The sequence below is a fragment of the Lutra lutra genome, chromosome 6 (assembly GCF_902655055.1).
Source record: "Lutra lutra chromosome 6, mLutLut1.2, whole genome shotgun sequence".
Lineage (NCBI taxonomy): Eukaryota > Metazoa > Chordata > Mammalia > Carnivora > Mustelidae > Lutra > Lutra lutra.
In genome coordinates, this window is record NC_062283.1 from 52,633,926 (window position 1) to 52,706,014 (window position 72,089).

At 41.4% G+C, this 72,089-nt stretch overlaps 1 protein-coding gene and 2 pseudogenes across 2 annotated transcripts; 2 read left to right on the forward strand and 1 right to left on the reverse strand.

Moving 5' to 3' along the window:
* Positions 1-1,389: 1,389 nt before the first annotated feature.
* GCLC (glutamate-cysteine ligase catalytic subunit) lies at positions 1,390-48,426 on the forward strand. Of its 2 annotated transcripts, none has more exons than XM_047733095.1 (16): positions 1,390-2,011; positions 24,021-24,133; positions 24,975-25,157; positions 28,603-28,716; positions 30,289-30,347; positions 30,458-30,591; positions 34,510-34,584; positions 35,029-35,145; positions 36,193-36,331; positions 36,757-36,869; positions 37,351-37,443; positions 37,735-37,839; positions 44,910-44,991; positions 45,074-45,180; positions 45,257-45,377; positions 46,834-48,426. In XM_047733095.1, exons 1-16 carry the CDS (start codon positions 1,862-1,864, stop codon positions 47,043-47,045), a joined length of 1,917 nt encoding a protein of 638 aa, XP_047589051.1. In that variant the 5' UTR covers positions 1,390-1,861; the 3' UTR covers positions 47,046-48,426. The 2 variants fall into 2 exon arrangements, with proteins under 2 accessions (XP_047589051.1, XP_047589052.1); XM_047733096.1 differs by having other exon boundaries at positions 45,077-45,180.
* Positions 48,427-59,101: 10,675 nt separating this feature from the next.
* LOC125102506 (tubulin alpha-1B chain-like) lies at positions 59,102-60,366 on the reverse strand (annotated as a pseudogene).
* A 10,617-nt stretch (positions 60,367-70,983) lies between these two features.
* The window catches only part of LOC125101594 (cytoskeleton-associated protein 2-like), a 2,732-nt pseudogene continuing 1,626 nt past the window's right edge, over positions 70,984-72,089 (forward strand).

The window sequence follows — 72,089 nt, forward strand, 5'->3', positions numbered from 1 at the left end:
AGGAATGTGTCAGGTGGACAATTCCAAGCAGGGAAAAACAGTGGAAGGCCAGGACCGAACAGCCCAGTGATACTGGTGCAGAGGGTAAAGGAAGAGTGGGTGCAGTAGCTGAGCTTGTTGAGTCAGCCATGAACAAGTTAGAATGAGGCTTGGTTTTTATTCTTGCTGTGTGCTCTGGATGTAAACATCTCCTGAGCTTCAAACACCCCCACAGCCCTGCCCCCATCCGCACGCCACACATACACACACTCCACTGTGGAAATTACAGCCAGACCTTGGGTATCCATGTCTCCAATCCCTGAGAAGGACACATCCACTATGAAGGGGTGTGGGAGAAGAGAGTCCTACAACTCTATATTCATTCAGCAGTTAATGAATGCTTAATAATGTTAGCTTTGTGGTTGATGGAAGTGAGCACAATAAATACACACGTTCTGGCCTCAGTACATGTGTGATCTAGTTGCTGTCTCTTTTTCCTTCCTTGACATCATCACTTTGTCAACACAGATTTATGGGGGTGAGGTACCGCCTTTCTCTTTCCCACCATGACAGGATCAATCCCAGTTGTTTCTAATATTTTCTCCTTGGTAAGCTCATGAAAACATCATTTTAGTCACATAATGGATGAATATTAGCTTTGGATGGGGGATATGCTGTTGGAGATGATTCCTTTAAATATCCATCTGAAGATGTTGACAAGGTCCCTTTTGTTGCCATGAAAGGTGTCTGAGCCATCCAAAGACTTTGTCATCAAATAATTAATTTAGAGAATACACAAATACTTGCAATACATACACATTGTATATACATAAACCCTGTAGACAAATTGATTCCTCTTAACAGCCAGGTAATTTATTGGCCATCCACCCTAAGCATGTCTGCATCGTGCACACTCTTACAACATCCATAAAAGTCAGAATTCATATAATTTTACACGGGTATGGAGATAACGTGCCCAAGATCTCACAGTCAGTAAATAGTGGAAACTAGAATTGAACAGGTGTTTCATCTGACTCCCAAGCTATGATGTTATTACCATACCCTGCAGCTCTCACCTGTTTTTTTGAGCGTGAGGTCTTTTCTCACCTCAAAATGAATACATTGGGTTGTTCATTAATTCAAATAACCAAATTTCTTCCCCAGCTCAAAGTTTATCTCTTTGGGTTAGAGAACACAGGTTTTTCCCCTATCTCATTTGCTTAAAGCGTGCGGGACCTCGCTCCCCACACCCCCGCCCCTTTGACTCCGCCCCAACCACGCCTGCGCACGCCTCCTCCGAGGCCTTCGTTGAGGCTCTTTGGGCGCTCGGCCACGCCTCCCCTCCTGCACCGCCTTCTTTCCCCGCCCCCGCCCGTTGTCTATAAAACCCGGAGCGACGGATCGCACCCTGGAGCTGCGAGGGAGCAGATAGGAAGACTGGGCATGCTCTGTGGCGGCGCAGGTCTTGGTCACAAGTAGGAAGAAGCCAGTGCACGACACCGGTAAAGAGAAGCGAGAGCTGCTGCCGCACTGTGGCTGTAGGGTCCGTCGCCGCCGCCTCGGAGCAGCAGCGGGACGGGAGCCAGAGCGGGTGAAGGGCGAGGCCCCCGAGCCGAGAGCCATCCAGCCTGCGCTCCCGTCCTCTGCCTCCGTGTCCGCGCGGCGCGCCGGACCCCTGAGTCGGTCACCTGGGCGGCCAGGACCCCGCGCGGGGGAGCGGAGCGGACCCTCCCTCCGCCAGCTGTGGTCCAAGGGCGCCCCCACGGGGCGCAGCAGCCGCTGCCTCCGCCGCTTTTAGCGGGCAGCTGAGTGTCGGACTCGCGCCCCGCGCGCTGAGCCAGCGGCCGCGGTCAGCCCCGAGGAGAAGGAGGAGGGGGCAGCCATGGGGCTGCTGTCCCAGGGCTCGCCGCTGAGCTGGGAGGAGACCAAGCGCCACGCCGACCACGTGCGGCGGCACGGGATCCTCCAGTTCCTGCACATCTACCACGCCGTCAAGGACCGGCACAAGGACGTGCTCAAGTGGGGCGACGAGGTGAGCGCCCGCGGCCTCCGCCCCCGCCGGGCGCCCCTGTCAGGCCACCTCGCGTCTCCTTTGTTCGGCGAAGCGCGCCCCGCGCCCCCACGGCGGTCCGCGCCCTGCGGTGCGCCCCGAGGGTCCCCGGACGCGTCCCCGCCCGGGTGCGCTGTCTCTGCTCTCCCCCGACAGGCGTCCGGGGCACTCCCGAGCGTGGGGCCCTGCCCGAGCCTTCTCACTAGACTTACCTCTCCCATTCATTCATTCTTAGGGTTTTCCCCTTCGTTCAACAAATGGGTTAGGCGCTGGGAGGGCGCGAGCGTGAGCAAGTGTGACATTTGGTGCCTCCAGGAATTTTCAGTCTGGTATATATGCCGGCCGTCTATCGCGGTCTCGTGGCCGGTGTCAAAATGCGCTTTTGCGATCAGTGAGGTGGGGACCAGGTTGTCCTAGAAGGGCCGTCGCTGCTAGGATTCAGGTCTTCAGGATGTTCGCTTCTGCCCCATCTCCTGCAGGTTCCTTTTTAAACCTCCAGCTGCTTCTCATCAGCTCCCTCTCACTCTCCTCACACACCCTTTCTCGCCCTCCACGCTTTACCACCACTTTTTAGGCACAGAACAGGAATTACAACTCGATTTTCCTAAAGAGATTTTCGAAACTTCTTGTACTACCATGGGAACTCTTGAAGCTTCGCAATTGGGATTTGTTAGTGCCTTTCCGTGGCCTGGATCCTTTACAAATCAGTTTCAACATGTGTTCTGCCTAGAGCTGAAATGTCTTTGAATTTTCAATGTGTTGAACCATTGTTTATTGGAATGATGTGGAAAGCATTGCGCAGCCCCCTTTAGATTTAGTTTTCTTCTGCCAAAGCTTTTTGTGCTCTCTTTCCGTTTTTTAAAGTCACATGTAGATGCCATTCAGATAATCAGATGCTTTTTTGAAAAGTGCTTTTTTTTTTTTTTTTTAACCATTTGGGTTCCATCGCTTGCTCAGGTGCAAATTTCTCTCTTAGTTGATGTTATTACTCTTGACCCAGGCGTCAGGGTGGTGCTACGCTGAGGCAGTATCTGTTTCCTTGTAAAATTAGTTTGTCAGTTTCGAAAGTTGGACGATAATTCTGATTTTTACAGTTGAATTGCAGTGTTTTAAGTTTCAAAAGTATAATAGCAATTCACATTTATACTAGAAGGGGTTTGTCATACTTTGGACAGAAAAAGGGGTGTGGTATTGTGCTCGGTAATTCTTCAGTTTCATTCTGAAGTTCCTTGTTGCTTCATAGCATCTGATGTGTGTTCATTTGTGTATTGTGTGCATTTAGTGATCTTTGTTCTATCCCCCAGGTCCTGGATTTTTTTTTTTTTTTCTGTCCCACATCTCTGCTTCTTTTCCCCCTAATAAACCAGCGTCTTTGGAGTATGGAATTTTGCAGGTCATGATCCGTGAGCAGGTTGACAGACAAATTTAGGTTCTCCTTGACTTTTTTTTTTCCTCTCCAGAACTTTAAAAAAAAAAAAAAAAGTGAAATGGAATCAGATGAAGAGGACTACTTTGTCATAAAGAGGCAGTGTAGCATGTTTGAGCATAACTCAAACTTCTGAGTTATTTGAGGGTGCATGTGAGCAGGTCTGTATAGAGCCACACGTAAATTATTTCTTAGTATGGTTGCCAACTTAAGGAGTTTGAAAACCAGAGTTTCTTATTTATCATGGGAGGCTTCCTTGGTGAGATGAGCCTCAGCAAAAGAGGAGGAGAGACGCTAACTACTTTGGTGTTAGCGCCATTCCTCACACAGAGGAACTCACAGATCACATCTGCTGAAGTAGAAGTCTGCAGGCAAGGTCAGGGGGCAAGCAAGCACGTATTGTATGCAGAAGTCTTGAGAAGTCACTGAGAAACCGTCTGGGTAGATGGATAAAGTAGAGAAGGGTGTGGTGGGTGGTGTGGCCCTTGGAGATGGAGGATGGCTTTGCCAGGCAGAAAATGGTGTTTGAGATGTGATATGTTGGACTGCTTGACATGATACCAAATGACTGCTTTTTGTGGGAACTTTTAGTCTTAGAAGCCAAAAAAAACCAAACCAAAAAACAAGAAACACCTAAAACCGTGGTTAGGAGACCCTGCCACTTTTGGAAATGCTTAGCCCTAGTTCCTAGGACAGTATTTGTATTGGTAGTGTTTATCAGAAAGAACCCTGAATTTGTAATGCCACTTGTGTCATATTCCAGAGCCTGCCAAACTGCCTGTGTGATTGTGAGCCTTAGTTTCCTCTTGTGGAAAATGACGGGGTTGGACTCACCTAGCTTTTGTAGTTTGAGTAAGAACAGTTTCAATAACTTTTTTTTACATTAAAAAATTTTTTAATTTTTTTTAATGTCCACATTTTTTTTAATGTACACATTTCAACCAGAATGTTACTTTTTGAAATTCACCTGTAGATAGTCTTTAGACGCTTAAAGCAAAGGCTACGAATCGCTGAGGTAAAAATGGGCTGTATTCTAAAGGTGTGTGCTGGCTTTTTAGAAATCAGAAGCATTATCCTGTGACAACCTCATGAATGCATAGATTCCCAGATCAGCTTACAGATGCGTGTTTCACGTTTGGTGAAACAGGTCCTAAGCCTAGCCACCGTCTATTGTTTCTGGAGGAAATAGAAGTTCTAACTCCTGGGTTGCGGGGAGAACATTTCATTTTGCCCCAGGGTGGGGGAATACTGTAGGGGAGAGGTGAGATGGATGTTCCTGGGTGCTCTTTTTTTGCCTGCTAAGCTTTGCCTGCTAAGCTACATATGCAAAAAAAAAAAAAAAAAAAGGCACTTACCTTTTCACAGCATACACAAACTTTTCAGGGCAGATTTTGTTCATAACTGGAAATCACCCCTTAAAAGACAAACTTAGGAAACGTAGGCTGCAAACGTGGCAGTCAGTACAACTTTTGAATTCACTCTAGTGTTACCTGCCCTCCAGGCCTTTTCAGCTACTTAACGGCAGAGGCATTATCAGAATTGAAATCTGGCTGACTTCAGGTCCATTTCTTAAACACGTAATACTAGGTTTTGGATTATTTACAATGTGTGAGATTTCATCAAATCTCCTTTTACAGAGTTCACACTACAGGTTGTAGAGGTGTCAGAAAACAACATTTAAAAGCCAATGTATAGTTTTTCTAAAATTTTTTAACCCAGTGTAGTGGCTCTCAAAGTTAAGGTAAATTGTCCTCTAGTTAGCAGAGAAGTGCATGTGACTTTAGGAAAATAAAACATGTCCTTGATATTTGAGTTTATTCTTACCATGCATAAAGCCAGTAAAGCTGGGATGGGATATGTTAAGGGCTGAAATGTCATGCATTGAGTTTGAAGGACAAATTTGCCTGTGTAGGTTAAGAATGCTTTAAGTGACTATTTAGAAAATGCATTGTTAATTAATAAGCTTATGATCCTATAAAAAAGAACATAACTCTGAGCTGTAAATCTAGAATAGACAAAAACATTTTCATTTGAGTGTAAATTAACGTGTAGCTTTGGACAAATTGCTTTATCTCAACCTCAGTTTTTTTAATCTATAAAATAGGGATGATAATGCTTTAAAGGGTTAAGATTAAATGAGATAATGTTGATGAAATGGTTTACAAGTAAGTGTCTTGCCTTTTGAGTGAAGGTTCATAAATGGTAACTTGTTCACTTGGATGTTTTTAAATATCTGCTATATCTCATTTAAATAACCATGGTCAAGCAGACTCTTAACGATTGAGCATAAACTGAAGGTTGCATGGGGGAGGGATGGATTAAACAGATGATGGAGATTAAGGAGGGCACTTGTGATGAACCCTCCGATGTTTGTATGTAGGTGATGAATCACTAAATTCTACACCGGTAACTAATACTACTGTTAGCTAACTGCAATTTAAATAAAAACGTGAAGGAAAAAAAAATAATTTAAAAAATAGCCGTGGTCATTGGGGAATGAAGCATTCCGTGTACGTGGACATTTTTTTTTTAAGTTTTTATTTATTTATTTGACAGACAGAGATCACAAGCAGGCAGAGAGAGAGGAAGGGAGGCAGGCAGAGAGAGAGGAAGGGAAGAAGGCTCCTTGCCGAGCAGAGAGCCCGATGCAGGGCACGATCCCAGGATCCTGAGATCATGACCTGAGCCGAAGGCAGAGGCTTTAACCCACTGAGCCACCCAGGTGCCCCATATGTGGACATTTTTTTAACCAGTTAACTTATATTTGCTTTTTCAGATATAATTATATTCCATTAGCTTAGTTATTTTTGATGGTATTGATGGTGTTTGGAAAGTACAGTATTTCTGAATTGCACTTAAAAAATCTAAATTGTGTCTTTAATGCATTACTGGACACGGACTAGAATTAGATTTGAGCACAAATATTTCTTTTTTTTTTTTTAAAGATTCTATTTATTTATTTGACAGAGCGAGATCACAAGTAGACAGAGAGGCAGGCAGAGAGAGAGAGAGAGAGCGAGGGAAGCAGGCTTCTTGCTGAGCAGAGAGCCCGATGTGGGACTCGATCCCAGGACCCTGAGATCATGACCTGAGCCGAAGGCAGCAGCTTAACCCACTGAGCCACCCAGGCGCCCCAGCACAAATATTTCTTGATAGTCATTAAGAATGTTCAGGTTTCTTACATAAGTCATTGAGTATTTTGTGACCTATAAAGCAAAGTTTTATTTTTCTGTTACTTTGCTATCACTGTGGACATTGTTTTAACAGTATTCATGTGTCTCTAAAGCACAGTGGTGAAATCAAGGAAAAATAAATTTGTGTCTGAACTTCTCATATACTCAAAGCATCTGAATATGTTGTTTAGAAAACTGGGGCATTAATCATGTTGCTGGTATTGAATGGGTGATATTCTGATAAGCTTGTTAATACTCTGTTTATACATTCATGATTTAACCAAGTTAGGTGGGTTTTCATAAACATTTTACCATCTTTACTGATATAGTTGACATGCAGTAAACTGCACATACTTAAAATGTACAGTTTGGTAAGTTTTGGTATATGTGTACACCTGTGAGACTACCACCACGATCAAAATAATATACATCATCTCTAAAAATGTCCTTGTGCCCCTTTGCAATTCCCGCTTCCCTTCCCACTTCTCTTCGCACCTCCACAGGCAACCACTACTTTGCTTTCTGTCCCCATAGTAGAGTTCGCATTTCCTAGAGTTTTAGATCTAGGAAATCATAAAGCATGTACTTTTCTGGTCTGGCTTTTTAGGCTGCTTGTATATTTTGGGATTCATTCATTTCATTGCATGTATCAGTTGCTCATTCCTGTTAATTACTGCATTATATTCCATTACATGGATATACTAGGACTTATCCATTATTTGGATATCCAGTTTTTAGCTATTATAAAACTTTTATGAATATTAGTGTATAAGTCTTTGTATGGACTTAACACTTTTATCTACCTTGATTATTCCCTAGGAGTGATTGAACTTTTCAAGGAAATTACCAAACTTTTTAAAAGTAGTGGTACCATTTTATATTCCTAGCGGCAGTATATACCAGTTTGTCCACATTCTTGTCTTCACTTGGTATAGTCAGTCTTTAATTTTAGCCATTCTAATAAGTGGGTGATGGTATTTCATTGTATTTTTAATATGCATTTGCCTTAAGAACTGTGGTGATGAGTATCTTTTCATGATTGTTTGCCATTGGTATGACTTTTTTGTGAAATGTGCTTAAAGCCATTTCCCTAATTTTGAGCGTTCTTTATATATTCTAGATGTAATTCTTACCAGATAATTTACATTGCACATATGTTCTCCCAGTCTATTTTCCTTCTCTTAGTAAGAATGTCTTTTGAGACAGAAGTTGTTCATTTTAATGAAGTCCAGTTTGTCCACTTGTTCTTTTATGGATCATACTTTCCGTGTGTTATCAAAGAAATCTTTCCTTAATTCAGGGTCACAAAAGTTTTCTCCCTTATTTTCTTCTAGAAGTTTTATGACCTTAGGCTTTACATTTAGGTCTGTGATCCATTTTAAGTTAGCTTTGTCTCTGGTGTAAAGTACGGATTTTTTTATTTTGGTTGCCCCAGCACCATTTGTTGAAAAGACTATCCCTTCTTCGCTGCCAGAGGTACATGGCCTTTGCAGCTTGTCTAATTCCAGTTGTCTGTGTATATATCTTTATTTCTGGAGTCTTTGTACTGTTCCGTTGATCTGTCTATCTTTATGCCAGTACTATACTCTTTATATAGCCATAGCTTTATAAGACGTTGTGAGATCAGGCAGCGTTAGCTCTCCCAACTTTCTTCTTTTTCCAGTTGTTTTGACTTTTTTAGGCCCTTTGAATTTCTACATGATTTTTAGAACCAGCTTGGCAATTTCTACCAAAACCAAATCTGGGATTTTGACAGCAATTGCATTGAGTCTGTAGATCATTTTGGGAAGAATGGACATCTTACTAATGAGTCTTCTGACCCAAGGACAAGTAAATCTTTAACTTCTCTCATCCTTTTTTTTTTTCTTTTTAGTTTTTTAACATACAAGTCTCACATTTTTTGTTAGCTGTATCACGGTTTCGTGTTTTTTTTCCTATTGTAAATGGTATTACGTTGCAGTTTCTGACTGCTCATTGCTAATATATTGAAATAAAATTGATTTTTACATATACATCTTCTGCAGCCTTACTAAACTTATTCTTGGCAGGCGAGAATTCTGCCACTGAACCACCCATGCTAAACTTCTTGAACATGTGGGATCCAGTTCTAATAACTGGTCTAATGTCTTAGCTAATTCTGTCACCCTTGTTATTTAAGATTAAGTTCAGTTTTATTTTCTGAATGTTTCTCTGCTTCTTTGCACGCCTGGTAATCTTTGACTGGATGTCAGATATTGTGAATTTTACTTTGTTGGGTGCTTGTTAATTGTATATTCCTAACTCTGTTCTTTAAGCCTTGTTCTACAGTACAGTTATTTGGAAGTAGCTCAGTCCTTTGCGGTCTTGATTTTATAATTAGGCAGATCTGGAGAAGTCTCTAGGGCTAATCCCTCTAATGAGGCAAGACCTTTACAGATATTTTCCCCAATGTCCCTGAATAAGGAGTTAATCTATTCTGGTTTGGGGGGGACACACTTGGCCCCAGCTTTAGGTACTTGGTACTTTGGTACTCCTGTATGGGTTGGTTTACTACTGAATCCTTAAGGGGGAATCCTCTGCAGATCTCTGTGGTGCTTGGTCCTGTGAACTCTAATTGATTTGGTTTCCTCAGACCTTCAGCTCTATCTCTTCAATTCAGGGAGTACTCCAGGTTCTGCCTTACCTTCCTGCCCCTGATCTAGAGCCTCTCTTCCGGCTGTAAGTTGGGGCAATTGGTGGACTCGCTTTGCTTTTCTCCCCCATAGATCAGGAATCTCTGCCTTGTGTTAACTGCTATCCAGTGTCTTGAAAAAGCTGTTTCATATACTCTCTCTCATTTTGGCTGTTTCAGATGGGAAGATAAAATTGGTTGCTTTTATTCCCTCTTGAACAGAAGTAGAAGTCTTTCCTATTTTTTCTATTCTCCTTTCAGCTCTGTTCTCCTTTCTCTGTAAACTTTGTCCAAAGGCTGGCTGCCCTAGTGGTTATAAGGTACCTCCAGCAATCAACATTTAGCCAAGTTTCTTTTTATTTATTATCTTTATTTTTATTTTATTTTTAATATTTATTTATTTATTTTTATATTTAATCTCTACATCCATCGTGGGGCTTGAACTCATGACCTCAAGGTTGAGTTTCATGCTCTTCCAACTGAGCCAGCCAGGTGCCCCTAGCAAATTTTGTTTAAAGTCAGGATTTTCTTTGCCTTTATGCTATGATGTTCGTCATTTAATATCACTGTTTTCATCCTATGATTGGGTATTTGGTGAAAACACAATTATTTGAAAAGTTTGCATACATTTTATGAATAGACTTTAATTTGAAGATGCAAGTCTAAGCCCCGGGTCTTCCCCTGAATGATTGTGTGATCTTAGACACAGAACTTAAATTCTTAAGGCCACAGTTTCCTCCTCTGTAAGACTAATAAAAAAACAAAAAAGCCTCCATTTAGTTTTGAATTGCGTGTTTAAATATGTATAGCTCTTAATTGTATTTTTTAACAATTTACTGAGAATACTTTAAATTCCATACAACTCATAAAAATCAGGAAATGCATACAAGAAATAGTAGAATTTATTTCTTTACCCTGTCACCTTTTGGGTTTTAGCATTGGTCTAAGATAGTATAGTTCACTGGCTACTGACAAAGTAATTTAATTATAAAGCCATGAATACTAGGTTTCTAGAAATTTTTTAATGTCTTAAGCCTATTTGAGCTTCACAATTTTTCCATTAAAAGCAAGATGGTGGGGCGCCTGGGTGGCTCAGTGGTTAAAGCCTCTGCCTTCGGCTCAGGTCATGATCTCAGGGTCCTGGAATCAAGTCCTGCGTCGGGCTCTCTACTCAGCGGGGAGCCTGCCTCCTCCTCCTGTCTCTCTCTGCCTGCCTCTCTGCCTACTTGTGATCTGTCTGTCAAAAAAAAAAAAAAAAAAAAAAAAAAAAAAATCTTAAAAAAAAAAAAGCAAGATGGTATTGTGAAAATGTTTTCTAGAAAAAAGATGATATTTAAATTTCACTTACATATGGCAGAACACTAAAGGCTTTATTTCCATGATGGAAAACTTTTAAATTAAGTATTTATTGTGTACTTCCTATATATTAAGGACTTACTGTGCTAGGTCATGCGGTTGAAGAGAGAAGTCAAGAAAGCGAGAAGCTCTCCACCCTTCAACTCGAGTGGGAGGCAGATGGGTGGATGTGCGGGAGGGAGGAGAGGAAGAGTTTGCTGTATATCTAGAGATCCTGGGAGTCTTATGAATGGAAGGTGGGGAGTGAATCTTCTGGTAGGTCTCAAAGTGAGTTGGAGAAGCAAGGAAAGGGAATGCACAAACGTGAGATTACGGAGATGCCTGATGTTGAGGGAGTATTGCCGTAACACAGGACTAAAGCAGGGAAAAGGGAATGCCTAGAAATTGAGGCTAGAAAAGTAGGTTGGATTCAGGCTGTTGAAGGTCCTTTGTAATAGGCCATGTCAGGAGCTACAGTATTGTTAAGTCCAAGACTGGTACAAGGGAATTTCTTCCAGGTCCCTTTGATCATAGTGTGAAATGGAATGGATTGGGAGGATTAACTAGAGACAAAGACCCCACACTACGGAGGACATGTCATTGCTATGTGAGAGAAGAGAGTGTAGCCTAGGAATCTGGAGATAAAGATTTACATATATTAAAGAGATACTTCAGGGGCGCCTGGGTGGCTCAGTCAGTTTATGTGTCTGCCTTCCGCTCAGGTCATGATCTCAAGGTCCTGGGATCATGTCCCACATTGGGCTCCTTGCTTGGCTGGGAACGTGCTTATCCCTCTGCCTGCCTAACCCCCTGCTTGTGTGCTTACTCTCATTTTGTTTCTCTGCGACAAATAGTCTTTTTAAATTAAAAAAATAAAATAAGAGAGATACTTTAAAGAGGGAGTGAAAGGACCAGACACATGAGCGGTTAGGTTATGTCTGTCATACCCATTCCTGGCAAAGATGATCAGATGAATTAAGACTCCCTGGCAGGATGGTTCCTTGGGGGAACTGTTGGTTTGGATATTCTGTTCTGCAACCCTTTAATTTAAGGAGCCCTTCACTCATTCAGTAGAAATACCAGGTAAGACAGAAGAAAGCTAGAGCAACATCTGAGCTGTGTGTATGGTGGGGCAGCCACAGGCCTAAAGATGGTGCTTGAAGCCCAAGTGGAGAGCCAGTTAGCCCAGGGAGAAGAAACCTTGGCAGCACCTCAGAACCTTGACGAATCCGTGGCATCCTGAGAGGAAGCCGTGTAGCAGGTAGTAGCACTGTCCTGTGCGGGAAGGAGGAGAGCGTGCTTTGAGAGCCTTGGAAGGATGGGAACTGAAGTGAAGCCACTGTATTTGCTGGCTGGGGAGGGACTGGAGGCTTTGACTGCAGCCTATCTGGAACATATTAAGAATTTGCAAGAAAAGCAAAAGTTGGTTTCTGGCCAGAATAAATGGCACAACGCCCATGGATGTTTTCAGAGCTCATAGGGTCCTTAAAATCTTGGTTATAATTTTAGAAAGAAACCGAATTGAACTATTTTAGTTGAACTGGATAGTATATGAATTTGGGTATCCTGTAAGGAATAACGTCCATGGCTGTTAAGTTGTCTCTGTAGCACATTGAAAATGATTGTAACGGATTGAGTATAATAGAATGGCGACCCTGAGTCTCCACTCGAAGATTGGGTTTCTCAGACATGGTTTAAGACATTGGGGAAACATGATTAAACCACAGTCTTGTAGCCCAAAGAGCTCATTTTGGATATAGCTTGCTAGCTATTCAGAAACCGTGGTTATCTGGATTGGTATATCCTTGGAGGGTTTATATGGCTACAATTCTGCTGTTGGACACTGGAGTGCTTTCTGTATGCTTAGGATTTCTGTGTCTGTCATGGTCAGACCATTTGGGATTTGGTAGTTAAACTTATTTCCAGAACAAAATTACAAAAGGACCCCAAACCAGATGTTCCTCATTACATAAATGTTCACACACATCCATTGGTCTTGTCTCCCTTCCCCTGAGTTCCTTTTTTTAGTCCTTTGGATTTGGTTAATGCTTTTTTTTCTCCCCTGGATGCTGATGTAGCAGACTTAGAACTGTTAGGCAAGAGACTCCGTGACCCTTTTCCTGGAAGCTAGTAAGATTCCGGGCTGTGACTCTGCCCTGTTTGGATTACCTGTGGGGGTCATGGGCTGGGGTGCACAGGGCTTCACATATTTTAATGCTCCAGAGAGATAGTCAGGATCTTGAAGTACCTGTAAAAGCTGGCTGGCACTTGTCTGAAGTGTTTTCAAGAGTTAAGGGTTGCACCAGTGACCTGCAACCCTATGAAGTTAACATTTTTTAATTAAAAAAAAAAGTTTTGGGGGCACCTGGGTGGCTCAATGGGTTTAAGCCTCTGCCTTCAGCTCAGGTCATGGTCTCAGGGTCCTGGGATAGAGCCCCACATCAGGCTCTCTGCTCAGCGGGGAGCCTGCTTCCACCTCTCTGCCTACTTGTGATCTCTTGCTCTCTGTCAAATAAAAACTTTGTTTTTTAAGATTTTATTATTTGAAAGGATCTGCTCTGAGCACTTTAAACCACAGACAAACCTGAAGAGGTTATTTAGGAGTATGTCCTTCATTTCCTTCTGGAAATGTTGACCTATTTACACAAGTTGGGTACGTGGAAGGTACTTCTTATCCAGTATGCTTCAGCAGCCCTGCCTGTGCTTAAGCATGGTAGTCCTCTCCTCTTGGCCCCCCCAAGGCTGCCACTGCTGTACTGAATTGTATCTAGGGTCCTGATCCTGGGGCTTTAGTACTCAGAGGACTAGGAAGTAAACAAAAGGCTTCTAAGGACAGAGTTTATGTACTTTCCTCCTAAAAGCGTCTCAAGCCCTTACCCTGAGCGCACTCACTTAATTCACAATTCTGAAAGCTTGGCATCTGGCTTCTCAGCTCAGGATGAATTATAATAAACAGATCAATCAAGGCAGAAGCGAGAGAGACCAATTCAGAGAGCAGTTGTGAAAACCACATCTAGATGTGGCAACCCATTGTACTTCTAAGAACCTTGCTCTGCTGGGATTCTAGTTAAAAAAATGAAATTGCTGAAGAAGTCTGAAGCCTTAATAAAAAACGAAAGTGTGTTTAGGACCTTCCTATTGACAGCAGAAGAGGATGTAATCAACTTTAGAGGGACTTCCACTCATACATACATAAAAATTTTTAAGATATCATGCTTAAAAGGGGTAAGCTTTGGACAATAAGACAACGCATTTGAATAAAAGTACCTTCCTGGCAGTGCAGAGTGAGTAACGTATTTGAAAATGAAAGAAAAATGGCTGATCATGCACTAAGAATTTCTAGAAGAGCTTAATAGAAATACAGAAGTATAGATTTCCCCCATCAACCAAAAGTAAAGCATCCCTATGAAAACTTTTGTAACCCAAAATGGTGTAAAGAGAAGAAACAATTACTGTTAATATACGGAAAAAATTTTGGGTGTTTCCAGACTCCCAAAATAACCTTAGACCTTTTTTCCTAAGCTTTTATTTGAGAGTGAGCATAAGCAGAGGGAACAGCGGAGGCAGAGGGAGATGCAGACTCCCCACTGAGCAGGGAGCCCAACTTGGGGCTCGATTCCAAGACCCCTGGATTATGACCTGAGCTGAAGGCATCTGCTTACCCAACTGAGCCACCCAGGTGCCCAACCTTAGACTTTCTTGATACTTTGGGATGTATCTTACTAACGGGTGTACAAAATAACCCAAGATAAAGTCTAGATGCTCACTGACACAGGTCAGAACTATGCCTACTTTAGTGGTTCCCAGGGAAGGGGTTTGTCTACCCTCTTGATGTTTGGGGTGCCAATTGTTTCTATAAGGGCTTGCTGGGGGGCCATTATTTTCGCCTTTTTCCATAAAGGCAAACAAAACCAAAAACCTCCAAATTTCTTTCAGTTAGCAAAAACAGATACCGTTATCCCTCACTTTCTGTAAGTTTTGCATTATGGCATTTTATTAGTTTTTCACTAACCGAAAGAACTCCAAAGAGGATTTTTGCTTTTGTGTGGGGCTGGGGGAAGGCAGTTACCATGCTGATGTAAGGTCTTCTGTAAAAGCAAATGGCCCACCACAAACTTTTGGAAAACAGGGAACACTCTTCACTCTAATCAATTCTGTTTATGAAAGTTTTTACAGGGACACTGTACTTTCCAATAACGGGGAAACCTGTGCTCTTATAGGGCTTATACAAACGAAGTGGCTTGACTCAAATTTTTGAAAAGCTGGGAGATACTTGTATTGCTTTAGAGCTGGAAGGAACTTTTTTTTTTTTACCCCACTTATTTCTTCAAATGATGAAGCTAAGGCGCCCAGAGTCTAAGACAAATTCCAAATGTCTGTAATTGTAATATTTCTAAGAAAAGAGGGAAAATTAAGACTGTTCTGAGCAGGGTGGTGCCCCCTTGGGGATGGGGACAAGGAGGTGCTCGTGCTGGGGGAGCCGGGTGGTCAACAAAAGTTTCTCTGAAAAGGTAGCACTGAACTTGAGACCCACAGGAGCCAGCTGTGTGAAGGGCTGAAGTAAAATCTTCCCAAGCAGAGAAAAGTGCTGTCAAGGCCCTGACTTGGTTGTTGGAAAAACAGAAATGTGGCCACAACGTGGTGGGGAAGAGGGAGGTTTGATGAGGGGTGTGGGGTTTTTTGCTCAGTGGGAGCCGCTTGAAAGTTTCAAAGAGGAGGGGGATGACTGGATCTGCTTGGTGCAGGAACCCAGGACTACGTAACTGCAGAATTAGGCAGTGTTCTACACTATGAGCTTTCACTTTTAACTGAGGCCAGTGGTCCCTGAAACAAATGCCAAAGGAAATATTCTGGTGAGATGGTGCTTCCCTTCCCATCAGTGACCTATTCTGATAGTCTTTATTTCAAGATCTTTCTGTAATGTTGATTACAGCCTACAGCATTTGGAAAACACCTCTAAGACACTGTTCTGCCTCAGTAACTGTAGCCTCGTCCACAAGCTGGAAAACAATAGCCACCAGCATCTGCGGGGTGCAGTGTAGTTGCTACTACTTTAGGCAGTTGACACACAGCTTGTCCTTTTCCCAGTATCGGATGGACTCCAAAGCCTGCTTCCCCCATATACCAGCTCCCAAGTAAGCAGGAGGAAGAGTGCTCGGACAGTCTTCATGGGCTCCAACCCAAGAGGAGATGGAAGGTGGACAGAAAAAGAAAGAGGAAAGGATGGTGGTGATAAAGGAAGTAGGCTTTTTTTGTTTGAGTGAACATATAAATGTCTTAGAGCCACAGATGCTCAAGTGCTTTTCGTACCAGATGGCCAGTGATTCCCTTCTAGTGAAATGCCAACATCCTTTCAAAACTCTAATATTGAATATGCTTGGTAAATTTTTCGGTCTGCGGGACTAATGCTAACAGGTTTAGTAATGTGGCTGCGGCCTTTCCAGCTAATCTTCTGCTGGCAGTGGCGCCCCATGAAAGGGCAGAGGCGGGTGAGCCCTTTACATGAACATCAGGCTGACCTCACTTGATAGTTATGCAGCCTGTGCCAGCCTCGGCCGGGGGCAGCAGGTAGTGGGCCAGAAATCGAGTGCTTGGATTTACCTCTTTAATGTGAACTTGAAATATGGCAGGAAAGGAGTTTGTATTAATAGGAGTCTCCATCTTCCACACCCCAATGTAAGGTTAGAACTGCGCTCTTAGTGGGATCTGCCCAAACATCCAGGAGTCTTTCCTGAGGAGGGAGCCCTGATGCTACCTTTGTGAGATGGAATTATGCAAGAGTGTGCTCAGATTCTTGCAATGGTGAAATACAGCATTAGAATTGGAGTTGTTGAATCTCTGCCCACCGCCCCCACGCCCTGCCCTGTCACTGGGGGCATAGGTGAGCCCTTCTGCAGGGCACAGCACTCACTTTGGAGTTGGAATTTCTGTTTTAGCATTGGCTCTCACTTAGTCTTTTTAGAAAGTGCTTTTTAAAAAAAAAAAAAAAAAAAAACCTTAGTTTGGTGGACTGGTCTACCACTAGTTCTAAAAACTAAAACTCCAAACTTCTATTTCCTGGGCAGTCCTTGAATTCAGACCAACCTAACTTCTACCGTAAAGGAGTATGCTTGTTTTCTTGCTCTCCCAGCTCTAGGCGTGCATTCGGGCAGAGCTGGGTACCACCATGGAGAGTGGGTTTTCTCTCTCCAGGAGCAGCATGCCCCCCACGAAAGCCCTAAGCTCGCCCACGCCTGCTAGGAGCCGCCTCACAGGTTCTTGGTGCACAGCCCCCCAACACTGAGCGCCGCAGAGCAGTCGATCCAGAGCAGCCTCTGTGTAAGGACCCAGATACCTTGCTTCTTGTTAGCCATGTGGTGACCAGAACTCTGGCTGAGGAATGTGTTCACAGCAAAGAGCTGTGTAATGCACTTGTCCTTGGAACCCAGAAGCTATAGGTCTGAAATACAGATGTTTTTAGGTAAATAAAAACTATATTTACAATACTGTGTCTTCAGGAAGGGTTAGGGTTTAGGGTTAGGGTTGTTTTAACTGCTGAGTGCCCTCACCATTGGTGACTTTACCTGATAGAACTACCTTTTGTGTGGTTAGTTTGTGTGAGAAGACTGGTTGGATTCTGCTAGATTTCATTAGAACATAGGAATGCCTTAACATAGTCCTTTTTTTTTTTTTTTTTTTCCTTTTTAAGATTTTGTCAGAGAAGAGAGCACAAGCAGGGGGAGCTGCAGGCAGAAGGCTGACAGCTTAACCAACTGAGCCACCCAGGCGCCCCTTCTTTCCCTCCTTTAAAGTCTTCAATTTTTTCACTTAGGCTTCATATTACTAATCTTGGCATGTGAAAAAATTTTTCTCTGTGTGGGTCAAGATAATGATTCAAGGAAGTTACTTCACGGAACCATACAGGAAATTCACTGATGTTATGTATTGTTAAAATTGAGATTAACACATTATAAATAAAAAGCCGTGTACTCTTTAAACTGAAGTCCTAATCTAGGATGCCAACAGAAGACCAGGTCAGGGTGAGGCCACATTTATTTTGTTTTCCAAAAGCGTAAACTTCCCTAGAGTACACTCTGTGTAATTCTGTGGTATAAAATGACATCTCGTAGTAGGAGAGAAAGTCAAAATACATCCAGTAATTTAAGAATTTGATATGACTTTAGACTAAACTAAAGCATTCTTTGGGGGCCGTGTGGCAGTTTAATATAACCTATCAGCAGTTTAAAATCTCACATATACAAGGCTATACAAAAGCACGTGTGTCAAGAGTTTCTACCTCATGGTTACTAGTCCCCCAGAAGTGCTTAGAAGTTACCACATAAAACAGTGGTTTTGATATTTGTAGTGTCACTAGATGTGTCTCACCTGGGAGTCTGCCTTAAATCCCATTCTGAGCCCCATCAAATATCATTATATCCATATCAGAATTTTTTACTCCAGTTGATTCAGTATTTGAAGCACAGCTCTTCTTTTGGTCTCCTCATTTAGGGCTTCCCTGTTTAAGTGCAGGTGTTTAAAACTAAGCATCATGGCAGCTGGCTGCTCTTTGGGTGCTCTGAGTTTGGGTCTCTTGCTAGGTACGGAAATAAATGCCATCAACTGGACGGTTGAGCGTGCGCTCAAACATACTGGTCATTTGTATTTTGCCATGTGAGAAAACGGTCTTCTGGACGGAAGACTTGGCTGCTAGCTTTAAAACTGCTTCTAATGTAGAAGAGGACTGTTGTGGCATCATCTCTATGGGGTGGACCCAGTTTATCTGCATCTCTGACCAGCCAGACCTGTGATTATGCTGCAGTCAGAATGTTGGTAGGGGAAAGCTTGGGAAACCTCTGGGAGGTTGTTGAAACATCAGTAGACCCTCTCCTTCATCTGGCCAGTCCCTTTCTTCCAGGAAGCCTTCTGATCCCCTAGACTGGATCAGTTCTTCTACATACGCACAGTTCTGCTTGGTCGTCCTGAGCACTTACCCAGATCGTTGCGTTCTTTTGTGTTACTGGCTGTGGATCTAGCAGCAGTGGAAGCTTGAGAACAGGAGCTACACCTGCCTGACTCACCGTATTGGCAGCACCTATCCAATACTGGGCCTTGTTGAGTGGGTGAAAGGACAGGGGTGGGGGCCAGACAGCAAGCCTGTGGGTTCGGGTGCTGATCTGTCATGAACTCTAACTGTATCCTTAACCCCCAAAGTGGCTGTGGACTTGTTTTGGAGTTAGTGTAAAGAGAAAACTGGGTCTCTGAGAAGTGACAGGTAGTTCTAGCAGGAGTCAAGACTACTGCTTGGGCCACTGGAAAAACACCAACAGTGGAGTAGAGGAGCTGGCCCTGAACCACAAATTTTGAATTTCGGTAGGATGGCTGGAGACAAAAGAATTTCTCAAAGTAGAACCTCCCTAAACACAAGGAACTGCCTCTAACTGCTTCTGAGCTGTATAGAACTAGATTGCTTTCCTAATTAAGCACCATTTTTACCTCCAGGGAGTAGAGATCTAAACACTCCTGTTTTATAAAATGTCTAGCCTTTCCTTAAGTTCTAAGCTCCTTAAAACCCTTACCTTTATGGTAGAGTACCCCCAAAATATTTTTTTTTTTTTTTTACAAAGGAAATTTATCTTAAACTGGTGGTAAATCCCATTTAAAGGCAACATAAATCCTAAGGGAAAAAAATGAATATTTTGATATTAACAGTTACTCTTGTTATCTTGAACTCTGATGCCACAAAAAGTATTTTACAGTCTACTATATATCCAGCATTGTCCGGTGTACTTACATCATCTCAATTAAGATTCTTTACTTTATTGGCCTAATTTTGGATGAACATAAAGCACCTCATGCTTGTGTAAACCTGCACTGAATAACTAGTGGATTATTGTGTTCAAGTCATTCCTAGCAACACTGTATATACATAGCCTACATAATAGTCTTTTGAGTGGGCCTTTGTCTTTGATTCAACTGTTCTAAGATATTAGTGGCTTTTTACCATAATGGGATAAAACTTAGCCTTTTTAGCAATGAAATCTAAATTTTAATTTTCATTTGTAGAAAAAGTGCACATTTAAAAATGTGTGTCTCACATAGTGGCTAGTTATTTTTATTGTCTCTTCCCCCCATTTAAAAAGATAACTGATGGGTACTGCATAGCAGCGTCCCTAAGTTACATTTAGAGAGTTAATGATCTGTGTACCAAGAATAGAGCCCAGTGGCTATTTTTGCTACTTCCAAATACTATGTTGATTACACAAATTTGAATTAGTCACTCTGCAGGCCGTTTATGATGCTTTTGGGATTGTGTATGTGTGCAGCGTGCATAGATGTTGCCATAACTCTAAATACACAGCCCACATGCTGTTTCAAACATGTTTGGAAGCCGGTATGTTTAGTCCTTGGAATGTGTTGTGTTCAGAAGGGCCTCTGTGCCCTCTTGTTATTTTCTCCTTGATTTTGCCTTTTCTCTCATCCGTTGGATGCAAAAAGGAAGTTTAAGATGGGGACAAAATCCAGATATAATAAAAATCACTGTGGCTTTAGGTATTCTACACAGGGACAGCATTGACTTAATGTGTCATTTTATTACCACTCAACAGCTAGCTCACTGAACCAAACTCCATTTTGGCTCTAGCTTGGCTGTTAGGAAAGATCGAGTTAATTATTTTGATGCTTGTGTGATCTAGAATTAGAAATAAACATAAATGTATTGAGGTGGGTAGGGGAAGGGTTTAAAAAGGTAACAAAAAAGGCAAGAGCTGAAAGAACCATCCTGAGCACTGAGGCAGAAAATCAAAGCGACTTGGGGGAGGGGAGATTACTTCCAAGAACCTTAAACTTGAGTTTGAAAAGTGTTTAGGGAGTTCTGGAGGCTTCTAACTGAACTTCCATTTTATCCAAAAGTGAGTGCGTTTATTTTTGTTTTTGTTTTTTCTCACTTGGGTAAATATTCTGATGTGTTTCTGTTTCATTTGCTTAATGAGATCATGGATGATTATTTTTTAATTAAGGAGAGTTGGGTTTGTAAGCATTTTAAATGTCATCCGTTTGGCTGATATTTAAAACTCAGGCTGAGGTTGAGCTTTTTGTTCTTCTGCCCTTCCCATGCTTTAAACTCGTGTTCTCACAGTGATTTTGAAAACTAAGGATTTCAATTATTTCAAAACTTGGAAACCAACAAGAGTTATTGCACTTTAGCCTATTTATATAAGTGGGTGCAAAAATTCTTGCTCCTTTTGTTAACAGATAAATGATGGGAACCCAGTAAGCTAGGAAGTATCTCTTCATCTGTCTTGCAGGAAATGCTCTCTGGTTAAGAGGGAACCCAGATAACCGATGATGGCCTGAAGATGCACTGGAGCCAATGATCAAAGGAGGAAGTTTGGAGTAGGAAGATTCCTCCTCAGAGTCAGCAAGGCATTGTAGAGCCAGAAGCTCTGTCCTGGGCCGAAGCTGGGCTGAGACATCTGCTTAAATCTCAGACTGTAACTGCAGTATCTCAGCTTCTTTGATGTCAGGCCCACTTCATAAAATTGAGGCATAATTTTTTGAAGTTTGTGAGATTTTGTGAGATTTTCAGCCAGCATTATATTCTGTTCCTGCCTCGTATAGCTTATAATGATTCTTTCTTAAAGATTTTATTTATTTGAGAAGAAGAGACAGTGACTGAGATAGAGCACAAGCCAGGAGGAGAGGGAGAAGCAGGCTCCTCGTGAAGCAGATAGCCAGACATGGGGCTTGATCCCAAGACCCTGGGATCATGACCCGAACCGAGCTGAAGGCAGATACCTAACCAACTGAGCCACTCAGGCCCCCTGTAACGATTTTTCTAAAAATTTCTTACCACTCACCAAAATTGGCATTCTCTAGAGTCCTAGCAGCAAAGTGTGCTGTGCTTTGAGGGCAGGCAGGCTTGGTTCACATCCCTGCCCTGACCCTGTGGCCTTGGGCAGCTTACTCAGCCTCTCTGAGCATCTTTGCATATCTGTAAAATAGGTGATCATTCCTCCTTCGAATGATGGATTTGGAGATTAGGATCCACATATGAAAATTCACAGCATGCCCTTTCTTATGCTCATTTAAAAGTAAACTTGTTTCTTATACTTAGGATATTTTTATATATTCATCCTGAGACTTAATGAAGTTTCTTGTTCCATCAGCTCTTAGCTTCTCCATCCAGATCTAGGACTCCCAAATAGCTATCTGAAAACCTGTACTTAAATTTGGGAGCACTTCTGGATTCTGCAGCTCACGGTTTTTAGACATTTTATATTGAGTGATTTATACAAGTGCAGATTTCACATTTCTGGTTCATGTAGCTAAAGCAAATAGTCTTACCTATTTCTTGAACTAAAAAAAAAATTTTTTTTTAAAGATTTTATTTATTTATTTGACAGACAGAGATCACAAGTAGGCAGAGAGGCAGGCAGAGAGAGGAGGAAGCAGGCTCCCCATGGAGCAGAGAGCCCGATGTGGGGCTTGATCCCGGGACCCTGGGATCATGATCTGAGCCGAAGGCAGAGGCTTTAACCCACTGAGCCACCCAGGTGCCCCTGAACCAAAAAATTCTAATAGGGAAGCAAGAATGGGAACTTAAATTCTTCAGTAAGACAGCTGTCTTAGTTCAGGCTACTAAAACATTTACCGTAGATTAGGTGGCTTAAACAACAGACGCATATTTCTCATGGTTCTGGAGGTTGCGAAGTCCAAGGGGAAAGGTGGCAAGAGATTTATTTCCAGGTGAGGGCCTTCTTCCTAGCTTACAAGCAGCTCTGTCCTCACGTGGTAGCAAGAGAGATCATCTTTCTTATTTCTTCCATTAAGGACACTAATCCCATCCCATTGGGGAATAAGGGCTTCAACATGTGAATTGGGGGGAGTTGGGCACATTCAGTCCATAGCAACAACTAATAAAAGGTAGTTTTATTGAAAAGTTTATTGAAAGTTTAGTTTTTGTTGTTTAAACCTTCCAGGCTATTTTCTTTGGTTTCCTGACATTTTCCCCCTTTATAATTCCATTTCTTAGCTTAGGTGCAAAACTGTCTCTTGTTGAATATGGCTGTGTCTGCGTTAATGGGTGGCTGACTGCAGTGCCTTCCCAGACCAGGCAGGTACACACATAAGTAAGAGTAGGCCACTGCAGACCAGAGCATGCCCCACCCTGTAGGAATGGGCTTCTGGGTTGTTGTTTTCAAGGCTGGAAATCTGGATTTACATGTGAGGTGTCAGGTAGATACTGGATATATTGTTCCTTTTTTTTTTTTTCTTTCTTATTTTTCTTTTATGATAAGCCAAACAAAATACTTCTGCTGACTGGTCTGCTTCCTAAGGCAGTAGTTTATCACCTTTTCTCTCTCTCGGTATCTTGCCCAGAGGGTGCTCTCAAGTGTTTGCCTGAACGACCCGATTCCATACCTTTTCACTTACATATGGATGTTTTATTTCAGCCATAAATCGTGATTCCGAGTTTCCACTGTTTACACCAACTATCATGATTTAAAGCATGTGATTTCAGGGAAGACAAAAGCAGGCTCTATTGGTACTCCACCCAGAAAAGTCTTACTTTGGTATTAAACTCCTGATTTTTATCAGAATTCCACCAGATATTATAAATGCACTAGTGCACCTTGCATTGTAAATCGTATATGGTTTCAGGGTGGGGAAGCTGTCTTAAGTTACTCTTTAAGAACCAAAACTACATTGCTGAAACTCCTAAAATAACTTGTCCATACTGGTGTGTTTATGCTTATGATTTAACTCTCCAACAGTGAAACTTAACAATGGGATTTAATAACCTGCCAGTAAATGAAGATTATCTGCCTTGATAATCTGTCCAGATACCCACTCTCATAAACTTACAGTAAGCCACTTGAGGAAATAAATTTAAAAATGCAACTTCGTTTTGTAATTGCAGTTGACAAAATTTTAGCTTGTGAAGGGCGCCTGGGTGGCTCAGTGGGTTAAGCCTCTGCCTTCGGCTCAGGTCATGATCTCAGGGTCCAGGGATCGAGGCCCGCATCGGGCTCTCTGCTCAGCCTGCTTTCTCCTCTCTCTCTATGCCTGCCTCTCTGCATACTTGTGATCTCTCTCTCTCTGTTTCAAATAAATAAATAAAATCTTTAAAAAAAAAATACTTGTGAAGTACAATCTATCAAAATCTTGACTTTTCTTTGAGATATTAAGTAGAGCAGGAAAAAGAAGTAATGGAGGAATAAGTTCTGGTTCTCAAACAGGGGCACTATTGACTGATTTTCTCCAGTTTTTCATACTGTGCAAAAGAACATTGTGTGCCGTGTAGTGTAAGCAAATGTGACGGTCTCCAATTGCTGTGGGTCCTTTTTGACCTTCACATCTCCCTGCCTCCTAAAGGTTACACTGAACACGAGTCTGGAAGAAGGTTAATCTTTATTTTACTTTCAACAGGTGGAATACATGTTGGTGTCTTTTGATCATGAAAATAAGAAAGTCCGGTTGGTCCTATCTGGAGAGGAAGTTCTTGAAACTCTACAAGAAAAGGGGGAAAGGACAAACCCAAAGTAAGCAGATAAACCAAAGGGTTGCTTTAGTGTTTCTGAACCTGGTAGAACTACTAAAGTGGAATCGTTCCTCCGGTGTCTAGGAGGCAGGATGGCATCGTAGATGAGAGCACAGGCTCTGGTTCTCCTGCTTCATAGCTGGGTGTACCCTTGGGCAAGATTCTTAATGTCTCTGTGCCTCTCTTTCCCATCTGTAGAGTGGAGATAATAATACCTCCTGTGTAGGGTGTTGACATTTTAAATACACTAATGTATTTAAGTACTTAGAACTGTAAACACAATATGAAGCCTGCTTACTATTACTAAATGTTGAAAGAAAAAGAAAGGGGGGTAGCGGAAACTGTGGACAGAGTGTGACTCAGTGTTACTGAGATCCCAAACCGTGGGATCAGATAGAACTTAGACTGAGTCTGTTTGGCTGGCAGGATTGTCTTTTAATATTTCTTTAAGCAGACAAAGAGGTGAAGGGGCATGTGCTTTTCAGTTCCATTTTCCTGCTCGCTCGATTTGGGGAGGCTGCCTTTGAGTTTGGAGGCCAGCAGTGAGCTGAAAAAGCCCCTGTGGCCTCCTCTCCTTTCTCACAAAGTGGGCAAGCTTGTCTTGGACAGCGAGCACCCTGTGTGTGGTTTTCAGTTACTTACAAATATTTTGGCCCCTGTACTTCCAACCCTTGCCTAGTTGAGGAGCTCTGGAGAATGACCAGCCTTTGGGAACTGTAAAGGAGTTCTTAGCTTCATTTATATGGAGTGGTGTCTCCATTTTTGGAAGTGACTTTTTAAAAACTTCTAAAAATTGAGTAGACAGCAAAATAAGAGGGAATGGAATCTTTCCTCCTCTGTAGCCATCCTACCCTGTGGAGACCCGAGTATGGCAGTTACATGATTGAAGGCACACCCGGACAGCCGTACGGAGGAACGATGTCCGAGTTCAACACCGTCGAAGACAACATGAGGAAACGCCGGAAGGAAGCGACTTCTTTATTAGGAGAGAACCAGGCTCTCTGCACAATCACTTCATTTCCCAGGTTAGTTCCTGTATGAACATGCCCCAGGAGATCGTTCAGAACTTTAGGTTCTAAAAGAGCCAATCATGACCCAAGCGTTTGACCATCCAATTCTCATACTTCACAGACAGTTCATACTTTATGTGCTGCATTTGATGGAATCTAATAGAGCCGCAGGCAGACCTTGTGCACCAGCGTCAGCGGGTGGGTGGTGGGCCAGAGCACTGCTCCATGAGAGCATTTGTCTGGCCTCTGTGGACAGGACCGTAAGGACCACAGTGACCGCTAGGGTCGTGGCGGCACCCATCCCGGGCCAGGGTGGAGGGAGCGGCACGTCTGCCAAGCAGTTCTGACCCTGTGAGGAGGAGCAGCAGAATCTGATGGCGATCAGGTGCTCTCCCCACTTGACTCTCACAGTGGCTTCCACTGGCCAGTGCTGGTATCGGTGGCCGTTGGGAGGGTCGCCTGCTGGAGGGCTGGCATCAGTGTGCCCAGTCCGCGGTTGACACATCCTAACTGTGAACGGGGGTGGCGGTGTGTGTATCATTAGGCCATGTTTGTGTCTTGTGTTGAAAAGGAAATTTAGGGGACGCCTGGGTGGCTCAGCGGGTTAAGCCTCTGCCTTCGTCTCAGGTCATGATCTCAGGGTCCTGGGATCAAGTCCTGCATCGTTCTCTCTGCTCAGCAGGGAGCCTGCTTCTCCTCTCTCTCTCTCTGCCTCTCTGCCTACTTGTGATCTCTGTCAAATAAATAAATAAAATCTTTAAAAAAAAGAAAAGGAAATTTAGAGGTTGTCATCAAATCTAGTTATGGGTAAAAGTTCCTAAAAGTAAGAAGATGTAAATAGTGAAGCTATGCTCTTAGCTTAGAATGAGGTACATAAATACCACACAGGCATAATAGGAGTTCGGCATCGGGATGCCATTCTACCGAATTGTAAATCTGACTTATCTGTGCTGGCTAACTGTCAGATTGTGGCAAAGTGTGCTTACCTCCTCAGGGCTCAAAAGAGCTTTGGGATTGGTATCCACAGACTAAAACACTTAGAACTATTTTTATACCCTCCCTCTTTTTTTCTGATAAATATCTTTAATGAATGCAGGCGTTCAGGGTCCTACTGCTGGTCTTGGAAAGACACTTGGGATTTTCTCTTTAAAAATCCTCAGTGTAACATCTCAGTGGTCGAAACCCTCCTTAAGCAACTCGGACATTTAGAGATAGATCTCTTATTTTCTGTGATTGCTTCGTTCTGTCATGCAGGCCGCTCCCCTCTGCCTGCCAGAAGAAGAGCCCCACCTGGTTGAGGGTGGGTAGGTTTGCTGGGAAAGGAGTTGGCCTAGTCCTTTGCCCTAGTGTTTTAAGGAAGAGGGTTAAAAAAAAAAAAGATCCCTACTCTGCCTTTCACTCAGATACTTGAGTGCCTGCTCCATGCCAGACTCATGGGCGTGGGGATGCAGTCATGAACACAGGCAGAGTCTTTGCCTCTCTGTGGAGACGGAGTGAGCAGGTAGCCACAGCTGCAGGGAATATAAAGTTGAGGAAGTGCTTTGAGAACAAGATGCCGAGCAGAGAGGGGGACGAGGTTGTCAGGTGGGTTCTGTGAGATGGGGAGGATGATTGGAGTGATGTCCAGTGTCCTGGGAGTAGTTTAGTGGGAGTGGGGAGGGGAGGGACAGCCTAGGGAGAGTGAGCAGAGTGGGCAGACGTCCCAGGCTGAACAGAAGGCAGCTGGCCAGTGGGGCGAGGACGCCAAGAGGAAAGGGGAGGCTGGGCAGGTAGTTAGCGGGCCAGATCCTATTAACTGAGAATTTGGCTTGCTATCCTAAAAGCAGTAGGAGTTATTATAAAGGGAGAGCTGAGACAGAAGAATGTTTTATTCTGAAAATCTAGGTTTTTTTGTTTTAAGAGTATGTTCATATATTTTTTGATGGCAGGGTATTTTTTGACTTATCTACAAAAGAAGAATGTTATTGGAGAAGCCTCACCTATCAGTAATAAATGATAAAGTTCTGTTTTGGTGTCAAGAGAGAAAGGAGTACTTGGTTTCTTAAGTGTAAACAGTATGATTTTTCTCTTGGAAAGAGGCTAAACTCTATTGTGGAGCTATAATCCAAAACAATGGCCAAGTGAATATTAAATTAATGATACTTAAGTAGAAATTTTAGTTCCTTAGTTCCTTTAGGCTCAGTTCAAGTGCTCACTGGGCACATGTATTGGACCCGCTGGTAACGGCCCAAGTGGACATGAAGCCTTCCCAGGGCTGCAGAAGGGTTTGTTGGATGGTGCCGGCCTGCGAGAACAGCAGTGCTGGCGGATCTGAGGATCGGAGTGCTGCCTGCCTTTGTCCTGCCCAACACACATTTTCATTCTCCCTCTGTTCAGCCTAGTTCTGCTTGCCTTGGAACCCCTGAGAGTGAAGTCTGCCGCTCTTACAGAACTTTCCTGAAGTTTGCAGGCTCCTGGTAAATAGTGCCCACAGCTGCAAGAGTTCTCAGGAACCCTCATTATAGCTGGAAGCGGGTTTCCAGATAAGATCAGCAGATTCCATTGTTGTTCACAAGGCGGATATGGGCAGCCAACAGGTGCTTTATTTTATAAAAGGTAGGGGCTGAGCATAAGGCATGGGTAGTCTTGGCTTTTAAGCCCAAAGTTTCCTACCACTGTTCTAAAGCCCTGACAAGAAAGAGCCTCCCTTGTTTTGCATTCACAAACTTTGTCGGTCTTTGTCCTCTCTCACAGCACATTTAACAATGACCTTAAAATTCTTAACTTGAAAAGCTGGATGTGGAATTTGAGCTTTACGTTTAGGGATAAAGACAGAGCTTCCTTTTTCTGTGTTGGAATTAAAGCTCTTGGTTAGGTCAAGTAAGAGACCTAGGTTGGTTTCAGACATCAGGGAGATCTTGGGGCACATGGGGACACCTGTAGAGACACTGCCTAATCCTGAGGGACTTGTGAGGTGATCTGTAGAGGCAAAAAGCAGGAGAGCCCTTTGATATTTGAACAGAGCTTATCAACAGGTTGGGGGCTGTGGGGGTATGCAGGGCCAAAAGACAGGTCAAAAAACAATCAGATGAACGCTGGTAAAGGAAAACCATCGGACGGCTAGGGGGAACCCATAGCCTGTGACAACTGACGTGACCTAGCCGAGGGACTTCGTGCGGCTGGCTCTTGCTTTTAAATGGAGAGATGGCTAGGACGTGAAGAAGCACTCTAGAGATACTGAGTGGGTGGAGGTCTCTGATAAAGTCTCTAATAGGCTACAATCATCAAAGAAGATGTCAGTGAGGAAGACCGAGTACAAGTGGGTGTTTGTAAAGCACCGTACTTAGCATTGGTGGACTAGAGCCCCTAGAGGGGGGAAGCGAGACAGGCGTGGGTGGTTCTTAACGGGTGCAGTGATGGCGGGACATTATCAACTTTTGAAAACAAAATCCTATCTACTTAGTTCTTCAATTTGTTGTAGATTAGGCTGTCCTGGGTTCACGCTGCCAGAGTTCAAGCCCAATCCGGTTGAAGGAGGAGCTTCCAAGTCCCTCTTCTTTCCTGATGAAGCCATAAACAAGCACCCCCGCTTTAGGTGAGTATGGCTCTGCCTTTAAAAAGACACGGAACGGATGTCCCTCACTCTTAATCCTGCCGGCTGAGAGTAAGGTGCTCCTTCCTAGAATCCTTGTGGAGCACCGACTGAATTCAGGCTCCTTTTGTAACGAACCAGGGAAGCCAGCAGGATATGCACATATGGCTGCTTGATCTGCTTCCTAGAGCGCGGCTGACTTGCCCATCTTACAAGTTACCTTAAAGTCATTGACTTAGACACTGTGGTCTTCAGCGTACAGATATTTTTCTGTCCTAGTTCTATAAACACCATTTGGGGAAGTTTTATCTTAATTATTCCCTTTTCTCCCCCTTTCTAAGTGGTCTCATTCCAGTCAATATACTTTCATAATAGGGCAAAATAGGGTACATCTCTTTACCTTCTGTGTTCTATTAACTCCAAGCTCTACTAGCTTGCAGTTTCATTCCTGGGTTTAAAGTGGCTTCAGGGCACACACCAGTCTGATCTTGCTTTGTACCTTGAGTGTCCTGTATCCTCCCCGACCTAGGCTCCTCACCTGCAGGTGGGGACCGTGGGTCTTGTCAGTGTGGATTCCATTGACAGGTCTGCACGCCTGTCACATGCAGATTCTTTTGGGGGAACAGATTATAGGTGGAGTTCCCAACTTCAAATGTTAGAGTGTGCCCAAAGGGAAGATAGATTCAGTTGCAAGAAAAGATAAGGTTATGCTAGATGCTACAAGGTAGATGCATCAGAGACCCTCCTCAGAGAAGGGAGAGGGTGCTTCTGACTGAGGAGATCCCCGCAGGCGTGGGAGAGGCTGGTCTGCAAGCTGAGTCTGCATCACCGCTGTCCGCTGCAATTGTGTCAGCCTCAGATTTTATAAATTTTCTAACAGTCACATGAGAAAAGTAAAAAGAAGATGGACTTAATTTTGTGTTGTTTAATCCAGTTTATCCAAAATTATTTCAACATGGAATCAGTATTTTGAAATTATTGATAAGACATTTTGCTTTGTGTATTTTATAGTAAGTCTTCAAAATCTGCTGTGTATGTTATCCTCACAGTGTATTTTAATTAGGACTTGCCCCATTTCAAGTACACAGCGGCCACAATGTGCCTGGTAGCTTCTGGTTTAGATGCTGTGGGTCTAGAGAATAGGTATTAATACTGCCAATTGGAAGGGACAGTAACAAGGTATTGGGGCTCCAGAGGTTCCTAGGGAAAGTGAGTTATTAAAGCTTGAAGTCTTCAGAGTGAACACGGGGAGGGTTAGAAATACATGCTGAGCCCAGACCACTGGCAACCCCAGACACTTGAATTTGATTTGAGAAGTTATAGGACTGGGGTGTCCGGGGTGGAACAGGGAAGAGAATAGCATTCCTGATCAAGAGGCAGAGGAAGTGGTGTTAATGCAAAGCCTTCTCGCAGAAAATTCCCTTAGAATAGCTTGATTCACAGGGATATCCTGTAGGATTGGCTCAGACACTTCGTTTGAGGGAGGATTTCTTTCTTTTTACTTGCATATGAGTGAATTCTTTTACCTGTTGGTTCTTAGGTGGCTGATTTATGACGTTTGGTTGTCTGTTTCAGTACCCTAACAAGAAATATCCGACACAGAAGAGGAGAAAAGGTTGTCATCAACGTACCAAGTAAGTCCACAGAGGGGTGGTGGGGGTGGGAGGGGCAGCTGGGGAATTGCTGTTTAATCCTTGAATCTCACCCTTGTTCCGTGTTTCGTTTGTTTAATTTAATCCTGCAGTATTTAAGGACAAGAATACACCGTCTCCGTTTATAGAAACATTTCCTGAGGATGAGGAGGCAGCCAAGGCTTCTAAGCCTGATCATATTTACATGGATGCCATGGGATTTGGAATGGGCAATTGCTGTCTTCAGGTATTGTTTCAAATACACAGAGAGGCAGAGTGCCCTCATCCATTTCTACTTACTAACTTGTTTGCTTTATAGATACGCATGTTTTCGGTTATACTGTGATAACAGTTGAAATGAAAGCTAAGTGTGCCTTTCTGAAAACCAGTGATGTTTACTGAATTCATTGGTAGCTACCTCCTGATGGAGAAATCATGGCATCTGCAGTTTGCTACAGAGATAAATGGTTGTTACTTACAGTGTGAACTATTCCATGATCCCTGCCTCTGTTCTTTCTAGTGATGGTTGGGCCTGGAGCTTGTAACATCATTCAGATCTGTTTCTGAAAGGGAGCTCTGGATGCACTCCAGTGCCCTTGTGATCCAAGGGAAGGATTGTTTGGACCGTAATTGTTCATATCCAGGCAAGGCCATCTAGTGGTAGAAGAAGAACGACTGAGTAGCCTGTGTTTGCCTTGCTCCTGGCAGAGTTACATAGGAGGTGGCACAGCCTTTCTCTGTTTCCTCGGTTAAAGCTTCCTACACATCTAGTCAGATGGCTGGTGCCCCTGGCAGGGACTGTGCCCAAGCTCACTGATGACCTGCATGGGCGGGCACAGGACCCACCCAGCAGCAGTGGGTTCAGGCTGTGCCTGTCCCTCATGCGGGATTTGGATAGCTCCCCTCACTTCTTTCTGTCTTGGTTTTCTCCTTGGTTCACTGGAGGGCTTATATTAAGTTCCCTCCTAGGTTTGACTCTAAGCTAATATTTACTTCACTGTTTTTTTTATCAATGGAAATGCTTGTTTTAACCTTCCTTTGCTTAAAATCATAAGAACAGGAGTAGGACTTGCACAAAGTATGAAGTAAAAATTGACAATTTCAAATAAAAAGGCCACTTGTTATTGCCCAAGGAGAGTGTATCCAGTTCGGATTACTTCAGAAGATTAGAAGTGGTATCCTTAGAGGCCTGGAGTGGTGTGAAGACTGGCCCTGATGTGAGTTCTTGGGCTTCCGGTCTGCCTACTGTCCACTCAGAGGCCCAAAAACTCTGCATTCCCATCATCACAGATAGCTGCAGTGTAGACATGTGCCTTCTTGCACATAAAGCTCTGATGTGCTTATTTTTATAACTCTCTAAAATGAAAATTGAATGCCAGAGTCGGATTTCTCCATGCTGAATGTGTTTACATAACCATAATTTTTTTTTCCTAATTTCCCTGACTTAAATAGGTAGTATAAAGTGTGTGGTCTTCCAAACAAACATAGGCCAGTAAGTTTCCTTGCAGAGGGTCACATTTCATAAAAAAAAGACCTTTTGACTTTTTTTTACCCATGTATCTGCTCTTCTATCTTAATTATAAATGTTTTTAAAGAGAACCATTAAGCTCTAGAACTTACAGAGCATGGCTTTAAAATTGTATCCGTGCAGTTGGGGTACTGGTTGCCTTTTCTGGTTTAATATTAAACCAGCATGCCCTGCGGGGGACAGCACAGTCACTTCTCTCCAAAGGGATGGTCTTTCCCTTGAAACACCATTCAAATAAATGTGTTCTAACCTTTTTACTTGTAGATAGAATTTTCCATCCAAGTGTACACTTTGTCATGGCTTTAGGATGAAGTTTTCTTCTTGATTGCAGATCCAAGACCCTACTTTGAATACTCAACTTAAAAAATTATTAGCGTGAATCACATAAAGTGTTTGGGAAATGAGACGAATTCCACACATCGCCTCAGAAGACACCCCGCTTTGTGTCTTCAAGTGGAAAACTAGAAACTGCTTGTTAAAGCAGAAAATGTTTGAATTTTTTTAAGGTTAATGGAAGACTTAACTGTACAAAATACAAGTCACATAACCACACTCAGATGCTTGACTCTTGGGGAGTTTTTCAAGAATCATTTAAGTTCATGCAAGTTGTAATAGGTTTTTCCAGGAACCTCTAAGAAAACTGGGTGGCTTCAAGAATGGGTTCTAGGTAAATTTTAGACATTTAGGTTTCTAACATCTATTTTTCATACTTCCTCTTTTTTCCCCTCTGTTTCCTAGTGACACTGCTTCTCCTTTCATGGGATACTTTAAAAGGACACCAGAAGCCAAAACTGTTCATACTTTAAGGACTAAAGACTCTTTTACTCCCCCCGCCCCAAGCCATTAATCACAGTCATGTTCTGTTTGATTTGGAGATAGATACATTAGCTCTTGAGTGCTGAGGCCATTTACTGAGTATATCTAGAATAACTAAGTCACTTCACTGTTGTAACTTAACTATGGAATTCCAGGTGCAAAATTTTCTGAAGCATACTTTTTTCCAGGATTTGCCCGTGAATTGTCTGGTATATACTAACTAGGTCATCGAAGAGAAGCCAATCTGTCCCAGCAGAGAAGTTTGTAAATACTTGGCTTACTGTCTCCCATTTCCTCACTTGCCATTTTATCCTTAGCCTTGCACAAGCTGATTTCTGAGTTCCCACCTCTTTGCAGAAACTTCCCTTGTTTTGGTGAAGAGTGACCTAATTGCCAACACTTAATTGTTTATTTTAACCTTTGGTACTCTTACTCCTTGACGTCTAGGACACAGCTCTTCTCTATGTTGTATTACTTTGTAATGGCTGGTTAATTGCCAGTACACGCTAATTAAAATACAGGATTGAATCATTAACAGAAATTATAGCAAGTTATCTAAACAGTTTTCTGCATTTAGTAACCACACTGACATGAATATAATTCTCCAGGTAGATGGCAAGTCTCCTAACACAAGTTCTTTGTTAAAAAAGCAAAATTGAGACCTGGCTAAAACTATGGGAAATAACAGTTTGGGCTTATAATAATAATAAACCTATTCACTTTGCTGCTCCTTCAAGGATTAAGCCCTTAAATTATTTCCTGCACCAACACTAAATTCAAAATACCATTATTAAATAACCACAGAGGACAGGAAAACTGTGTACCCCATTTGTAGTTAATATAGTTATGCTAACACAAGCAGGATTTGTGTTATTTGTCCCTTCTACTGCTCCCCACCCCAAGACAGGCAGGACTTTTTTGGTTTCTTTTGGGTAATTGTTTCTAGAACATTTTGTACTAATGAACAGTTGGATTTTTTTTTTTCTCTGCTTAAGTCTGAAATGTTCTACTTATCCCTCTTCTGCAGACTTCCTGGGTGATCTTGCCCATCGTCAGAATGTTATTTGAGCCTACTCCCTAAATACTTCTCCAACTCAGATGGGCATCAGTCCTGGAGACCTAGCCACTTAAATAAAGGGCTGCTTTATGTGCTTCTTTCCTTCATATGCCCCTTGTGTCTTGGTGCCTCTGCTCACTGGCTGTTCCAGGAACACCCAAGCCAAAACCCAAGTCTTACCTTCATTCTCTGTACCCTACCTCCTGATCCCCAGCAGCTGCTGCTTGGACTCTGGTGTGCCTACTACAGCCCTCCTGGGTCACTTCCTTGTCAGCTGCAGTATTTTATCTGCTCTCCCTTCCTCCAGTCTCACTCTGTCCCAGGCTAGTCCTTGTACTTGCCACCAGTGAGCTTGGGAATCCATCATGAGCATCTCTATTCTTTTGTGCCAGAATTTCTCTAGCTCTTGAGCTCACTTAAGTGCCTGGGATGCTGGCGAAGGAAACAAGCCAGCAGAAGAGGGGATTCCTTTCAAAACTTGACATTTACCTAGTGTCTTCCTTTCCGTTCCTGCCATTTTAATCTTATTTAACTTAGGAAATGGTTATTTGTATTAGTTGGGAACGTGATCAAATACCCTTGTTGGGCAAAGTTCATCCAAGGCAAGATGTAAACAAAACTGCTGTGTTAATAAGTGTTGTTAGCCGTGGAGTGACCACTGCACACCATGCCCACTGTCTTCCCTGGCCATCCCCCTTCTCAGACTTGACTCCTCAGGGAAGATGTTGATTCGTCGTTGTTAATAACTTGTAATTCTTAAACAGGTAACGTTCCAAGCCTGCAGCATATCGGAGGCCAGATACCTTTATGATCAGTTGGCCACTATCTGTCCAATTGTTGTAAGTAGAAACGACATCTTATTTAAAGACTTCCTTGTAGAGAGAGTGCTTGTGCAACATTCACTTACTCTGCCATTTAAGTCCAGTTCAGACTTTATTCAGAAATGGACATAAATAGTATGCTAATGGACTAAGACTCCCAGCTGTAGAAGTTTACTATTGCTGGCAAGACACCTGTGTGTTAGTGTCAAGTTTGAGTGTAGCCGTTTCCCCTCTCCCATCCTTCACATTCAGTGTGACAGAGGGGGTGATTTAAATTAATCCCATCCAAGGATTTGAGTCCCTTCTGGTGTCTTTCGCTATGAAAATGCAGGCACAAAGGAGTAGAACTCCATAGGGCTCACCTCAACAGATTTCTCTAGACCGGAGATAACTGCATGGTGCTTTTCTCAGCATGTAAGTGACACTTCGAACCTGCAGGTGCTGACTCCTGTTTGTTTTTAGATGGCTTTGAGTGCAGCATCTCCTTTTTACCGAGGCTATGTGTCAGACATCGATTGTCGCTGGGGAGTGATTTCTGCATCTGTGGATGATAGAACTCGGGAGGAGAGAGGACTGGAGGTGGGAGTGATTTTCCTTAATAGTCTTTTTTAAAAGTCAGGCAGGTAAAATGGGGTTATTGTAACTACTTACAATGTTGAAGTCTCCCTTAAATTGTTATCTTGAATGGGCTAGTCACATGGGGGAAGAAATTCACAGGTTTGAACTTGTCTTTGATGTCATAGTGTTTGTTTTGGGGTGAGTATATGGGAAACCTGATTTGGTTGGATAAGATTTCATCACTTGCTGAAATCTGTGTTTGTTTCATTTTCTTCTGAAACTTAGTGATGCTTTTTTCCCTACATTTTCAAACTAAGTGGTGTTGGACTCTTGTTACCAAAAGGCTTTTTGGCACTACATGAGTGCTTTGTGTATGAGCTTTCTGCTGTGGAATCTGTGGTCGAAGATTATTTTGCCCCATGTAAAGGGTTAGGTATGCCTAATATGGGGAAGTTAGTGCCTCTTGTTTGCATGTTGAACTGTGACCGTGCACTTCTCCAACCTGGAGTGTGCATCAAGACCACCTATGGAGATCTTTATAAATAGACACCCAGGCTGATTTTAGATCTAATAAACAAGGATCTCCAGAACCGGGACTTGGACAGGGGTTTTAAATGAGTCCTTTTAAGTGCCTCTGACGTTCCCAGCCAGGCCTGCACTGCTGCTCAGGTCTTTGTGTGAGTGCTCATGAACTGCTGAACATGTTGCCTGAGTAGAAGAAAACTGTAAAGGAGAAATGGTTTTAATAACTTTTATGCTAATAGCTTCGCTTTCAACCTTGGCATATATTTTGCTAGCTTAGTAAGAATGAAGGCAATCTGCTTTAAAAAAAAAAAAAAAAAGTATACTTAAATCCTATCCGAGAACAGCTACTTCAGTTACTTTCAAATTTCTTAATTTTCCCTAATAATTTCTCAGGATAAACTTCTTTTCAGGAACTTAAGGTTGGATAGTTATATATATTTATTACATATAAAACATAAAAGTATTTAAATAGAACTATTTGGGGCATTAATTTATTTCCAGAGTGTTTTATATGGCATTCATTCGTATTTTTTTCAATTTTAGCCACTGAAGAACAGTAACTATAGGATCAGTAAGTCCCGATATGATTCGATAGACAGCTACTTATCTGAGTGCGGGGAGAAATACAATGACATCGACTTGACGATAGACAAAGAAATCTACGAGCAGCTGCTGCAGGAAGGTGAGCAGCCCCTCCTTTTCTCTGGATTGGATTGTACACCTTTAGTTCTTCAAAGCTATTGAGAACTTTTTGCTGATTTCTGGTCTGGTTTCTATTTTTATTGTGAAGTCTCGTCACTTTTCTTATGAGACTGCTTGTTCCTGAAGTTTTCAAGTTCCAAATACTTGTGAGATCTTCTTGACTTACTTGGGAAGTCGGTATCTAGGTCCACACCAGTGCCCCACCATCAGATAAACCGGTGACGCTTCCTCAGGGGCTGTAGGATAAAACCCTGGGTGACATGTGGATACTGAACAAACCAGCCATTTCCTAAGCTTCTAGATGCCCTGTCTTCAAACTTGCTGAACTGTCCTGTCTTCTTACTGGACGTAGACACAGTGGAGCCTGAGGCTTTGATGGGAGTCTGGTGTGACCTCTCTTGACAGGCATTGATCATCTCCTGGCCCAGCATGTCGCTCATCTCTTCATTAGAGACCCACTGACTCTGTTCGAAGAGAAAATACACTTGGATGATGCCAATGAATCTGACCATTTTGAGGTATCTCCTCTGTTTTAAATGCATTTCACTTCACTAACCAAGATGGAGGCCATTTTCTGTACCTGCGAGTGGTTAGTAATAGGAGAAATCTCTGATGCCTTTCATTGTCTAGTGCAATAAAGAATTAAGAAATTTTAGAGTGGTTTAAAGTACCCTTATTTTATGATTCTGACTAGTTGTATCTCTGATTCTGCATTTTTTCACTATTTTCTCTTGCTTGCAGAAAGGTGAAAAATTCACATATGCTGCAATTAAAAAAATAGGATCAGATATTTCTCTGCTACCAACATATCACCCAACTTTTGTTAAACATTTTTCCTAGCAAGTCACACACCAAGGAAATCTTAAATTGTACCTTTTTGTATTTTTAATTAAAGAGTATCTGGTATCAACAGTGCATAATCTTCCCTTATTAAACATCAGACGATCTTAATATTTTCCTGGACATGTGGAAAGTTGGTTTTCTGCTTTTTTATTATAGAATATTCAGTCTACAAATTGGCAGACAATGAGATTTAAGCCCCCTCCTCCAAACTCAGATATTGGATGGAGAGTAGAATTCCGACCCATGGAGGTAAGATGTGTGTCAGCAAGAAGTGATTCAGTGACGCCTGTCCTCTGCCCCTTACCCTTCTAATGCTCTTCTCAGAGGCTCTTCAGATACAAATCCTATGTGTGCATGATAAAAGCAGGTCCAAAAGCTAAGGATTGATTTCTGAGACTAGACTGTGGAGAGAGGACTTCCCGGGCCTTCTTGGTGAAGTAGGAGTTGGCTTGGGAATGACATGATCTGAGGAGGGTCCTGTCGGGGAAGAGCTTGTTTGTGTGGTTGGTCTGTAACTTCTCTGGGCTCTTGCTTGTCCAGGTTCAGTTAACAGACTTTGAGAACTCTGCATATGTGGTGTTTGTGGTGCTGCTTACCAGAGTGATCCTTTCATACAAACTGGATTTTCTCATTCCACTATCAAAGGTAAGAATGTGTTTCAGTATAGCAATGGGTTTGGGTATCTGTAGATTATCTGTTGCTTATTTATGTGTAATATTTATTTTAGATCTGACCTGATGGAGAATTTTCACCATTTAGAATAAAATGCTTCTTCTCCACCTTATTCTTTTCCCTCTTAAGCCAAAGCTTATGCTGTAGATTTTTAGTACTGCGTTAGTAGAGATTCCTGGAAAACAAAGTGCTAACAGTAGCTTCTTAGCCTGTTTGAAAGAGTTTTAGGGTTGTTTTTGAGAACTACTTTATTTATAGAGGCTTTCAATTCAGGTTGATGGCTAGAGGGAATCCACATCCTCCCCCAAATGCAGTTTCGGTGACCGTATTAAAAGAAAAGAGGAGAGGAGCAATTGTAACTACAGGGGATGTAGGGAAGGGTCACCTCAGTGGAGCCAAACTGGAGATGTTTCTGGAGAAGGTAGATTGGACTCTCAGAAAAACAACTAATAGTTCATCCGCTCCAGCCCAGTAACAACCAGAAAAGGAACTCTCTGGAAGCAGTTTCCCAGAGGAGCCCTGGAACAATTGCAGGCTGTGAGGCAGCAACTAACTAACCTGGAGACCTTCGGTTCCGGGCCCAGTGGGTCTCTGGGCATAGCAATGGCTGGGAAAGGTTGCTGGGTTTAGTGAGGTCTGCTGAGGATTTAGTGTCAAAGAAGGGAGAGGTAGAGCAGCCCTGACAGAGCAAGCACAGGAGGAAGAGAAGAAATGGCTAGCTCAGCCTCTGCCCTTCCTCACTCCCCACTATCTCCCTGAGGGGGGATCTCTAGCCTGTACCTGTCCCACCCGCACACCCTGAGGGAAGTCTGGCTGTCAGCCTGTCTCTGCCTGCTCTTAACACCCTGGCCAAAAGTAACCCATAGTGAAGAAAAAAAAAGTAACCCATAGGATTCTGTGGACCATTTACCCGTATGGGTGTACCTGCTAGTGGGATCAGGCCCTGTAAGGAAGAGTCCCAGGAAGTTCCCCATCTACGCCTTTGTTAACAGATTTGAATAGATGTCTGAAAGCCAGCAGAAAGTGGATAACTTTTTAATAGCCTTAAGGGAAGGGCCCAGCTGGGCTTACAGAATGCATTCCCTTGGTGAAATATAGTTAATTCAAGCAACTGGAAAGAACTCCTAAAGAATTTCTAATTAGTGCCCTTGGAAAATATTCTGTGGAAAAGTCACAAAATAAACAAGCACTATGAACAGGAGAGCATTTGGAGAAGACTTCTTAGGAAAAGCTACACTTTTTTTTTTCTTAAGATTTTATTTATTTATTTGACAGAGATCACAAGTAGGCAGAGAGGCGGGTGGGGGGAGAAGCATGCTCCCCCCCGAGCAGAGAGCCCAATGTGGGGCTCGATCTCAGGACCCTGGGATCATGACCTGAGCCGAAGGCAGAGGCTTTAACCCACTGAGCCACCCAGGCGCCCCAAAGCTACACTTTTAAAACTATTTTTACCAGTAGAGCTGATGCTATTATTAAAGATCCAAGTTAATAATTTAGAGACCAAATTGAGATTTATCTCAGCAGGATGAAAAGGAAATGGGAAATCATGGAAAAACTGAAACAGAGAATTCCTCTGGAAAATTTGATGTTTATAATCAAAAGAGAATGGTCTATATAAAAAATGAGATCTAGTAATCTGAGAAATAGAATTTTCCCAGAGTGAGAGTCCATTAAGGATGAGACAGAAATACTGAAAGAACCCAGATCTAGGAATTTCTGAATCCTAAAGAGAAAAGTCAACCATCTCAATGGGAGAGAAAATTCAGATAGCTCCAAGAGGAAAAAAAATAAATTCTCCTCTCCAACATTAAATACTATGAGCTGGAGAAAAGTCTACAGAATCCTGAGGGGTAAAGAAAACAGAATTTCTTCCCAAACTTGAAATTCCAGGTGATCCTATCAAAACTTAATAGATTATGTCAGAACTCTTACCTACCAGGGGGATAATTGAAGGAGATTTATGGTACAGTATAGAAATAAGAGATTTTACTTCTAACCTGCAAGGTAAAAGGAGTGGGAAAAGAACAAAGAGAACCTTTCCAGTGCCACAAAAGGTCGGGGTAGGGCAAGGGAGTGGTATGATGATATAGCCCAGAGAATGTAAAATGGTGAAAATAAGATGAAAACAAATTTGAACAGACTAAACCATCCTGTTAAAAAGCTAAAACAGATGATCCAGAAGAGCAACATAATGGTGTAGAAGTTTGCTTCCCTAAAACAAGGACAACTATGGAAAAACAACTGGATAATGACCTTTTGAAGAGATAGCAGAAATGACCAACTGGTAACAGAAGTGTGAGAATAAAATATTAAACAGAGAAAGCAGTTTTCTGTACTCTTCCAGGATAGTAAACCTGTGATTTTTGTTTTGTACCTTAAAGCATAGCAGACCTTTCTCAGAAGCAGGAGCAAATTAAAGGCACTCTAGTGTGGTGGTTCTGACAGAGCTGCATGGTGAGCAGTAAATTCATAAATCACCTGCATTCCTCACAGGCTTTTTAACCTGAACAAGGTTCTTAGCATCCCAGTGCCTTGGTTTGCATGTGTAGAATTGGGGATAATTGAGCTGTTTGTTGTAAGAACATGTGGGATTCATGGAGGTAAGTCACTTAAGAGTGCCTTGCCTATACTCAGTACCTAACAGGCCATATAACCAAAGGAGGAGAAAGGCTGTTGGGGAATTAAAAGGCACAGTTCATTAGCTGGGTTATATGGTTCTTATCACAAGTCTCCTACCACAGCACATGTTTTTCCAAGTGCCCTGAGGAAGATTTTACAAAAATTAAGGAAAATCTTCCTCACAAGAGTAAACACCATTCAAGATGCATTCCCACTAAAATTCAACAAAAAGAAGTTCAAGAGAAATTTAAGTTGGAAGTTTAAAATTGCTTTCTTCATAGGTTTTAAGTGAACTCAAAACTAGTATGCTGATAAAGCTAGTCTCTAAAGGGAGCTTTAAGTACTTTAAGTACTTCAGAGATTTAAAGTAAACCTTAGCTAGCAGTCAAACTGAGAATCTAAAATGCAGTAGTAAAGTATATTTCTAAAGAGAAATTTATAAAAGCAAAAGTTAAAACAATGATCTTTATGAACTTTTGTCAAGAGTAAGAAAAAAATATTAGAAATGAAAACCTGTCCATAACCATGATGGAATTTTAGGCTGTTATTTGGATATGTTCCTAGAAGTGTCTAGATTATTCAGGAGGTCATGTGTCTTTGAAAAAAAAAAAAAAAAACCATAACAATAGAATTTAAGTATGGGAGACAGGCTCATTAATCAAAGACTTGGCACCATCTATCCTAGTTCAACATGACCCTTTATCTTATAGACGTTAAGATTCTCCTAAGATTTCATTATGGGAAATAAAAGACTAAAAAGTGTAAAAGGTCTACTTTAAGGGTCTTAAAAAGTTTTTGGAAAATTTAGAAATTACAATCAAGAGGAGTTTTTTATACATGGAGACAAAATAAACACACAATGCTCTAAATTGGGAGAGTAAATAGTTTAAAGAGGGAAATTTGCAGTGATACAAACCTATCACAAGAAATAAAAATTCCAATGAGCCTTATGCCTAAAAGGACTAGAGAAAGGAGAACAAACCCCAAAGTTAGTAGGAGGAAGGTAATTCAGCTCAGAACAGAAATAAGTGAAATAGACACTAAAAAAATTAGGAAAGATCAATGAAATTGAAATATCTTTAGATTCCTCAAGTAAAAATGGACACAAGTAAAATTAGAAATGATAGGGAAGTTTAACAGTTGACACCACAGAAAAACAAAGGATTATGAGACTACTAAAGTTACATTAAGCCAACAAATTGGGCAAACAAGAAATGGATAAATTCCTAGAAATAGAATCTTCTAAAACTGAATCCAGAAGAAATAGAAAATCTGAACAGACCAAATACTAGTAATGAAGAGGAATTGAGAATTCAAAAACTCAAAAGTCCAGACCAGATGGATTTACAGGTGAATTCTACCAAACATTCATTCATTCATTTATTTATTTTAAAGATTTTATTTATTTATTTGACAGATCACAAGTAGGCAAAGAGGCAGGCAGAGAGAGAGAGAGGGGGAAGCAGGCTCCCTGCTGAGCTGAGAGCCCGATGAGGGGCTCGATCCCAGGACCCTGAGATCATGATGTGAACCGAAGGCTGAGGCTTTAATCCACTGAGCCACCCAGGCGCCCCCTCTACCAAACATTTAAAGAAGAGTTAATATTGATTTCCCTTATACCTTTGCAAAAAAAAAAAGAAGAGGAAAAGGAGCTTTCAAATAATTTCTGAGGCCAGCATTACCCTATTATCAAAACCAGATGAAGATTGTATAGGTGAATATCTTTCATGAACATAGATGCAAAATCCTTAACAAGATATTAGCAAATCATATTCAGCAACACGTTAAAAGGATCATTCACCATGATCAAGTGAGATTTATTCTGGGTATGTCAGGATGGTTCAGTGTTTGTAAGTCTCAATCAGTGTGGTACACCACATTAACAGAGTGAAGGATAAAAATCATTTGAGTGGATGCACAAAAAAAAAAAGCATTGGCAAAATTCAACATCCATTCATGATTACTCCCCCCACGGTGGGTTTCAAGGGAACATACTTCAACTTAATAAAGGCCATATATGAAAAACCCACAGCTAACATCATACTCAGTGGTGAAAAACAGAGCTTTTCCTCTAAGATCAGGAACAATACAAGGATATCCACTCTTACCAGGTTTGTTCAGCATGGTCCTGAAAGTCATCTTAGTCACAGCAATTGGACAAGAAAAAGAAATAAAAAGCATCCAAATTGGTAAGGAAAAAGTAAAACTCATTATTTGCAAATGACATACGATATAGAAAATTCTAAAAACTACACCAAAAAACTCCAAAACTATTTGAGGTAATAAATGAATTCAGTAAAGCTGCAGGATATAAAATTGACAGTACTCTGTTGCATTTACATATATATAGTAAAGCAGAAAGAAAACAATTTTGTATACAATTAAGCCAAAAAGAATAAAATACCTAGGAATAAACTTAACCAAGCAGTAAAAACCTCTACTCTGAAAACTATAAAACATGGATGGAAGAAATTGAAAATGACACTAACAAATGGAAAAATATACCATGCTTATGGATTGGAAGAATATTGTTAAAATGTCCCCACTACTCAAAGCAACCTGCAGATTCAGAACAATGCCTATCAAAATACCAATAGTATTTTTCAAATAACTAGAACAATACTAAAATTTGTTGGGAACAACAACAACCACCTCCCCAAAGTAGCCAAAGCAATCTTGAGAAAGAACAAAGCTGGAGGTATTACAATCCCAGATTTCAAGATCTACTACAAAGCTATTATAATTAAAACAGTAAGGTACTGACCCAGAAATAGACACATAGGTCTATATGGAACAGAATAGCCCAAAAATAAACCTACTCTTATGTGGTCAGCCTGGGACAAAGGAGGCAAGAATATACAATGGGGAAAAGTCTCTTCAGTAAATGGTGCTAGGAAAACTGGACAGCTACATGCAAAAAAATGAGACTGGTAATTTAGTAATTCTACTACTGGATAATTACCCAGAGAAAATGAAAACATTAATTCAAAAAGATCTATACCTCTGTTATATTGCAGCATTATTTATAACAGCCAAGACCTAGGAAGCAATCCAATAGTCCCATCAATACATGAATGGAGAAAAAAGATGTGGTTCTATATATAATGGAATAGTACTCAGCCATAAAAAAGAAGGAGATCTTGCTATTTGTGACAGTATGGGTGGACCTAAAGAGTATTATTCTAAGTCCGAGAAAGACAAATTCCTTGTGATTCCTTCTATGTAGAATCTAAAAAAAGCAAAATAAAAACAGAATCAGACCCTTAAATACAGAGAACAAACTGACGGTTGCGGGGAACGACGGGCGGGGCAGGGGAGGTTGGGAGTGAGCAAAACAGGGAAGGGCAACAGATTGTATAGGCTTCCAGGTATCAATGACTAAGTCCTAGGGAGGAAAGAGAAAGCATAAAGGGAATATAGTCAGTAGTACTGCAGTAGCCTTGTATGGTGACAGATGGGGGCTACACTCGTTGCAAGCACAGCATAATGGATACAGTTGTTGAATCACTGTTTTGTACGTGGGAAACTAACATAACATTGTGTGTCAACAAAGCTTCGATATAAAGTAAAGATACAGATAGCTGGGACCCACGATCACAGGCTCTGATTTAACTGGTCTGATGTGTGGCCTGGGCATACCACATGATCCAGCAGTCTTAGTGCTGAGTATGTATTTTTTCCTTTTTTTTTTTTTTTTCCCTTTTTTTCTTTTTTAAGTAGGCTCCCTGGTCACCATAGAGCCCAGTGTAGGGCTTGAACTCCTCACAACCTTGAGATCAAGAGCTGAGCCGAGATCCAGAGTCGGATACTTAACCAACTGAGCCACCCAGGTGCTCCTGGATGTATATTTTTTTAAAAAGTTTTTTGGGCTCGTGTATAGTTGATGTGCTAGAACTACCTGATGGACCCTCTGTTCTTGGAGAGCTAAGCTTATTCCGTATCTGACAACCTGTCGACTCTTCTCCTCTGCTCACCACAGTGAGGCAGCAAATCCCCAGTGGCAGAGAGGGCACAGCCCTGAAGCAGAAGTTCTCTCTAGGTTCTCTGCTTTTGGTCACCCTGGCATCTTGGATGAGTCACTGTGCTGTGTGGGGAGAACCGACCCCTTGCCCTCCATGGATTTCTTAGTAGGCTCAGTCACAAAGGTGCTTTGGAGTGCAGACAGCCTGTGTGAATAAGTTTTTGTTGTGTTTTTTTTATAGTAAACTTAGAATTCCCCTGTTATTAAAAAGCACATGCTGACCTGTGGTTGGAGGACACGGGCCCCACATAAGTCAAAAGTCTGTTCTTCCAACAGAAAGCGTTGAAGGGGAAAGTAGAATTCTTATGGGGTGAGTCTTAATTGCAGAAGCAAGGGAGGTACCCCAACTTCTATGTTGGATCGAGAATGTTCTGACGTAACCATGATTATTTTTCTCCCTTAGGTTGACGAAAACATGAAAGTTGCACAGAAACGAGACGCTGTCTTGCGGGGAATGTTTTATTTCAGGAAAGATATTTGCAAAGGTATTACATTCTCTTAGATTCCTAGGGGTCACTTACTTGAGGCTCCAGCAGGCTGCTCAAGTGCCTGTGTCCTGTCCTCCGGCAGGTGGCAACACTGTGGTGGATGGCTACGGCAAGGCCCAGAACAGCACGGAGCAGGCACTTGAGGAGTACACCCTGATGAGCATAGACACCATCATCAATGGGAAGGTAGGGGCCCTGCCCTGCTCACCTCGCCACCTGTGCCCGTGGCCGGAGCACTAATGATGTGTCCTGCTTCTCACAGGAAGGTGTGTTTCCTGGGCTGATCCCGATTCTGAACTCTTACCTTGAAAACATGGAAGTGGATGTGGACACCAGATGCAGTATTCTGAACTACCTAAAGCTAATTAAGAAGAGAGCATCTGGTATGGCATCCTTTGCTTCTCTTTCTTGTTTTAAGTCTTAACATAGGCAGAACCTTACAGTCTTACAATCTTAGTTTCTTGAGTAGTAGTCTGCTCGAGTACACTGTTTTATCAGTGCATTCTTTCTCACATTTGATGTCTCTGCAGTACGATACACCTTATAATCATTGACTGATTAGTGTTTTTTTTTCTCTTACTGGTTCATAAAGCAGTGATGCATCTTTAAATAGCATCTTAGGGGCGCCTGGGTGGCTCAGTGGGTTGAAACCTCTGCCTTCAGCTCAGGCCATGATCTCAGGGTCCTGGGATCAAGCCCTGCATTGGGCTCTCTGCTCAGCAGGGAGCTGCCTCTCTGCCTACTTGTGATCTATCAAATAAATAAATTTTTAAAAATCTTTAAAAAAAAAATAAATAGCATCTCAGACAATGAACTAGATTGCCTGTTAGTCATTTAGGGGCAGCTGTGTTTGTGGTACATCATCACGGGCTCTTTCTTTAGGGCTAAGTAACTCTAGGTTCCAGGAGCAACAGCTAGGACATCTGGTTCTTCAGCCTGTTTCCATCCAGTAAGACCCCAGAACCCCTCTTTTTTGGTTCGTTTTGAGATCACATGATGGTGCCTAGCCAGGGCCTGGCACAAGGGAGTGGTCAGCTGTAAGAATAATGGTATCAATGTTTCCCTTGAGGTTTTCATGAACCTTCTGGAGTCACAAAAGAATATCTCCAAATGGTGTGTCTGCCGGTTCCTCCTTTCCTTCACTCTACTTACTATTCCTTGTTTTCTCCACCTCTTTGATGGAAGATGGTTCTGGGAACTTCAGACCCTACAGTTCTGGACTCAGATGCAGTTCTTCGGCCAAATGGGAGGACCCAGGCTCTAGTACACACGTTAGCTCCCGGTGTTGAATTTCTTCCCCATTTTGTTGAAGGATAACTGACCCACATCACAGTATTAAGGCCCACAGCGTGGTGGGTTTTTTTTATTTACATATCTTGATTTACATATATTTACATATATTGTGAAGCAATGACCACAGTCGGCTCAGTTAAGATCCTCTTGTTATATAGACAGAAGAGAAAGAAAAACTTTTCCTTGTGGGGCCTACTCTCTGGCCAACTTCCATGTAACACTTAAGCGTTAGCTGTAGTCCTTGCGTACATGACATCTTTAGTGGCTCCCCGTATCTGAAGAGCCCGCAGCGTCCCTGGATGGGTAACATTGAACCTTGGATGTGAAGTTCCAGTTGCCTGCCTGCAACCTAGACTTCTTCCCCAGGAGGAATTCTTCCAACACCCTGGAAAACATTTTCCCCAGTCTCTGCCATGTGGGTACACCAGAAGGCCCTACTGATTTTTCTTCAGGATTGTGTTTGTGCTGGTCACTAAATGTCACCTTACTTTAAAACAAAACAAACTTCTGTTAACTTATGTTGTCTTAATTCTCCCCCCACCCCAGGAGAACTAATGACAGTTGCCAGGTGGATGAGAGAGTTTATCGCAAACCATCCTGACTACAAGCAAGACAGTGTCATAACTGACGAAATGAACTACAGCCTTATTTTAAAGTGTAACCAGATTGCAAATGAATTATGTGAATGCCCAGAGTTACTTGGACCAGCATTTAGGAAAGTAAAATATAGTGGAAGTAAAACGGACTCTTCCACCTAGACCTTCTGCAGAGGGAGAAGAACATTACAATTTTACTCCTCAGCCCCTTTGTGTGGGATGAAGACCAAATTCTAGAATGGCACTGTCTGGGGCCAGTCGGCCAGAGATGGATTTAGAGGCTTTCCTTCAGTAGATAAATCTAGAGTTTATACAGTGTACATGTACATAGTAAAGTATTTTTATGATTAACAATGTATTTTAATAACATTGTAAAGTTATTGTGAACTGGCTTGTACATTTTTTCAGTTCTTACTCTGGAAGACCTATTGTCCAAGCACTTTTGTAGATGTAATGTACTCACTGTATTCTACCTGCATTCCAGAGCTCAAGATGTTTACTGTAAATTCTGGGGTTTTTTTTTAAGACTTTACCTGGGACCTGATTCACTGAAATGTATCCCTTTACTTTAAAAAAGTTGGTCATGTTAATTTTCTTCGAGTCCTCCCCAGTGTTGTGTACTCTAAAATCACTGTTGAATCCCTTGAAATGCTTCAAGGGTAACCTTGGGTTTCTGGCATCTTGTCTCTGTTTCTTTTGTAATTGGAATAGCTTGGTCATCGTGCCTCAAGCTTTCCCCTCTAAATAAAATGCATTGAACTGTAAGCTGTTATTAAAGGTATTTCTCTAAATTTGCTGATTTAGGCATTAAGTTTAAAGAGAAGGCTGTAGGAAGAAAGACTATTACTTTGAGTTCACCTGTAGTGATTAGTGGGGTGATTTTTTTCTCTTCCTGTACAAACCAAGAGTAATGTCAGAAATAGCACCAGCCCTTCTGCTGTGGCTCCTGTTCGTTCTGATCGCTGCTATATATATACTTTTCAAATCAAATGCAGTTGCTTAAGTCTTTATTTTGTTATTTTCTCTAGTTTCCTGTAAACATACTGACATTCTCCTAAAGACCATTCTAGATTTTACCTGGGGAATATTCCATATAATGCCATATAATTACCTTCTCTGTGAAAACCATGAATGAATCATGATGTGCACTAAGTTCTGTGAATCAGGACCCGACATGTTTAATTGTAAATTAAGTTTACATAATTGTTAGTGCTTTTTGTTAAAGGGTTTTTTTTTTCCCCAATTAGTTAGGTCCTAACTGCTTCTGAAATAACTATGTATAGTAGATTATGCAAACTTTTACAGGCATAAATATTTAAACTGTAATGCTAATTTTAACAAACTGCGATAAAGCTGCTTCAGCTAAGCCTGTTTGTGTATAAATACTAGGCTTCGTGCGATGTTTCATACATGTATTTTGGAAGATTAAAGAATGCCTGTTTTTCATTTGCAGTTTGCTTGTGTAAATCAAGTTGTAAAAAGGCAGATGAACTAAAATGTTTGTGGTATGAGGAAATAAAAGAATGGAATTAGCATTCTGACAGCTCTTGGATGTGTGAGTTCCACAGCTAATTGGAGGGGGATGGGGATTGTTGTAGTTAGCCCAGATCCTCCTTGATATTTTTTTTGAGAGCACAAGGAGGGGGAAGTGGGAAAGGGAGAAGCAGGCTCCCCGCTGAGCAGGGAGCCCGACACAGGACTCAATCCCAGGACCCTGGGATCATGAGCCAAGCAGATGCCTAACCCACTGAGTCACCCGGGCACCCCAATAACATTATTTCTTCATTGCAATCCTCAGATATTTTTAGAGAGAAGCCTGGTCTCCAAACAGGTGCCTCATCTTCCTTAGGAGCTGTCCACCCCACTGGGGAGGGGAGAAACCTGCTTGGATGGATGAAAGGAACCCTGGCAGGGAATGTTTCTTTGACTCTAGACTGCTGCTGTGCTGAGTCGGTGGGTGCAGGGGCGGTGCTGTGTGCACTCTAAGCTCGAGAGAAGCAGCAAGCCCGGCCAAAAGCTCTTGCCAACCCATGTCTTTGGATCAACATCCCTCTCCTCCCTGCCCAGCCCCTTGTAACGTAAGGTAAAGGTCAGTCCGCTTTTCTCAGCTCAGACTTCTTTATCTGAATGATCTTAGGGCAGGACTTGTCAAATTAATCTGCATCCAGATCCGCTAGGATCTTAGTGAAGAACACATTCTGGTGCAGGGGGCCTGGCCTTGGGTCTGCATTCTGCACTTGTAGGAAGCTCCCAGGAGATGCCGAGGCTGCTGCTCTGTGGGCCACTTTGAGTAACAAGGACTGAGATCACGCTCTGTACCTGTTACAGGCAGGGCAATTTATGTCTCAGTGACACTTCAGTTCTAATGTCTTGTAGCCAGATCCTCCTCTGCCTGAAAACCAGACCACTGCCTTTCCTGAGCTTTACCACTTGAGCACAACAGAGAATTCAGGGTTTTTAGGAACAGAACTGTAAGCACTGAGAAGAGCAAAAAGGGCCTGCTCCCTGGTGGAAACAGTTGCAGCTGAACCCAGACTCTCAGACACTCACTTAAAATAAAACCGACTGTCACTTAACCCAAAGGTTAATTTACTACCTGTCAGGTCTGGATGAGTAAGAGGTCAGCTTCTGGTCCCAGAATGCCTCTGCCCCTGCTGTCTGGCTCATCCCTGAGGCTGTGTGAGCCTTTCTGTTCAAAATGGAGAAAGCCTCGCCTTGACCACTTCTTTTTAAACTACCACCTATGCAAACATGAGCCACGAAATGTGTAGAAATCCAGGATGTGGTGTGGGCTTAGATAAGGGGCCCTTTCAAAGCTATAAACAGCCTCTGCTTAATTGTAAGGTTTTTTATAGGTACTGCTGTGATAAACTTTTCATTTAAGACTTCCATGAGTATAAGCTGGCTGAGTACTACCAGCTGCTCTCTTCCATTATGATTTTGTATAAATGTTTCACACTCCTTGTAAACATTTCTGAACCTACAGGCCAAGAGATATTTGGAAAAGCGTGAATTAAAAGGGGAGCTGAGGAGGTCTGAGTCGGAAAGGCAGAGACCTGGGTAGGCGACCTTGGCAGGGACACCCTTCGGATTATTCATGTTTTTGTTGTAAGTGGAAGCTGAAACTAGCTGGATAATGCCTAAAGCTCCATCCACTCTTAACGTTCTATGATATGAAACAAAATTGTGGAAGATGGATTACGAAAGGGCAATGATGTATCCAGCTCTGTTCTGATTGCAAACTATATGACAAAGCTGTGGTTATCCAAACGGTATGGTATTGGCTTAAAAACAGATTAATGGAACAGACTAGACCAGGAATACCCTCATATATGGTTAATTTATGACCAAAGAGCCAAGAATACACAACGGGGAAAGGACAGTCTCTTCAGTAAATGGTACTGGGAATAATGGACAGCCACATACAAAAGTGGGAAACTAGACTGCTATTTTGTGCTAGATACAACAAGTAACTCGAATTAAAGACGAGACAGTTTCTGGTCAAAGACAGCATGGTGATGGAAGACCCTGCCCTCACCTCCTCCAGGAGCACACCAAATCAACACCTCTTCATAGAGCAATTCCTCCCTGAAGACCTGGGGGCTCACTGAGCAGCGGCACCTCAAAAGCTAGGGAGGCCCCATGGAGAACAACAAGAGTAACGGAGACAGAGTAATAATGGAAACCGCCCACCCCCCGATGCTGCAAACTGCGGTGGGAACGGACAGTACTGAGGGACCGGGTCGTCTTCCCTAGGGAAGAAAAGAAGTCATGGTCTGAAAAGGGAAGTAGAATATAAACGAATCAGCCATAGAATCCTGCCAAATGGCAGGGGAGCTGCTGGAATTCTCTCTCTCTCTGGGTGAGTGAGGCTGGTGAGTAGCACAGTTTACCCCTCCACCTTGATAGTATGGATAGGAGCAGGGTTCCAGGTGCCCGAGCTGGCCTGCTGCCTCAGTGAGCCCTGGGACCCTAGCCCCCAGCAGCCCTGGATGTTCTGGGGCACATAAAAGCTGCAGTTTATAAGAGAAACTGCAAATAGGAAGGCTGCAGACCTAGAAACTGCCAAATGCTGGGCGGTGGGTGGGGGCGGGGTGGGGGTGCTGCTGGAACTCTCTCTGGGTTGGAGGGGCTGGTGAGCACCATGGTTTACATTCCCCTTCCGCCCTCCATAGCATGATGGGAGCAGGCCAGGCGTCCTCGCCAGTCCACCACCTCAGAGCCCTAGCCCTTAGCCCATACTAGATCCAGCCCTTCCACCAAGTGGCCCCCAGGGTGGCACACACCAGGACACTACCAGAGAACGCAGCGCTAGCCATCTTACCAAGGTGACGTGGGCACAAAGCATCCTAAAACATTCCAGGTCTGCACCACCTCAGATCCCCATAACTTGCCAGTGCACCTAACCTGCACTCACTTTGCCTCCAGCCACCCTGCCAGGGCACCTGCTGTGTGGAGTGCTCTGGGATCCCTCCAGCCTATGCCCTGCCTGGGCTCCAGCCACTCAACAAGATGCCTCCTGAGAGGAACTCCTGGAGATACCCCAGCTTGCACCCACTTCAGCTATGCTATTGGGGACATTGTGTACAGAGAGTCCTGAAGCTGCCAAGCCTGTGCCCACACCAGCTCTGGCCATACCACCAACATAGAATGTCCTGGGACCCCCTACTCATATGCCAGCCACCATTCCCACTATCCACACCTCCAGCCAGCCAAAGTCACCAAACACACAACTACATAGGAGACAACCAGGCACAAGACCATTCCTTCAAGTTTAGAAGAAGCTATTCTACCTAATTCACAGAAACACAAGAAGTCAAGCAAAATGAGACAGGAATATGCTCCAAATAAAGAACAAGACAAAAGTCTCAGAAAAAGAAGTAAATAAAACATAACCAATCTAGTTGATAAGTTCAAAGTAATCATAAATATGCTCGCTAGACTGAAGAGAAGAGTGGATGAGTTCAGAATGTCAACAAGAAATAGAAAGTATTTTTAAAAAGAATCAGAACTTGGGGGCGCCTGAGTGGCTCAGTGGGTTAAAGCCTCTGCCTTTGGCTCAGGTCATGATCTCAGGGTCCTGGGATCGAGCACCACATCGGGCTCTCTGCTCAGTGGGGAGCCTCCTTTCCCACACCCCTCTCTCTCTGCCTGCCTCTCTGCCTACTTGTGATCTCTGTCAATAAATAAATAAAATCTTAAAAAAAAAATCAGAACTGAAGAAAGAATACCATAACTGAAATAAAAATATACTACAAGGAGTCAGTACAAAGCATGCAAAAGAATGGATCAACAACTGGAAGATGAGAGTAAGAGAAAGCACCCATAATGAACACCAAAAAGAAAAAATTTTTTAAATGAAGACAGGTCAAGAGATCTCTTGATAAATAAAATCTAAAAAAAAAAAAAAAAAAAAAGATCTCTTGAACATCAAACACAAACATTTGCATTACAGGGGCCCAAGAAAGAGGAGAGAGGAAGAAAAGGGACAGAAACTTTATTTAAAGAAATAATAGCTTGGGAATTCCTTAATCTGGGGAAGAAAATAGGCATCCAGGCTGAGGAGGCAGAGAGAATTCCAAACAAGGTGAACCCAACAGGTCCACTCTACAGTATGTAATAATTAAAATGTCAGTGATTAAGGATAAAGAGAAAATTTAAAAAGCAACAAGAGAAAAGCAACTGGTTATATGTATAAGGGAGTTCCATAGAGCTACCAACTGAATTTTTAGCAGAAACTTTGGAGTACAGAAAGGAGTAGTACAATATATTTAAAGTGCTAAAGGAAAAGAATCTACAACCAAGAATACTCCACCTGACAAGTTTACCCTTCAGAATTGAAGGAGAGGGTAGAGAGTTTCCCAGGCCACCCCCCAAAAAATAAATAAAAAAGTAAAAGTTTTAAAAGTTTCATCACTGGGGCGCCTGGGTGGCTCAGTGGGTTAAGCCGCTGCCTTCGGCTCAGGTCATGATCTCGGGGTCCTGGGATCGAGTCCCGCATCGGGCTCTCTGCTCAGCAGGGAGCCTGCTTCCCTCTCTCTCTCTCTCTCTGCCTGCCTCTCCATCTACTTGTGATCTCTCTCTGTCAAATAAATAAATAAAATCTTAAAAAAAAAAAAGTTTCATCACTATGAAACAAGCCTTACAAGAAATATTAAAGGGACTTCTTTAAGTGAAAAAGAAAAAGATTAGATGATTAGAAGAAAATTATGAAAGAAAAAATTTCATGAGTAAAAGCAGACATACACCTAAGACTAATCACCTACAAACATAGTATAAAGGTTAAAAGACAAAGTACTGAAATCGGTTATATCTAAAAATTAATTAAGGGAATTTTTAAAAGATGTTAAAATAAGACAACATACATAAAACATGGAAGAGGGGGAGTAAAAATTTAGTGATTTTTAAAATGTGTTTGAACTTAAGTGACAATCAACATAGACTGCTATATTCTTAGGAATATATATGAACTTCATGCTAACCACAAATCAAAAACCTAAATAGACAAAAAAAATTTTTTAAAGAATAAAAGTATAACACTAAAGGAACTCCTCAATCACAAGGAAAGAGAGCAAAAGAAGTAGGAAGGAACAGAGAAGAACTCCAAAAATAACCAGAAACAATGAACAAAATGGCAATAAATATGTACCTATCAGTAATTACTTTAAATACCTAAATGCTCCAATCAAAAAACATGGTATGAATAAATATATTAAAAAATAGGTCTCACTTATATGCTGCCTCAAGAGATTCACTTCAGACCTAAAGGCAAATGCAACTGAAAGTGAAGGGATGGAAAAGATATTCCACGCAAATGGAAGAGAAAAAAAAAAAAAAAGTAGCAATACTTAGGCAAAACAGACTTTAAAACTAATAATTGTAACAAGATACAAAAAAGAGCATTATATAATGATAAAGAGATTGATCAGAGAAGAGGATAAAACAATTATAAATATCTATGCACCTAACATGGGAGCACCTAAAAACAGAAACCAAATATTAACAGACATAAAGGAAGAAATTGACAGTAGTATTATAAGAGTAGGGGACTTTAATATCCCACTTATATCAGTGAAAAGATCTTCCAGCTAGAAAATAAAGGAAACAAAGTTTTTAAAAATCACATTAGACCAGAAGGACTTAACATATATACAGAATATTCCATCCAAAAATAACAGCTTATACATTCTTTTCAAGTGTACATGGAATATTCTCCAGGAGAGATCACATGGTAGGTCACAAAACAAGTATATTTAAGGAGATTAAAATCATATCAAGCATCTTTTCATGGCACAATGATATGAAACTGAAACCAATTAGAAGAAAAAAGCTGGAGGAAAAGCAAAAACATGTAGAGGCTAAATAACATGTTACTAAAAAAGTCAACCAAGAAATCAAAGAGGAAATGTAAAAGTTCATGAAGACAAAGGAAAATGAGCACCCAACAGTCCAAAAATCTTTAGAATCCAGCAAAAGCAGTTCTAAGAGGAAAATTTATAGAGATAGGTACACCTTGGGAAACAAGAAAAATCTCAAACAATCTAAACTTACACACAAAGGAACAAGAAGAACAAAGCCCAATGTTAGTAGAAGGAAGGAAATAATAAGAGTGTGGAAATAAACGACATAGAGACTTTCAAAAGAAATAGAAAAGATTGCTAAAACAAAGGTCTACTTCTTTGAAAAGATAAACAAAATTGATAAATCTTTAGCTGACTCATTGAGAAAAAAACAGGGAGGATTCATATAAATAAAAACAAATTAAAGAGAAATAACAATTGATACCACAGAAATATAAAGGATTGTAACAGAATACTAAAATATTATATGCCTCCAAATTGGACAACCAAGAAGAACTGGATAAATTCCTAGAAATGTTTAATCTTCTAAAACTGAATCAGGAAGAAATAGAAAATCTAAACAAACTAATTACTGATAACAAAATTGATCTGGTAATCAAAAAACTCCCAACAAACAAAAGTCAAGGACCAGACGGCTTTACAGGTGAATTCTACCAAACACTTGAAAAAAAGTTAACACCTCTTCTTCTCAAGCTGTTTAAAAAAAGAAGAGGAAGGAAAACTTCTAAATACATTCTATAGGCCAGCATTATCCTGATATAAACATCAAAGACACTATAAGAAAAAAGAAAACTATGGGCCAATATCCCTGATGAATATAGTTGCAAAAACCCTCAACAAAAATATTAGCAGATTGCACTCAACAATACTTTAAAAAGATCATTCAGCACAATCAAGTGGGGTTTATTCCAAGAATGCAAGAATGGTGCGGTATTTTCAAATCAATTAAAGTGATTACATTACATTGACAAAACAAAGAATAAACATCATGTGATCATCTCAGATGCTGAAGAAGAATTTGGCAAAATCCAACATCTGTTCATGATGAAAACTCTTAACAAAACAGGTTGAGAGGCAACATACCTCAACATATAAAGGCCATATATGAAAACTCACAGCTAACATCATACTCAATGATGGAAAAACTGAGAGCTTTTCCTCTAAGATCAGGAACACCCACTTTTATTCAACATAGTACTGGAAGTCCTAGCCACAACAATCAGACAAGAAAAAGAAACAGAAACCAACAAAACTGGTAAGGAAGAAATAATATTGTCACTATTTGCAGATAACAGATACCATACATAGAAAACCCTAAAGACTCCACCCAAAAACTACTCAAAGTGATAAATGAATTTAGTAAAGTTGCAGGGTACAAAATTAATGCCCAGAGATAGACTGTTTCTATACACTAATAATGAAGTAGCAGAAAGAGAAATCAAGAAATCAAACAAGAAATCAAGAAATGAAAACAGTTTCATTTACAGTAGCACCAAAAATGGAATAAACTTAACCGAGGAGGTGAAAAACCTGTACTTGATAGGAATGTAAATTGGTGTAGCAACTGTGAAAAACAGCATGGGTTTCCTCAAAAAATTAAAAATAGAAATGTCCTAAGATGCAATAATTCCACTACTGAGTATTTACTCAGAGAAAATGAAAACATTAATTTGAAAAGATATATGCACCTTTATGGTTATTGCAGCATTATTTACTATAGCCAAGATATGGAAGTAACCCATGTGTCCATTGGTACAGAAACACACACACACACACACACAGAAATATTGCTCAGCCATCAAAAAGAATGAGATCTTGCCATTTGCAACAATATGTATGGATCTAGAGGGTATTACTATAAGTGAAATAAATCAGGCAAAAAAACACAAATACCGTATTATTTCATTTATATGTGGAGCCTAACAAAAAAATCAAACCAACAAACAAGCAGAAACAGAACCATAAATACAAAGAAGGAACTAAAGGTTGCCAGAAGAGAAGGAATAGGGAGATGGGTAAAATGGGTGAAGGGAAGCAAGAGGTAAACAGTCTTCCAGTTATAGAATGAATAAATCATGGGATATAAGGTATAGAGAATATAGTCCGTTATATTGTAATAGCATCTTGTGGTGACAGATGGTAGCTATGTTTGAGGTCAGCATAGCATAACATAGAGAGTGATCAAATCACTCTGCTGTACCTTTGAAACTAACATAACATTTGTATGTTAACTCTACTTCAATTTAAAAAATTACTTACAGCCTTGAACGTTAAACTTAAAACCATAAAACTCTTAGAAAAAAAGGTGGTACGATTCTTGACATTAATCTTGGCAATGCTTCTTTGGACTTGACACCAAAAGCTAAGGCAGAAAAAAGCAAAAATAAACAACGAGAACTACATCAAGCTGAAAACCTTTTGCACAGGAGAGTAACCATCAACAACATGAAAAGGCAACCTACTGAATGAGAGAAAATATTTGCAAATCTTCTATCAGATAAAATTTTAATATCCAAACTCTATGAAGAACTCATACAAATCAATAGAATAAAAGCAATCTGGTTTAAAAATGGGCAGAGGGTCTGCATAGACATTTTCCCAAAGGAAATATACAAATGACCAACAGGTACATGAAAAGGTATTCAACCACACTCATTGTCGGGGAAATGCAAATCAAAACCACAGTGAGATATCATTTCACACCTGTTAGAATGACTCTGATCAAAAAGACAAGAAGTAAACATTGGCAAGAATGTGGAAACAAGAGACTGCTTATGAACCGTTGGTGGAGTGTAAATTGTGTAGCCACTATGGAAAACGGTATACGGAGCTTCTTCAAAACATAAGAACTAGTACTGCCATATAATCCAGAAATTCCATGGGTGTAGAGCTGAAGAAAATTAAAACACTTATCCGCACCCCTTCCCCACCATGTTCACTGAAGCGTTATTGTAACAGCCAGGACACGAGAGCAACCTCAGTGTCCATCAGTGGATGAAGGAATAAACCAAGTATGGTGTACGTATACATGAAGGAATACTATCCAGCCATAAAAAAGAAAGAAACACTGCCATTTGTGACAACACGGATGGCCCTTGAGGGCATTATAGTGACTGAAGTAAAACAGAGAAAGACAAAATACAATATAATCTCACTTATATGTGAAATCTTAAAACACGCATACCCACAAACTCAGATACAGAGAACAGGTTAGTGGTTGCCGGAAGTGCGGGGTGAGGGGTAGGAGAAATGGATGAATAAGGTCAAAAGGTACAAACTTCCAGTTATAAAATAAGCAAGTCATGGGGATGTAATGTACAGTACAGTAACTGTTGGTAATACTGTATGTCATGTTCGAAAGTTGCTAAGAGAATAGACTTTAAAGTTCTTATTATAAGACAAAAACTTTTTTGTATAGAGACAGATGTTAACTAGACTCATTATGGTAATCATTTTGCCATATATATATATATATATCATTATGTAGTACACATGAAATGAATGTCACACGTCCATTATACCTCAATTTAAAAAAGGAAGAGCAATGTACTATAACACCAGGATAGGAAAGAACTACTACAACATGAATGAATTTCACAAATGTCATGTCGAGTAGAGAAGCCAGATTTTAAAAATATATATGTACTATATGATTCAATTTATAAGTTCAAGAACAGACAGCACTAAGTGACAATTACCCAACCCCACCAGTGGTTGCCTCTAGGTGGGAATGGACTAGTCCCAACTGGAAAGACATAAAAGAAACTTCTACAGTGCTAGACTCACTCTACATCTTAAATCTGGGTGATGATTCATGGTTATAAATACGTTCAAAAATGACTAAGCTGTGCAATTAAGATGAGCTTACTTTAAACATTTTATGTAGGTCATACCTCAAACGGGGTGGGGGGGAGTGGCTGCCAATGATTGAGAAGGAACTTCTGAGCAAAAACTAGCATTTTTTAAATACCTTTGAATCCATTATGCTCTCACTGTGCCCTCTTCTTCTCCCCACCTCCCCCCGCCCCTCTACAAGGAATACCTTATTCACACCCAACAGAGAAATGGACAGCTTGGGTCTGTAACAAAGCATTGTGTTTTCAAGGACAGGTAATTGTTATTGTTTTTTGAAGATTTTATTTATTTATTTGACACACAGAGATCACAAGTAGGCAGCGGGGGCTGGGGGGAAGCAGGCTCCCCACTGAGCAGAGAGCCCTATGCAGTGCTCAATCCCAGGACCCTGAGATCATGACCTGAGCCGAAGGCAGAAGCTTAACCCAATGAGCCACCCAGGTGCCCTGAGCACAGGTCAGTAATTGTATATGGGAGTATACACTGCTACATAAAAATTAACTGATTGGAGCACAACCTTTCATGGCTTAACACAGAATAAGCTTCCTGGTAAAAGCAGCACCTCTGGGACATTTTTTTTTTAAGTTTAAAATTTTTTATTTTTTTTAAGATTTTATGTATTTGTTGGAGAGTGAGTGCACACAGAAGCAGGGGCAACAGTGGACAAAGGGAGAAGCAGGCTTCCCACTGAGCAAGGAGCTGACTTGGATGCCGGGATCATGACCTGAGCCAAAGGCAGACGCTTAACTGACTAAGACATCCAGGCGTCCTCCCCTGTGACATTTTTTTTTTAAGATTTTGTTTATTTATTTATTTGACAGACAAGGATCACAAGCAGGCAAAGGGGCAGACAGAGAGAGAGGAGGAAGCAGGCTCCCTGCTGAGCAGAGAGCCCAAATGCGGGGCCTGATCCCAGGACCCTGGGATCATGACCTGAGCCGAAGGCAGAGGCTTTAACCCACTGAGCCACCCAGGCGCACCCCCGTGACATTTTTAACTCTACTATTCCTCTCCTTCTTTACCCTCTCCGTTAACAGAATCCACCAACGTCCTCACAATCCTTCTCAAGGGCAGCCATGTCCTCACGGGCCTCAGAAAACTCTCCTTCCTCCATGCCCTCAACTCCATAACAGTGAACAAAAGCACCCTTGGCCTACATCAGGTCAAACTTGTGACCTAGGTGAGTCCAGACCTCAGTACTTTGTTTGGCCAGGTCTCCACCGGTACCACAGTGAGAAGCTGGTAATTAATGCCCACCTTGAAGCCAGTGGGACACAAGTCCACAACAGGGTGGTATGCTTGGTCTTGATGGTGGTAATGGCAGCACTGACATCTTTGGGACCCATGTCGCCACAGTACAACAGATAGCAAGCCACGTATATACCATGGCAAGGGTCACATTTCACCATCTGGTTGGTTGGCTCAAAGCATGTGTTGGTGATCTCTGCTGCAGTAAGCTGTTCATGGTAGGCTTTCTCAGTAGAGATGACAGGGGCAGAGGTGGCCAGAGAGAAGTGGATGCAGGGATAGGGCACCATCTTGGCCTGGAATTCTGTCAGATCAACATTCAGGGCTCCATCAAATCTGAGGAAAGCAGTGATGGAGGACACAATCTGGCTAATAAGGTGGTTAAGGTTAGTGTAGGTTAGGTGTTTGATATTGAGGTTTCTATGACAGATGTCATAGATGGCCTCATCGTCTACCATGAAGGCACAATCAGATTGTTCCAAGGTGGTGTGGGTAATGAGGATGGATTGTAGGGCTCAGCCACCGCTGTGAAAACCAGGGGCTGAGTAATGGAGAACTCCAGCTCAGACTTCTTGTCGTCATCGACAGAGAGACTCTCTATTAGCAGGGAGGTGGACCTGGAACTAGTTCCTCCTCCAAAGCTGTGGAAACCAAGAAGCCCTGAAGACTGTGCATTGGTCAGCCAGTTTCTGAATTCAGTCCAAGTCAAGGTCAGTGATCTCCTTGGGCCTATTAGCAGCATCTTCCTTGCCTGTAATGAGCTGCTCAGCATGGTCAAGGTGCCAGTGAACTTCATCAATGACTGTGGGTTCCAGGTGTACAAACACTGCCCTGCACACATGCGTGCCAGCACCTGTCTCACTGAAGAAGGTGTTGAAGGAGTCATCTCCCCCAGTGGTCCTGTCACTTGGCATCTGACCATCAGGCTGGATGCCATGTTCCAGGCAATAGATCTCCCAGCAGGCATTACCAGTCTGGACACCAGCCTGGCCAACATGGATGGAGTTGCATTCACTCATGGTTGCTGCTTGGCAGCTGCAGAGCAGATGGTGGGGAGGAGGAAGAGACTGTTGATTGTTACAGCAAGGACTCTGAGGCAGTCTGTGTGGAAGAACCTGCCTCACCATATGCCCTCTTAATGAAAACTGTTTGACAGCTAACACCTCAATCAAAAATACTATGCGCTGAAGTTCCTAGGAAATTTGTCAGGACTGGGTTCAAAGGGGATACAAGTACTACTAGCATAAGGCAAGACCATAGACTTGAGTTCATATCTACATTCATACATAGTAGTGGGGGGACTTTAGGCAGTTCATAACTTCTTTGTCTCTATTTTGTCTGTAAAAGACACCTGAGAATACATTGCAGAGTTGCTGTGGGATGGAAGTGAGATAATGCACATAAAGGCAAAGTACACCAACTGTATAGTATTTTTACTCCCTGATCTTTAACCCTAGAGAGTCAGAAGACACCATTGTATTAAAGATGACACAACTGGCATCTCCCCGCTACCAGCATATTTTCTTAATGGTCTTTGAAATAATTTACCTTGCCAAGAATGCAATGGAGAAGTCAGCAGAGAAGAAAATAATTGTATCCATAACTTAGGAACTAAAATTTCTGGGGGAAAATGAAACATGAGCATGTCCTCATCTGTTTTTCTATCCTTAGTTATCACCTTGCAACACACAGTCCCGGTGAGTTACCTAGAACCTTTTTTTTTTTTCTCTCTTTCCAAAATAAAACCCTATGTCCTGAATTCCACTGGCTCTCTTGTAAAGCAGAGGAGTTTGTCATATTCACGATTCTTGCTTGCAAGTGACGGAAAACCCTGTACCAATTGGCTTTAAATAAAAAGGAATTATATGGGTTTGCATCACCAGAACATCCAAGAGGTGGCGCTAGTTTCGAGCGCAACTTTTTGGGCGCTCGAATGCCTCCAGGTCCTGGTGTCTCCGTCCCTCTTTGCCTCCCCCTACCCACAGCAGCTGCAGCAACTCCAGGCGTACATCTCATCGCTGGGAGATTCCAGTGGAGTAGAGCTCATGAGCATAAGCCCATAGGAAAGTCTGGGTCTGTCTCTGATTTCACAAAGAATCATGATGTGCTGTACCAGTCAGGAGACTGGTTTCTAGTTCTGACTCTATTCCTAGAATTTTTATGATGTTGGGAAGTCATTTGCTCCACCACTCCCCACCTCTACCCCCCACCTTTAACAGTCTCATTCTCAAAATAAAGGCATCAAATCTCAGTGCTGTCTCAGGTCTCCTGCAGAACCAGTACGTCTTCAGTTTTTCACAGTAAAGGCTTTTTCCTCTGGAGTTAAAGAATAGTGCCCTCTGATGGTCTATTCTATACTTGCCTTTTTATTTAGTTTCATTGGTTTACAAACATTTTCCAATTCACAAAGAGAAATGGTCTGAACAAAGTTACTGTGAAATGAAATTCCATATTGAAATCTATTTTATTCCCACTCTCATTTTAAAATGTAAAAGGCTTGTGTTCTAACATATAAATGGTTAAAGCTACGGATTTCATATTTATTACACACATCTTCTTAGGTGGTATTTTTCAGTGTTGTTCATATTTTTAATCTCTTATGATTTTTTTGACCCATGTGTTACTTAGTTGCATGTTAGTTCATTTCAAAATCTTTGGGAATTTTCTAGATATCTTTTTTATCATTGATGTCTAACAATTTTTTAAAAGATTTATTTATTTGATAGAGCGAGCAAGTGGCAGGGAAGGGCAGAGGGAAAGAGAGAATCTCTAGCAGACTCCCCGCTGAGCAGGGCCAATGTGGGGCTCAATCTCAGGACCCCGAGGTCATAACCTGAGCCAAAGCCAAGAGTTGGATACTTAGCCAACTGAGTCACCCAGGTGCCCAATGTCTAATAATTTAATTGTGGTCATATAATAGTGTGATTTAAAGCTTAAATTTTAGACTTGTCTTATGGTTCAACATATAGTTCAACATGGGTCTTTTCTGATGAAAACCCCGTGTTCACGTGAAAAGTGTATCTGACCTATCCAGTGTGTGGTGTTCTTTACTACACTGAGTTTTTATAATACTCAACTCTTCTGAATCCTTCACCCTCCTCTTTGTCTGCTTTACTGTCAGTTACTGAGAGTGGAGTGTTGAATCTCAAAATACAACTGTGGATTTTTCTAGTTCTCCATTTAGTTTTGTCAGTTTTTGGCACATGTACTTTGAAACTCTGTTAGCAGTTACTTTCACATTTGGGATCGGTCTGTTTCCTTAATGAACTGACCCATGTAACATAATACAATGTCTCTTTTTACCTCTGGTAATACTCCTTATTTTGAAGTTTACTGTGTCTGACATTAATATAGCCATATCACCTTTCTAATGATGAGTGCTAGTATAATAAATATTTTGTCACTTTACTCACAACATATTATGATTTTATACTTAAGTGTGTTCCTTATAAACACCTTACTAGTTGGGTCTTTTTAAAAACTTCTTATATCAAAGGTCACAGTCCACTAACATTATTGTAATATAATAATCAATATGGTTGGGTTTAAGTGTATTATCTTTTTATTCATTTCCTATTGTTTTAGCTGCACTTTTCCCCGTTAATCCTGCTTTCTTGCCATCTTTTGGTATTCCGCCTTCTTTCTTTTTTTTTTTTTTTTTAAAGATTTTATTGATCTATTTGACAGTGAGAGAGAGACAGCGAGAGCAGGAACATGAGCAGGGGGAGTGGAAGAGAGAAAGCAGGCTTTCCACGGAGCAGGGAGCCCGATGTGAGGCTTGATCCCAGAACAATGGGATCATGACCTGAGCCGAAGGCAGACACTTAACAACTGAGCAACCCAGGCACCCCATCACCTTATTTCTTCTATTAATTTAGTTATATCTTTTTTTTAATGATTCCTCTTTCTGTGTCTTTTAAATGATTATAATATGCATTCTAACTTATGGTTTGGCGTGGATTAACACTGTCAGTTCATATATAATGTTAAGAACCATACCACAGTGTACTTTCATTTACCTCCTCCCTTTCTTTGGCTGTTGTGGTCATGTATTTTACTAGTACATACACTATGCTACCCATAATCCAATGTTGATATTTTACTCTAAAAGAAAAATGTCAGGGCACCTAGGTGGCTCAGTTGGTTAAGTGTCTACCTTCAGCTCAGGTCATGATCCCAGGGTCCTAGAATCAAGCTCCACATAGGACTTCCTGCTCAGTGGGGAGTCTGCTTCTCCCTCTCCCTCTGCTTCCTCCCCAGCCCCACCCCCACCCCCACTCATTCTCTCTCTCTCTCTGCTCTCCCTCTCTCTCTCTCTCCAATAAATAAATGAAATCTTTAAAAAGAAATAAAAATAAGATGTCTTTTATGACCTAGTATCTAAAATACATAAAGAAGTCTCATGGGACACCTGGGTGATTCAGTCAGTTAGGCATCTGCCTTTGGTCCTGATCATGATGGTCCCAGGGTCCTAGGATCGAGCCCCATATCAGGCTCCTTGCTCAGTGGGGAGCTGCCTTCTCCCTAAGTCTGCTGCTCCCCCCTGCTTGTGCTCCCTCTCTCTCACTCTCTCTCTGACAAATGAATAAATAAATAATCTTTAAAAAAAACTCTCAAAACTCAACAGTAAAAAGAAAATAACCCAATTATAAAGAGGCAAAATATATGATGAGATGTTTCACTAAAGAGGAGAGAGGCAGATGGCCAAAAAGCATGGGAGATGTTCAACATCATTAGTCACTAGGGCCATACAAATTAAAACCACAATGAGGTATCACTACACACCTATTAGGAAAACTAAAATAAAAAATAGCGATAATACTAAATGCTGGTAAGAATGCCCCAAAACTGGACCACTTGCATTTGCTATAGAGTAGAGCACTCTGGAAAATAGCTTGACAATTTTTCATAAAACTAAATATGTTATTACTGTTCTTACCTTGCAGCTGCACTCTTGGGCATTTACCCCAGAGAAATAAGAACTTATATTTATATAAAACCTGTACATGAATATTCAAAGCAGCTTTATGCCTAGTAGCCAAATACAGGAAACAACCCAGATGTCCTTTGAGGGGTGAACGGTTTAACAGTGGTACATCTATCATCAAATACTACTAAGCAATACCAAGAAACAAACTAAGGTTATAGGCAACAATCTAGGTGAGTCTCCATGAATTACACTGAATGAGAAAAGCCTAATACCAGTTAGTGGTTGCCAGAGTTGAGGGATGGGGCGGAGAGAGTGCGGGAGAGAAGAGGGTGTGGTTATAAAGAATAGTACAAGAGGTCTTTGTGGATGGTGCGTCTATTCTGTAACTAGACTGTGATATTAGATACAGGGACCTGTACATGTGATACAATTATATAGAACTAAAAGCACACACATAAATGAGTGTAAGTAAAACTGGGGAAATCTGAGTAAGATCGATGAATCGTATCAATGTCAGTTCCGTGAACTGTTCCGTGAACTGTTTACGCTGTAGAGAATTGGGTAATAGGTACACAGGATCTGTCAGTATTATCTCTTAGGACTGTAAAGGAATCTATAATTATATCAAAATAGGGGCGCCTGGGTGGCTCATCTGAACATCTGACTTCAGCTCAGGTCATGATCTCAGGGTCCTGGAATCGAGCCCTGCATCAGGCTTCCTGCTCAGCAGGGAGTCTGCTTCTCCCTCTCCCTCTGCCTCTCCCGCTGCTTGTGCTCTCTCTATTGAATAAAATCTTAAAAAAAAAAAAAAAAGGCAATTGTGCCACACACCAAGAGCTATAAAGAAATAACGTTTATAATAATGATTATCATGGAGACACAGAGTTAGGGAGCCAATGGTTTTAGAGATTGCAAAGTCTGATTGGTCATGCCCAGGAAACAATTTAACTGTGAGAGGTGAACTCTATGGTCTGATAATCATACTGGTTGACATTAATAGCACAGTTCTAAATGCTTGATATGAAGCATCTCATTGGATCTGTACCACAACCCTCTGAAGTAGGATATTATTATTATGGCTATTTTGCAGGTGAGGAAATTAAAGCAGAGTTATATTAAATAACTTTCCCAAGTTATTTTTAAAAAAAAAGAAAGAAAACCCAGGGAAGTCCTGTTTTGGCCAATCTTGAGTGATATCTCCACATTATATAAAGGGCACTAGGTTATTTGTCAAGATGTTGGGTTCTAATTGCAGTGTTACTGAGTCACAATCAAATACTTGAGAAATGACTCAACCACTTGGTTACCCCATTTGAAAAAATAAATAGGGAGTACATGTCTAGGATCCTCACCACACGAGCATTCTGTATTTTTATGATTCCCCAATTCTAAAAAGAATGGTGGAAAAATGTTTTCCATCCCCATTTTGACAGTTAAACTCATCTCCAGTGACATAGTTCCTTTCCCCCTTTTCCCTCATTTAAGTGTTTACCGAACATCCACTGTAGGTTGTATGTTGAGTATTTGGCTTTATTTGAGTTCCTGATGCCCCCCTCCCCCCACCTTTCTCCCCCTCTCCCTGAAGAAGGCTTCCCTAATGCCTTCAGTCATAGCAAATTTCAGATAACATAGCAATCATCTACCAAGTGCTTACCAAGTACAAAAGATGAACACATGCTATGGCCTTTAGTCAACACAAAACACAGTGAAATAGTATTAACATCACTTTTTTATACTTGTGGCTTAGAAAAGGTAAATGTCTGAGTTAAGGACAGTCATTGACCATGGAAGGTTGAGGAGGATCTCAAACCCTAACCTACATAACTCAGACACACCTGGCAACATTGTCTATGCCTTGAAATCTTCCAGAAGGTCATTTTTTAAAGAGGTGGATTACTCCATTATGATTTAAAAAAACAAACAAGCAAACAAACAAACCTTTCCCATTTCCTTTCTGAAATTTTACATTTGATAATCAATCATTTTAACAAAAAGCATATTGGAATTCCAGCAGCTCCCTTAAGGTGGCAGTATAGACATAATCCATGCATGTGTAACCCTCAGTGCCAACTTGCAAGTAACAAACGTACTTCTACAAACCAGCCTTGGCTCAGTTCTAGAGTTAGGTGAAATGTAAAATTCGGGCACTCTAAATGGGGGGAAAAAAAGAGTTCTGAACACCCAGGATACTGACCCCAGAGAAATTCAAACAACTTGCAAAACAAAATAACTTCCTAAGAGAACAAAACTCCTACTTGCTGCTGCCCACCTATTTGATAACTGGCCTTGGTCGTCTTCCAGCAACAAACACAATAGCCCTAGTCACAGATGTTTTCCTATTTCCTCTGCTTCCTTGAAACCAAGCATTTGAGAATAAATAGTCTATTTCTTCTTTCTTGATTTGCTCCAATGCTGGTAAGCAAGGGGACCTCTGGTATATAGAAATGACACATATTTTTCTTTAAAACATATGAATCCCTGTCTTGGGGCTAAAAACAAAAACCAAAAACAAACAAACAAACAAACAAAAACCCAGAATGATTCAGTCAAGGTTCCCAAAGTGTTTGGTCAGGACAAAAAAACAACCAGGCAAAAAACATTTATGGAGTTACATCCAAATATAACAGATTTCTGTGGTGTCTGCCAGACACGTGACTGTGGTTTGGGAGAAATGTCTCATCTACCCACAGAATGAGTTCCAGGGAACCATATTTTTACCTCATGACCCTTGGTCATAGCTGATTGAATTAGAGGTAAACACCTGACTCCAGAGGAGGTAATTCATTGGCTAGCCAGAAGTCAACTGCGTTCTCTCTTGAGGACTTCAGCTAAGAGAAGGAGGTACATTTATTGAGACCCCTCATGGTGGAGCATTAGGAAGAAAGCCCAAGGGCTCTTGCTGCTGAGGCCATGGTTGTTCAGCTTTCCTCAGATCCGAGGTGGTACCCTAGGTGGTTTTTGCTGAAGCTTATTTTGAATGGGTTTCTGTTGCATGCATTTCCTATAAAACATACCAAAGTCCTGTGCAAAGCCCAGTGAGAATATAAGAAGGGATGTATGACTTGTTCCTTGCCCCCCTGGAAATGGATGGTCTTCTGTGCTAGAGAAGAGAACTGGGGGGTTCTGGAATCCAATACAGTCCCATCACCCTGAGAATGTCCTTTATTTCTCTCAAAGCCTTAGCTTTGTTCTCAGTAAACATGGAAATGATAACATCTGCCTAATAAAGTCATCGCCACCAGGCAGTGTCCATCTGGCCAGGTACCCGGCTCATAAGAGATACTCAATAAATGTCAGCCTCCACTCTGCCTTGTAAGCAGGTCCTTTGGCTGGTCTCAGATGCAAGTCACACAAATACTGTGGAGTTTTTAATAGGAAAGATATTTATCATATTTACACATGTACACACATGTATATATGATATATATATGTATAGGTATATCGATATCCATAATAATGGCTGTTTAGCCAGGGATAGGTTCTCTGTTTGGAACCTGCCAAGGCAGAGAGTAACAGGGGGCGAAAGAGAAGAGTCTCTGCTCCCAGGAATAGGCTTGTGGACAAAAAGATTGAGGTCTGATTCTTTTTTTTCCTTTTTTTCTTATGTTATGTTAATCACCTTATAGTACATCATTAGTTTTGGATGTAGTGTTCCATGATTCATTTTTTGTATACAATACCCAGTGCTCATTGCGATACATGCCTTCCTTAATACTCATCACCAGGCTAGCCCATCCCCCCATGTGAGAATAAACACAAACAGAAAAACAATTATCTAATTCATGGAATTTCAGGCATCCCTGGGGAAACCTTTCTTCCTAGGGCACTTTTAAGTCACCCCATTATAGAAGGGACACTAGATCATCTGCTGTGCCTGGAGAAAAGATTCCCAGGCTCTGGAGCTCCTGGGATGTTACTTAAGTTCTCACTGCCCTGTTGCTGAGAAAACATTGACAATGCACTGCTAAGTTGCATCTGGCTGCCAACAAATATTCATTGAGTATCCATTTAATGGCAGGGACCATTGAACTGGAAATGCAGCATGACCAAGACAGACAGACAGTTCCTTCCCCTCAAAATTTCTGCATGAGTATACACCAAGTGTTATACATAGGCCTTATGACTCAGATTTTTTCTTTCAGAATCCAACTTCCCTGGATTCATTTCTGAGTTCTACGGAGAACACAGAAGAGCTGTTTCCTGAAACCCTTTCAAACAGTGAGGCACCAATATTTCTCTACATTACTCCTTTTAAAAACTAAAACACAGAAAGCAGAACACATTTTCACCCACTTTCCTGCTGAAGGTTGAATAGCTTTGCTACCCCAAGGGTTCCAACATCAGTAGACACTACTGTCACTTGCCAGGTGTTATATCCCTAGTTGCACCCCGCAGACTGGCTGCCCAAGTTGGAAAAGTATGAAGGTGACAGATTTGCTTGTGAACATGCATGAAACAGCCACTAGAAACCTACTGAAGTATTACTGGGACTTGCCATGAAGCAAAGGCCAACAAAACATCACCTACACCATTGAACAGAGAAAAGCAATATTTTAAAAAATTAAAGGACTAGGGACGCCTGGGTGGCTCAGTTGGTTGAGCCGCTGCCTTCGGCTAGGGTCATGATCCCGTCGTCCTGGGATCGAGCCCCGCATCGGGCTCCTTGCTCAGCGGGGGCCTGCTTCTCCATCGGCCTCTGCCTGCCACTCTGCCTGTGCTCACTCTGCAAATAAATAAATAAAATCTTTTAAAAAAAAATTAAAGGACTATGTGTAAATAAGATTCCACTCTGAAAAAGTAAACAAGATGGGAAATAAGGATCCAGTCTTGCTTTGGTATCACAATGTTTACCAGAATGGTATCCAAAATCTTTTAGGGTTTTTTCCTCCCCCTTTTTAATATATGCCTCAAATAAAGCAAGTCTGAGTTTGATCAAGAGAGCTTAGATTGCATTCTTTGATAAATGAAGGGATGAATTTAACACACTGCTAAGCTTAAAAAAAAAAAAGTAGTAAGACTAAGGAAGATCATTGCTTCTTATTTTCTGTCTCAAAAAATCCCCTGGTAAGAGGAAGTTACTATTGGTGAAGTGAATGTTTAGTATTAGCAGAGTCACTTACAATAATCAGTATTTGCATAGAGGACATCAGCTTAAGAAATCATTTACCTGAGAGTTATTGAAACAGTAATACATAGTTGATTAACACATACTTTGTATGTTATGCATATATATTATATTCTTAATGTAAGCTAGAGAAAAGAAAATGGCATTTTCTTTAATTAATATATCTAATGATATATTAAATATAAATATAAATATTAAATATAAAATCATAAAGAAGAGAAAATACATTTATAGTACTGTACTTATTGAAAAAAATCCACATATAAATGAACCCATGCTGTTCAAACCTATGTGGTTCAAAGGTCAACTGTATATACAAATGTCAAATCATTATGCTCTACACTGGAACTTAATATAATGCTATACATCCATTAAACCTCAACAACAAAAAAACTATCCTCAATGGAAAAAAAAATCTTCAAAAGACTATTATAAATATATAAATATTCAAAAGACTATTATAATGGAAAACTTGTATCAAAACATCATCAAAAAAGTAGAAAGGTGAATAACTAACTGAGCAGAATATTTGCCACAATATGACAAAAAGTAAATGCCCTTAATACATAATGAGTTTATAAACATTGAAAAATAAGATATTAAGACTGCCCAGAAAAGGTAAAGAAGATGGAAAAACTATTCATAAAAGAGATAAAACTTAGAAAGACATCACGTGTTCATGAATTGGAACACTTACTATCATGAATATGTCAATACTACCCAAAGTGGTCTACAATTAGCAAAATTCCTATCAAAATCACAATGGTATATTTTGCAGGAATAGAAAATCCATCCTATAATTCACATTAATTATTAATTCTCAAGACACCCTGCATGGTCAAACGATCTCAAAGAAAAGGAACAAATTTGGAGGTCTTATATTTCATTATTTCAAAACTTACTACAAAGCTATAGTATCTAATATGGTGTGGTTGTGCTCACTTCGGCAGCACATATACTAAAATTGGATCGATAAAATGGTATGGTACTGGCATAAAGATGAATATTTAGGCCAATGGAATAGAATAGAGATACTAGGAGTAATCCCTCACATATATGGTCAAAGGATTTTTGGTAAGGGTGACAAGACCACTCAAAGGACAAAGGACAGTTCTTTGAGCAAGTGGTGCTAGAAAAACTGGATATTTGTGTACAAAAGAATGAAGTTCGACTCTTACCTTACTCCATATATAAAAATCAACACAAAATAAGTCAAAGACCTTAGTGTAAGACCTAAGACTATAAAAATCTTAGAAGAAAACGTAGAAGAGTATCTTCATGACATTTGGGTTAGGCAATGATGTCTTGGACATGAAACCAAAAAGTAAAGCCAACAAAGGCGAAAATATCGCAATGTAACTATACCAAAAACACCTGTGCATCAAGCCGCAGACAGGCTTCATAGCCAACAAAGTGAGGGCCACTTCTGCTCACCAGACTGCCTATAGAAGTCACACGAAAACTTGTAACAGCAGGGCCTGGGGCCACCCTGCCCACCAGCATGCCTAAAGCAGTTGCAACAAGGCTTTGCAACTGGCAGCGCTTTGCAGCCATCGGGGCCAAGGCCATCCCTGCCCACCAATGTACCTGAAGCAGTCCCAGCCATCCCACATGTCACTATGCCCATGGCAGCTGAAGCTATCTTACAACAGATCACACATAGCCCAGGAGGGGAAATTACGAGAATACCTGGCTCTACCGGTTAAGAAGGCTGTCATTGCTCTTGGCCCCACAGGAAATCTTCGTGAGACCATTCTTTTAAGGCCAGGAGACATAATTAAATTACCTAATACACAGAAACCAACAGACAGGCAAAATGAAAAAACAGAAGAATATTTGTTCATGCTAATTCTCTCAACAAAGTGGGTTTAGAGGGAGCATACGTCAACATAATAAAGGCCATATATGAAAAATATGAAAAACCTATAACTGGGGCACCTGGGTGGCTCCGTGGATTAAAGCCTCTGCCTTCGGCTCAGGTCATAATCTCAGGGTCCTGGGATCAAGCCCCATATTGGACTCTCTGCTCAGTAGGGAGCCTGCTTCCCTTCCTCTCTCTCTGCCTGCCTCTCTACCTACCTGTGATCTCTGTCTGTCAAATAAATAAATAAAATCTTAAAAAAAAAGAAAAAGAAAAACCTATAACCAATCTCATATCCAATGGTGAAAAACTGAAAGCTTTTTCTCTAAGATCAAACCAAAGAAAAAGATAAAGCTTCCAAAAATTAACTATACGAAACAAAGATAAACAATTTACCTGATAGAGAGCCGAGACGCATCCCCCTCTGGAAGCAGCCATGGGCTGCCAGCCGTGCCTCAGGAGCTACACTGCCCCCAGCTAGAGGGCTCAGCCTGCATTCAGAGAACAAAGGAGACAAAACTCAGGGAACATATATTAAAAAGAAAAGCTTTTTTTGCATACAGACAGGAAGATTACATACCCAGTAGTAGAGACTATAAAGTGATGAACTCTGAGGGCCAGGTCCACAAAGAGACAAAAGTTCTGAAATTTAAAACAAAAATGGCTGGTAAAGAAAATATCAGCAGACCTCCTGGGAATAAAAATCATATAACAATGAGAAAAAATTGTATTCCTTTAAGACCTTCTAATGAATCAACCAATTCAACCATAGTGATTGACACTACATATTTTTGAGGATAATAATCAAATGGGACAGTCCATACCA

Excerpts from the sequence above, each read along its gene's own strand:
- GCLC (XM_047733095.1), top strand. The coding sequence starts at position 1,862 with ATGGGGCTGCTGTCCCAGGGCTCGCCGCTGAGCTGGGAGGAGACCAAG. Across the intron at positions 35,146-36,192 it reads GGGAGGAGAGAGGACTGGAG|CCACTGAAGAACAGTAACTA; the intron begins GTGGGAGTGATT and ends TTTCAATTTTAG. Across the intron at positions 45,378-46,833 it reads AATTAAGAAGAGAGCATCTG|GAGAACTAATGACAGTTGCC; the intron begins GTATGGCATCCT and ends CCCCCACCCCAG.